The sequence below is a fragment of the Ranitomeya variabilis genome, chromosome 1, assembly GCF_051348905.1.
Source record: "Ranitomeya variabilis isolate aRanVar5 chromosome 1, aRanVar5.hap1, whole genome shotgun sequence".
NCBI lineage: Eukaryota > Metazoa > Chordata > Amphibia > Anura > Dendrobatidae > Ranitomeya > Ranitomeya variabilis.
Genome location: NC_135232.1, coordinates 619,559,074 through 619,631,162, shown reverse-complemented (window position 1 = coordinate 619,631,162; position 72,089 = coordinate 619,559,074). Strand labels below are relative to the sequence as shown.

General features: G+C 44.8%; 1 protein-coding gene across 1 annotated transcript; it reads right to left on the bottom strand.

The window, feature by feature from the left end:
* Positions 1-16,979: 16,979 nt before the first annotated feature.
* On the bottom strand, positions 16,980-64,719 carry SPINT1 (serine peptidase inhibitor, Kunitz type 1). Its single transcript, XM_077260791.1, has 10 exons — positions 64,305-64,719; positions 52,215-52,369; positions 41,830-41,974; positions 40,837-41,016; positions 35,746-35,778; positions 35,057-35,182; positions 34,675-34,725; positions 29,880-30,050; positions 25,863-25,919; positions 16,980-18,611 (listed from the first exon to the last, which is right to left on the bottom strand). The coding sequence occupies exons 1-10, from the start codon at positions 64,696-64,698 to the stop codon at positions 18,424-18,426; spliced, it is 1,500 nt and encodes a 499-aa protein (XP_077116906.1). The 5' UTR covers positions 64,699-64,719; the 3' UTR covers positions 16,980-18,423.
* Positions 64,720-72,089: the final 7,370 nt, after the last annotated feature.

Genomic DNA, 72,089 nt, shown 5'->3' with positions numbered 1-72,089 from the left:
GGAGGAATCTGCCAGCCGCACTGGGGCCTGTGGCGGCAGTCAGGCCTTCTCCCCCATCGCTTCAGGGGGCGGGGCCTGCATGCACCAGACGCCCTAACGGTGGGAGCGATGTCGCGGCGGACTGCCGCGGTGATGTCCAGCCCGGGCGGCCTGCCTCTACAACAGCACGGCGAGGGAGTATTCCGGAGGCTGCGGCGGGCAGCTGGACTCAGCTGGGGATCACGATTCCCCTCTTATACCTGCGACCGGGCCGGCACCATATCTTTTGGTGGGAACGGACGGCATCGGACCGGATGGTGGGCCCGGGTCTGGGGCTCCTTCACATCAGGCCGCACCTGTGGCTGACCGATTCATCACAGTCCCTGCTGCAGGAACAGGGCTGGTGGGAGCTGCATTGAGAGGAGACATTCACGTCCAGGAGGGTTCAAGGTCGGCATCGTGGTCAAGACACGACTGGATGGCGCCTGCATCTGCGGCTGGGGGGATCACAGCTCCCCTGCAGCCTGGTGAGAATCATTCGTTGTCTCGTTTGTCGCCGGCGTTTTCGACGCCTACTTCATTTACTGTAGATCGGGCAGGGGGGGTCTGTGGAGCGGGGTGAGGGAGTCAGTGTGCGTGCTGAGGCGAGTTGTGAAGGGGTGGGGGAGCTGTTGTCGGGTGTCCGGGAACTGTTGTCGCGTTTGGGCGGTAGTAGGTCAGGGCCGTCCCCTTTGTCTGCCTGGGTGGGATCGTCTGATGTGGGGCTTGAGGTGTCATGTAGCGGTGCTACGGTGCGGGACAGGTCAGCCGAGCCAGTTTCTGTATCTGTACAGACAGAGAAGGAGAAGGAAGGGGGCATTCGTTTGGATGATAAGGCGCGTGGTGAGGTATAGGTCTGTTTCGAGGGGCCGTTAGGGGTGCATTTGAAGAAGGAGGTGCGGGAAAAGATTTGTAAAGATGAGTACATGGAGATATTCTCGCTGTTGCCGTTGGAAAAATTTAATTTAGATAAGAGCAAGAAAGAGGATAGTAAGAAGGAGGATGAGGAAAAATGGAGATGGTGCCTTATTCCTCAGACTTTTGTGAATTGGCTTCAGGCATTTGCGATCTTAGCAAGTGTCATTGGTCAGAAGGCTCCCGAGAATTGCTCCGCCTTGTTTTGTTACATGGATTCTATAGGAGAGGCGCATAGGGCCTATGGAGGCCAAGCATGGTTGAGGTACGATGAACAGTTTAGACAGCGGAAGGCTGTTCATCCTGCGATCCGGTGGGACCAGAAGGACATCTGGTTGTGGTTGCGGGTGATGGCACCAACGAAGTTTGGTCACTCCTTTCAAAGCGGGGCCGGAGCTTCCGGCCAAGCTGCTTCGCAAGGTAGCTCTTCGGGAACCGGAGGTCAGTCAGGACAATCCAGTGGTCAAAAACATGGCGTGTGCTGGCAGTTCAATGAAGGCCAATGTAAATTTGGAACGACTTGCAAGTCCAAGCACCTGTGCTCGCACTGCAACGGTTCTTCCCACGGAGCGTCCAGATGTTTTAGGAAGAAGGGAAAGCCAGAGGGTAATTCCAAAGGGGGTGACGCCAGTGAGGTTGGACGCGATGGTCCCCTATCTAAATAGGTTCCCTGATAGGGAGAAGGCGGAGCTGCTGCAGGCAGGTTTTAGTGTTGTTTTTTGTATACCCACCCCTGCTTTCGTTATACCACAGAGTTTAAAGAACCTTCGGTCGGCTGAGTTGCATACATCGGTTGTGTCAGAAAAATTAAGTAAGAGGTTGCTTTAGGTAGGATGTCGTGACCTTTTCCCATTCCTCCTTTGGATGACTTGGTGGTGTCGCCTTTGGGTGTGGTCCCCAAGAAGGAGCCTAGCAAGTTTAGGCTCATTCAGCATTTGTCTTACCCAAAAGGGAGGTCTGTGAATGATGGGATCGATCCTGAGCTTTGTTCGGTGGTTTATACTTCGTTTGATGAGGCAGCTAGGTGGGTACGCGGTTGTGGTAAGGGGGCATTGTTGGCTAAGACCGATATTGAGTCGGCCTACCGTTTGTTGCCGGTGCACCCCGATAGTGTGCGGTTGTTAGGTTGTTATTGGGACGGCGGGTTTTATGTTGACAGATGTTTGCCGATGGGCTGTTCGTTGTCGTGCGCTTATTTCGAGGCCTTTAGTTCTTTTCTTGAGTGGGCGGTGCGGGATGTGTCCAGTTTAGATTCAGTGATTCATTACCTGGATGATTTCCTGTGCATAGGCACAGATTAGTCTCAATGTTGTGAGGTCCTATTGAGGACGGTGGTTTGGATAGCTGAGCGGTCTAGGGTCCCATTGCCGCCAGAAAAGACGGAGGGCCCTTGTACATGTCTGTCCTTCCTAGGCATTGTTATCGATTCAGTGAAATGGGAGTTTAGGTTGCCGGAGAACAAGGTGCTTGGTTTGAGGAATGAGGTGGCCCGGGCTAGACGATTGAAGAAATTGCCTTTGCACAAAGTGCAGTCTCTCCTTGGAAAACTGAATTTTGCGTGCAGAATTATCCCAATGGGGAGAGTTTTTTCGCTCAGGTTGGCTAGCGCTACAGCTGGGGTTAGTGCCCCGCATCATTTTGTTCGTTTATCGGCTGAACACAAGGCCGATTTGGAGGTTAGGGATCGTTTTTTGTCTTGTTACAACGGGGGTTCGTTGTTATTGGAAGAGGTGGTGGGCAATGCTGATCTGGATCTCTTCACTGACGCATCGGGCGGTATCAGTTTTGGGGCCTTTTTCAGGGGTTGTTGGTGTGCTGCTAGATGGCCGGAGGAATGGTTTGACACCGGGTTGGTACGGGACATTACCTTATTGGATATTTTCCTGATTTTGGAGGCAGTGCATCTATGGGGCAATGATCTCCAAAATAAAACGGTTTGTTTTAATTGCGATAATATGGCAGTTGTATGTGCTATCAACAGTTTGACGACAGCTTCGCCCCCCCTGATTAGGGTCCTTCGTCAACTGATGCTGTCTTGTTTATCCATGAATGCTTATTTTACGGTATCTCACATGCAATAATAATAATAATTGCATTGCCGACTCTTTGTCTCGTTTCCAGTGGGAGCGTTTCTGGTCGCTGGCTCCGGATGCCCAGGAGACGGGGCTGGAATGCCCGGTGGAGCTTTGGAGCATGGTAGCTGCAGAACCTTTAATTCAGGCGTCTTTGGCTCCCAGTACATGGTCGGCTTATCGGTCGATATGGAGTGCTTGGGAGAGTTGGTTGGCTGTTATGATCCTAGTGGTAGAGGATCTCAGAAGTTCCAGCTAAGTCCGCAAACGCAAAAATCAGCTCATAGGGAGGTGGTAACTTGGCTGACCGTATATCTAATCCTAGCACAACAACTAGAAGTAGCCGGGGAACGTACCTACGTTGATTCTAGACATCTCGCACCAGCCGGAGAACTAACTAACCCTTTCAGAGAAAATAAGACCTCACTTGCCTCAAGAGAAAGGACCCCAAAGTTATAATACAAGCCCCCAACAAATAATAACGGTGAGGTAAGAAGAAAAGACAAACGTAAGAATGAACTAGATTTAGCAAAGAGAGGCCCACTAATTAATAGCAGAAAATAGGAAGGAGACTTATACGGTCAGCAAAAACCCTACAAAAATATCCACGCTGAAAATCCAAGAACCCCCGCACCGACTAACGGTGTGGGAGGAGAATATCAGCCCCCTAGAGCTTCCAGCAAAAATAAGGAATCACATTATGAACAAGCTGGAACAAGATAGAAGCAAAGCGAATAAACAAAAATAAGAAAGCAGGACTTAGCTTATCTTGCAAAGAACAGGAGACCAGGAGTCAGGAGCAAACAGACATAGACTGACTACATCGATTCCAGGCACTAGACTGAGTTTCCAGGAAGTCTAAATAGGAACACCCAAGGCCTAACGAACCAGGTGGGTACCAACCTGGAGAAAGATGATCCAAGTGTAATACCGCTAGTGACCACAAGAGGGAGCCAAGAAATGTAGTTCACAACAGTACCCCCCCTTTAAGGAGGGGTCACCGAACCCTCACCAAGACCACCAGGGCGATCAGGATGAGCAGCGTGAAAGGCACGCACCAAATCGGCCGCATGAACATCAGAGGCGACCACCCAGGAATTATCCTCCTGACCATAGCCCTTCCATTTGACCAGATACTGAAGCCTCCGTCTAGAGAGACGAGAATCCAAGATCTTCTCCACCACGTACTCCAACTCGCCCTCAACCAAGACCGGAGCCGGAGGGTCAACAGCAGGAACCACAGGCACAACGTACCGCCGTAACAGAGACCTATGGAACACATTGTGAATGGCAAATGACACCGGAAGATCCAAACGAAAAGACACCGGATTAAGGACTTCCAAAATTTTATAAGGACCAATAAAGCGAGGCTTAAACTTAGGAGAGGAAACCTTCAGAGGGACATACCGAGAAGATAACCAAACCAAATCCCCAACACGAAGTCGGGGACCCACACCGCGGCGGCGGTTGGCAAAATGCTGAGCCTTCTCCTGTGACAACTTCAAGTTGTCCACCACATGATTCCAAATCCGCTGCAACCTATCCACCTCGGAATCCACCCCAGGACAGTCAGAAGGTTCAACATGACCCGAGGAAAAACGAGGATGAAAACCAGAGTTGCAGAAAAATGGCGAAACCAAAGTAGCGGAACTAGCCCGATTATTGAGGGCAAACTCAGCCAATGGCAAGAAGGTCACCCAATCATCCTGATCCGCAGAAACAAAACATCTCAAATAAGCCTCCAGCGTCTGATTGGTTCGCTCCATTTGGCCATTAGTCTGAGGATGAAAGGCAGATGAAAACGACAAATCAATGCCCATCTTAGCACAAAAAGATCGCCAGAATCTGGACACAAACTGGGATCCTCTGTCAGACACGATATTCTCAGGAATGCCATGCAAGCGAACCACATTCTGAAAGAACAAAGGAACCAGATCAGAAGAGGAAGGCAACTTAGGCAAGGGCACCAAATGGACCATCTTGGAAAAGCGATCACACACCACCCAGATGACAGACATACCTTGAGACACCGGAAGATCTGAAATGAAATCCATGGAAATGTGTGTCCAGGGCCTCTTCGGGACGGGCAAGGGCAAAAGCAACCCGCTGGCACGAGAACAGCAAGGCTTAGCCCGAGCACAAATCCCACAGGACTGCACAAAAGAACGCACATCCCGCGACAAGGAAGGCCACCAAAAGGACCTAGCCACCAAATCTCTGGTACCAAAAATCCCAGGATGCCCCGCCAACACTGAGGAATGAACCTCGGAGATAACTCTGCTGGTCCATTTATCAGGAACAAACAGTCTATCAGGTGGGCAAGGGTCAGGTCTACCAGCCTGAAATCTCTGCAACACACGACGCAAATCAGGAGAAATGGCCGACAAGATTACTCCCTCTTTAAGAATACCAGCTGGCTCTGAGACTCCCGGAGAGTCAGGCACAAAACTCCTAGAAAGAGCATCGGCCTTCACATTCTTCGAACCAGGCAGGTACGAGACCACAAAGTCAAAACGGGAGAAAAACAACGACCAACGAGCCTGTCTAGGATTCAGGCGCTTAGCAGACTCGAGATACATCAAATTTTTGTGATCCGTCAAGACCACCACACGATGCTTAGCTCCCTCGAGCCAATGATGCCACTCCTCAAATGCCCACTTCATGGCCAACAACTCCCGATTACCAACATCATAGTTCCGCTCCGCAGGCGAAAATTTCCTAGAAAAAAAAGCACAAGGTCTCATCACAGAGCAACCAGAGCCTTTCTGCGACAAAACAGCCCCTGCACCGATCTCAGAAGCGTCCACTTCTACCTGAAAGGGAAGTGAGACATCAGGCTGGCACAAAACAGGCGCCGAAGTAAACCGGCGCTTCAGCTCCCGGAAAGCCTCCACGGCTGCCGGAGCCCAATTAGCCACATCAGAACCTTTCTTGGTCATATCTGTCAAAGGTTTAACAACGCTAGAGAAATTAGCAATAAAACGACGGTAGAAATTAGCAAAACCCAAGAATTTCTGAAGACTCTTAACAGACGTGGGTTGAGTCCAATCATGAATAGCTCGGACCTTGACTGGGTCCATCTCTACTGTAGAAGGGGAGAAAATGAAACCCAGAAAGGAAACCTTCTGCACTCCAAAGAGACACTTTGAGCCCTTCACAAACAAAGCATTATCACGCAAAACCTGAAACACCATCCTGACCTGCTTTACATGAGAATCCCAATCATCAGAAAAAAACAGAATATCATCCAGATAAACAATCATAAATTTATCTAGATACTTCCGGAAGATGTCATGCATAAAAGACTGAAACACTGAAGGAGCATTAGAAAGCCCAAAAGGCATCACCAAGTACTCAAAATGACCTTCGGGCGTATTAAACGCAGTTTTCCATTCATCTCCCTGCTTAATGCGCACAAGGTTGTACGCACCACGAAGATCTATCTTGGTGAACCACTTGGCACCCTTAATCCGAGCAAACAAGTCCGACAATAGTGGCAAAGGATACTGAAATTTGACCGTGATTTTATTCAGAAGCCGATAGTCTATACAAGGTCTCAAAGACCCGTCTTTCTTGGCTACAAAAAAGAATCCCGCACCAAGAGGGGAAGAGGATGGACGAATATGTCCCTTCTCCAAAGACTCCTTTATATAAGAACGCATTGCGGCATGCTCAGGTACAGATAAATTAAATAATCGTCCCTTAGGAAATTTACTACCAGGAATCAAATCTATAGCGCAGTCACAGTCCCTATGAGGAGGAAGGGCACTGGACCTGGACTCACTGAATACATCCTGATAGTCCAACAAATACTCCGGAACTTCAGAAGGAGTAGAAGAAGCAATAGACACCGACGGGGAATCGCAATGAATTCCCTGACAACCCCAACTTGACACAGACATTGCCTTCCAATCCAAAACTGGATTATGGGTCTGTAACCATGGCAGACCTAAAACGACCAAATCATGCATTTTATGCAGAACAAGAAAACGAATCACCTCCCGATGTTCAGGAGTCATACACATGGTCACTTGTGTCCAATACTGCGGTTTGTTCTCCGCCAATGGCGTAGCATCAATTCCTCTAAGAGGAATAGGATTTTTCAAAGGCTCCAGGACAAAACCACAGCGCTTGACGAACGACAAGTCCATAAGACTCAGGGCAGCACCTGAATCCACAAATGCCATTACAGGGTAGGAAGACAATGAGCAAATTAGAGTTACAGACAAAATAAACTTAGGATGCAAATTACCAATGGCGACAGGACTAACCATCTTTGTTAGGCGTTTAGAGCATGCTGAGATAACATGTGTAGAATCACCACAGTAAAAACACAACCCATTCTGACGTCTATGATTTTGTCGTTCAGTTCTAGTCTGAATTCTATCACATAGCATTGAGTCAGGTGTCCGTTCAGACAACACTGCCAGAGGATTAGCAGATTTACGCTCCCGCAAACGCCGATCTATCTGAATGGCCAGAGCCATAGAATCACTCAGATTTGTAGGAATGGGAAAACCCACCATCACATTCTTAATGGCTTCAGAAAGGCCATTTCTGAAATTTGCGGCCAGAGCACACTCATTCCATTGAGTAAGCACGGACCATTTCTGAAATTTTTGGCAATACACTTCAGCATCATCTTGGCCCTGAGAGATAGCCAGCAACGCTTTTTCTGCCTGAATTTCAAGATTGGGCTCCTCATAAAGCAATCCGAGCGCCAGAAAAAACGCATCAATATTTGCCAATGCCGGATCTCCTGGCGCCAATGAAAAAGCCCAATCCTGAGGGTCGCCACGCAAGAAAGAGATAACAATTTTAACTTGCTGAGCTGAGTCTCCAGACGAACGCGGTCTCAAAGATAGAAACAATTTACAATTATTCCTAAAATTCCCAAATTTAAAATCGATCACCAGAGAAAAGCTCAGGAATAGATATCTTAGGCTCTGACATAGGACTACTAATAACAAAATCCTGAATGCCCTGCACTCGTGCAGCAAGCTGATCCACACTAGTAATCAGAGTCTGAACATTCATGTCTGCAGCAGAGCTTCAAGCCACTCAGAGGAAAAAAGGGGAAGAAGAAAAAAAAAAAAAATCAGAACTCCTTTTCTTTTAATCCCGCTTCTGCAATGCAATAAATATTCACTTTCAACCTGGAATACTGTTATGATCCTAGTGGTAGAGGATCTCAGAAGTTCCAGCTAAGTCCGCAAACACAAAAACCAGCTCATGGGGAGGTGGTAACTTGGCTGACCGTATATCTAATCCTAGCACAACAACTAGAAGTAGCCGGGGAACGTACCTACGTTGATTCTAGACGTCTCGCACCACAAATACAAATAATAACGGTGAGGTAAGAAGAAAAGACAAACGTAAGAATGAACTAGATTTAGCAAAGAGAGGCCCACTAATTAATAGCAGAAAATAGGAAGGAGACTTATACGGTCAGCAAAAACCCTACAAAAATATCCACGCTGAAAATCCAAGAACCCCCGCACCGACTAACGGTGTGGGGGGAGAATATCAGCCCCCTAGAGCTTCCAGCAAAAATCAGGAATCACATTATGAACAAGCTGGAACAAGATAGAAGCAAAGCGAATAAACAAAAATAAGAAAGCAGGACTTAGCTTATCTTGCAAAGAACAGGAGACCAGGAGTCAGGAGCAAACAGACATAGACTGACTACATCGATTCCAGGCACTAGACTGAGTTTCCAGGAAGTCTAAATAGGAACACCCAAGGCCTAACGAACCAGGTGGGTACCAACCTGGAGAAAGATGATCCAAGTGTAATACCGCTAGTGACCACAAGAGGGAGCCAAGAAATATAGTTCACAACAGTTGGCGTCGTGTGAGGTTGGTAATTCGGGTCAGGATCAAGTTGGGGCCTTGTTGTTATGGTTGAGGCATGGGGCGGATCAAGGCTGGTCGGTTGCGAAAGTTGACAGGATAGTAGCGGCTTTGGCGTTTGGTTTTCGGCTTCGGGGAGTTCAGGATTTGATGAAGTCCTTTTTGGTGAAGCAAACAGCAAAGGTGTTGAGAAGAGCATGCTGCCGAGGCGATCGTAGGCGTCCGGTGTCTTTTGAGATGTTGGAGCAGTTAGGGGTGCAGCTAGATAGTATTTGTGATTCCAGTTTCGAGGCTACCTTATTTCGCCTAGCGAGCCTTTGCATTTTTTGGAGCTTTGAGGATTGGGGAGCTGGTGTCCCCTACGACTGTTCGGCAGGGGGGGCTTTGGGCCGGGGATGTATTTGTTGCTGGAGGTTCCTTGGAATTTTGGATTCGGAGGTCTAAAACGGATCAGGAGGGACGGGGTAAAAAGGTGGCGTTAGGCGCCGTTCCGGGTTCTGTTATCTGTCCTATCCGTTGTTGGCAGAATTTTAATAGCTTTCAACCGCTTAGAGACGGGCCTTTGTTGTGTCACGAGGACGGGTCTTTTCTTTCCAGATACCAGTTTGTGGCCGTTTTTCGGCAGGCTTTGGTTGCTATCGGAGTAGATTCTTCCAGGTTTGCCTTTCATTCTTTCCGGATTGGGGCTGCTACAGAGGCAGCGCTGGGGGGGTTTAGCTCCTGCAGTGGTACAGAGGATAGGTCGGTGGGAGTCCTGCTGTTATCGGAGCTATGTTAGGCCTTGAGAGGCGTGGGCTGATCGTGACCTGGTTCGTTGTCTGCACTTGTTAAGTTGTTTCTGTTTTCCAGGTTCATCTTCGCTGTTGGTTTGGATGGTCGGTCACTCCTACGTGTATTGGGGCGCGAGGCGGGCAGACGTTCGTCAGCATGGAAGACAGCTCGGTTTTTCCAGGGATGTGGCCGTTATCAGGTGGCTGGGTTTTCGGGGCCTGGGCTGGAACAGAGTCATGCAGGAGGTGCACAATGGAGTTCGCTTGGATAGGCCACCAGATATCTTGGTGTTGCACATTGGGGGAAACGACTTGGGTGTTCGCCCTTGTCGCGAGTTGATTCGGGACATCAAGCATGACTTACTTAGACTTCGGGGTTTTTTTTCAGGAGATGTCCATCGTGTGGTCGGAAATTGTTCCGCGAACATCTTGGAGGCACGCCAGGTCTGTGGACAGGATCAATAAGGCCTGCATCAAGGTGTATCGGGCCGTGTCTGGTTTTGTCGTTCGGAATGGGGGCCTGGCGGTGTGTCATTTGGAGTTGGAGCGTGGGGGTGACAAATTCCGTGTGCTGTGATTTGTGGGCCTTGGGGCTGCAGACTGGAATTGAAAGAGCCATAGAGGTTAAGGTTGGTGAGGTCTCGGGTACTTGAGGGGGTCAAGTGCCCTCGTTGTGGCAGTGGGAGGGGTCCTTGGAGTTGGTGCTAAATTGGCCTGGGGGATCCGTCGGGATATGGATTCTTCAGTTGGTATAAGTTTTGGTTGCGGGTCCGGTGATTTGGGGGAATCTTGGCAACGGTGGGCCAGATTCCTATGTTGGAAGTGGACAATGGTAACCCTTCGGGGTATTTTTGGTGCTCTTGAGCCAGGGGGGTAACGGCTGAGAGCAAACGATGGTTGGTTTTTTGTCCACTAGTTTATCCTATGGTTAACACCAGATTTTTAGCTTCAAGGACCCCTTCCCAGCTTATTTCACTGTTATATGTGTGTTTGTTTATAATAAAGGCCGCTGTGGCCAATTATATCCAATTTGGGAGTCGTGTCCTTATTTGGGGGTGGGGGGATGGGTCGGTGACCTATGGGAAGGCACTTATTGCACGGTGGTCGACAATACCAATGTCATGGGCGATAGCTGGACATAGCAGTTGGATCGAGGGTTGGCTTGATTGTGGCATGTTTGAAAGCAGAAGGAAAGGTGCCAGAAGTTAGTGAAAGGTTGAAGAGGTTGGATAGGGATGGGATAAGAGTGGTGGTGAGGTTGGGGAGGAGGTGGGATGGGATGGGATGGGGTCGAGCGCATCCCATATATACACACTGCTCAAAAAAATAAAGGGAACACAAACAACAGAATATAACTCCAAGTAAATCAAACTTATGTGAAATTAAACTATCCACTTAGGAAGCAACACTGTTTGACAATCAATTTCACATGCTGTTGTGCAAATGGAATAGACAACAGATGGAAATTATTGGCAATTATCAAGACACACTCAATAAAGGAGTGGTTCTGCAGGTGGGGACCACAGACCACATCTCAGTACCAATGCTTTCTGGCTGATGTTTTGGTCACTTGTGAATGTTGGTTGTGCTTTCACACTCGTGGTAGCATGAGACGGACTCTACAACCCACACAAGTGGCTCAGGTAGTGCAGCTCATCCAGGATGGCACATCAATGTGAGCTGTAGCCAGTACACCAGGAGACGTGGAGGGGGCCGTAGGAGGGCAACAACCCAGCAGCAGGACCGCTACCTCAGCCTTTGTGCAAGGAGGAACAGGAGGAGCAGTGCCAGACCCCTGCAAAATGACCTCCAGCAGGCCACAAATGTGCATGTGTCTGCACAAACTGTTAGAAACCGACTCCATGAGGAAGGTCTGAGTGCCTGACGTCCACAGATGGGGGTTGTGCTCACAGCCCAACACCGTGCAGGATGCTTGGCATTTGCCACAGAACATCAGGATTGGCAAATTCGTCACTGGCGACCTGTGCTCTCCACAGATGAAAGCAGGTTCACACTGAGCACATGTGACAGACATGACAGAGTCTGGAGACGCCGTGGAGAGTGATCTGCTGCCTGCAACATCCTTCAGCATGACCGGTTTGGCAGTGTTTCAGTAACGGTGTGGGGTGGCATTTCTTTGGAGGGCCGCACAGCCCTCCATGTGCTCGCCAGAGGTAGCCTGACTGCCATTAGGTACCGAATTGAGATCCTCAGACCCCTTGTGAGACCATATGCTGGTGCGGTTGGCCCTGGGTTCCTCCTAATGCAGGACAATGCCAGACCTCATGTGGCTGGAGTGTGTCAGCAGTTCCTGCAAGATGAAGCCATTGAAGCTATGGACTGGCCCACCCGTTCCCGAGACCTGAATCCAATTGAGCACATCATAGCAACATAGTTATTAAGGTTGAAGGAAGACTTTAAGTCCATCTAGTTCAACCCATAACCTAACCTAACATGTTGATCCAGAGGAAGGCAAAAAAAAACCCATGTGGCAAAGAGTAAGCTCTAGATTGGGGAAAAATTTCCTTCCCAACTCCACATACGGCAATCAGACTAGTTCCCTGGATCAATGCCCTATCAAGGAATCTAGTATACATAACCTGTAACATTATACTTTTCAAGAAAGGTATCCAGTCCCCTCTTAAATTTTAGTAATGAATCACTCACTACAACATCATACGACAGAGTTCCATAGTCTCACTGCTCGCACCAGCCACCAACGTCATGTTGCACCACAGACTGTCCAGGAGTTAGCCTCATCAGGAGCATGCCCAGGCATTGTTGGGGGGGTCATACAGGCACATGAAGGCCACACACACCACTGAGCATCATTTCCTTGTCGAGGCATTTCCACTGAAGTTGGTTCAACCTGTAACTTAATTTTCTACTTTGATTTTGAGCATCATTCCACCGCCAGACCTCCGTGGGATATTAATTGTGATTTACGTTGATCATTTTTAGGTTTTATTGTTCTCTACAAATTACACAATGTAATCAATAAAGATTTACAACTGGAATATTTCATCAAGCGATATCTAGAATGTGGGATTTTAGTGTTCCCTTTATTTCTTTGAGCAGATACAAATTCAGTTTTTCTTTAATAAATTTGCAAAAATTTCTACTTTTTATTTTTTTTTTTTATTTTTTTTTTTTTTTAAGTCAAGTTGGTGTGCATAGTGTACATTAATGAAAAAAAAACAAAAACTTCTTTTGAATTTACCAAATAGCTGCAATGAGAGAGTGAAACATTTAAAGGGGTCTGTATACTTTCCGTTCCCACTGTGTAAGGGTCTGTGAATGATACTGTAAATATTATTCTTGTGCGATTTATCTGTCATAATCTTTCCCACATTTAACCCTGTTAAGTGAACAAATTAGAAGTAGATAGTTAATCCCGCCTGTTGTCTCCGCTGTTGCATTCAGTTCACCTGCATAACACATATACAGAGCCCGTAAGTGCTAGAAGAGTAGAATCCCCCTCAATCGACCCTAATTTGTAATCTATACCCCTCTGGGAATTTATCTACAAGTGTAGTGATGATCTGGACTCCATGGGTGTTTTCCAGAAGCAGCAGTGAATGTTGCCAAGCAAAAATGCAAGTGTGCCATTGTATTGCCCAGCTCATGCTTCTGGAGACACACACCTCATAAATTACGGTAAGTTGTTTCTCCTCGCTACAGTAATGGCAAACATGTGGACGCCAACTGCGATTTACACACGCTGTGGGGCATTTCGAAGCACAATGTCGCTGGATTTTTTTTGTTGGGAGCCAAGTCACTTTTCCAGAGCTTTTGTGCTACCAGTAATGTGGAAGCCCCCAAGATTTTTGTTAACAGATGACAGACCCAAGTGGGTTTTTGTCTTTTTGTGGGTTGAGTAGAAGGCCTTATTGGTGGCATTTTAAGGTGCAGAACATTTGGATCACATTTATCCTGTGCTCTATGCTGAGTACTTTCATCGGGGTTCCCAGCTATATTTACAAAGTACATGGATTTTGATGAAACTCCCAAGGGATCCATTCACTTATGAGGTGGCATGGTTACACTGGACTCGGTCTGACTTCTTCTGAAAAGGTTGATACCACGAAACAGAAGTGCACAAAAAACTGTGGTGGACCACGCTTTCATGCATGCGTAAAAAAAAAAAAGCACATCTGGATCATAGGCCTGACAGCGTCCACAGTACCTCAATTTGTCTCATTATAGGCCATGTACGGTCAGGGTTCCATCTGAATCACGTATTTCAGGAGATTTACATGGAAACCCTGTAAGTGCTCAGGGCAGAGCACAGGACAAATGTGAGCCGAGCCTTTCTTATTGTTTTTTACTCCCTTCCTTTTACTGTATAAGTGATTACATGACTTTATTCTTTGGGTCGGTGCGATTACAGCGATACTAGAAATATTATTTGTTTGGCAACTTTCACATTAAGACGCTTTTTTTTTTCCCCCAAAATAAAAGTTTTTGCACTGCAATATTTTGAGAGCTATAATTTTTCCATATTTCTGCCGACAGTCATGTGAGGGCTTTATGAGGGAGTTCACATTTTTATTGGTACTATTTTAGGACACATAGCAGGTTTTGATTGCTTTATATTCTGATTATTGGGAAGCAGAATGAGTAAAGAAAATAGCAATTCAGTAATTGTTTTTTGGGATTTTTTCATGCTGTACACCTTGTGGTAAAATTTATAAGGCAGCTTTATTTTTCGAGTCAGTGCGATTACAGCCATACCACACTTATATAATTTAAGTTGGCATTTTATAGACCATTTTATAGAAAAAAAAATATTGGTTTTTGTATTACTTTATTCTGAGGTTTTCCATTTTTCCACTGATTGAGTTGCATGGCAGTTTGTTTTTTACAAGACAAGATGTCTTTTTCAGCGATACTATTTTTATTTTACATGTGTTTTTCATGGTGTTTTATTTCACTTTTTTTTCCCAGCAAGGAACGGTCAAGTGCATGTTTACACAGTGACCGTTTTAATCCAGGGCGGATATAGCACGTCATTCTGCAGGAACAGACACCTGCTCATGACGTGCCAGTGTCAGTCATTCATCATTAACAGGTTATACTGCCAAAATCAGTGCAAATTAAGGATTCTAATGCCAGGTCGTGCTGACAAAATGATAACCGATGCAGCTAGATACAAAGGAGCAACTAAAAAGGGAAAGTAATAATCATCAGACAAAAAAAAAAATTATAAATATAAATCTATATATACACACACACACACACATTTTTTTTTTTTTTCATTCTATTGTGATTTTTTCCCACTTTTAGCAATTGAGTTTATTCATATTCCCATCATTGAAAAAAAAAAAAAAGTTAGTAATTTTGCACAGCGACCACAGATCCAGTCCTGTCGAGGAACTTGATGACAACTCTTCCTATCAGCAGAAGCAGGATTATAATGATTGAAAACAGCTCTACACACAGCTGATAACACAGGATCCACCATTCCCAAAGTGTGATATCACAGCTAAAGGTACCTTCACACGAAACGACATTATAACGATATCGCTAGCAATCCGTGACGTTGCAGCGTCCTCGCTAGCGATATCGTTTCGTTTGACACGCAGCAGCGATCAGGATCCTGCTGTGATGTCGCTGGTCGCTGAATAAAGTCCAGAACTTTATTTGGTCGTCCGATCGCTGTGTATCGTTGTGTTTGAAAGCAAAAGCAACGATACCAGCGATATTTTACACTGGTAACCAGGGTAAACATCGGGTTACTAAGCGCAGGGCCGCGCTTAGTTACCCGATGTTTACCCTGGTTACTAGCGTAAAATGTAAAAAAAACAAACAGCACATACTCACATTGCGTCCCCTGCAGTCTGCTTCCTCCTCTGACTCAGCGCCGCAAAGTGAAAGTGAAAGCAGCACAGCGGTGACGTCACCGCTCTGCTCTCACTGTACGGCGCTCAGTCAGTCAGGAAGTGGACGCAGGGGGACGTGAATGTAAGTATGTGCTGTTTGTTTTTTTTAGATTTTACGCTGGTAACCAGGGTAAACATCGGGTTACTAAGCGCGGCCCTGCGCTTAGTTACCCGATGTTTACCCTGGTTACCAGGGGACCTCGGCATAGTTGATCGCTGGAGAGCGGTCTGTGTGACAGCTCTCCAGCGACCAAACAGCGACGCTGCAGCGATCGACATAGTTGTCGCTATCGCTGCAGCGTCGCTTCGTGTGAAGGTACCTTAACTCTGTTCCCCCTCCCTTAACAATTACCTATGCGCACGCTATTTAGAGGCGTTAATTCATTGCTGCTAATGTACACGTGTTTCCTGAAACCACAGGAAGTTAAAGTTTTAAATGCTCCAGTGGCCAGTGTAAAAATTGCAAGATATACAGTATATTCTACTTTTAAGGCTGCCGTCACACTAGCAGTATTTGGTCAGTATTTTACATCAGTATTTGTAAGCCAAAACCAGGAGTGGAACAATTAGAGGAAAAGTATAATAGAAACATATGCTCCACTTCTGCATTTATCACCCACTCCTGGTTTTGGCTTACAAATACTGATGTAAAATACTGACCAAATACTGCTAGTGTGACGGCAACCTAATACACATTGTGATATGGGATAGGGATAAACTACAGTTTTATTCAAAAGATCCAATAGGCACAAAAAAAATCTGATGTCATTTTCTGACAACACATTGCTTTAAACAGCATGTGGCAAATGTTGTTGAATCTGCACTTTAAATAAAATACATCTCGCTGTAATAAATCAATATTCACAGTAGTTTGTTTTTTCCTTTTATTCCACATTCTGTTAATGGAACAAACAATACTTTGGTGTTAAAACCTGGAATAAAACTATACATATCTGTTTAATAACTCCATATTATACAAGCATTTTTAATCTTTGAATCGTAGGAGAACTTCTGGTAATGGTATAGTCCTAGAAGAGCCATAGATTCAACACTAATCTAGGAAGGAGAAGATGACACTCCTGCGCAATGTGTTGGACCATATTGCAACTGCTCATCCATGTCATTCTGAATCTTACCGCTTCTTAAAAGACTATCGAGACCACTTGCATACATGGCCAAACTGACTACGTGACTATAGGAGCCTTCAAAGATCATAAAATATTTGGCTTAAATGCCGGTAATGTTAGCAATAAACTCATACTCCTCCATTATATCCCCCATCAGCTCTTTTTTTCTTGGCTGCGGTGATGATGGACCAATCTACGCAAGTGACCTCTGAGGCTGATGATCGGCTATAGCACTTACATGTGTAGATAGTCTACAGGGACGATGTACAAACACCAGTGGAGATCACTGAATATTTCTACATTTATTTTAACATTGTCTGCCTTGGATTTTTTTTGTGTGTGGTTTTATTTTTCACATGATCTTGAAAAACTGCTTTACCCCCTGAACATTGCACTGAGCCGAAGGTCAAATTCATATATTTTCAGGAGGAAGTGAATATTTGGAGCTTCTGCATAAAATACAGAATAATCTGTCTAAGCTCAAACCCCCATTGCATTACCATCTGTATTGTGGGTATGATATGCGTTTCCATTTTTTGGATTTTTTAAGATACTTTATGTGACCGGTTTTTGTTCCATGGTATACTGGCCAACCAGTTATATTTAGTAAAGCATTGCAAAACGTGACTACTATTCCTCAATAGTTATCATTAAGGAATAATTATATTAAAAAAAAAAAAAAAAAAAAAACACATTTTGTATTTTTCTCATTGTCACAAATGGATTTGGTCAGATAGATCTTGTAAAAACAAGCACTTTTGTAATTAACTGTTTGTTAATATCTCAAGAACGAGTAAAAATGTTAATACTTTTCTTTTGTTTACAACTTATCACCAAGGAGACCGACCACCACAGGTGCCTAGCTTTTAAATTACTCTGAAGCGGATCAGGATTAGGAAGTAAATTGCACACTCCAGCGATCCAGGCCAGCTTCAAAACTGCATAAAAGGCCAGTAGAAAAGAGGTGGCACTGTTAAACACTGCAAATGTTCCGATTTCTAGCAGCGGTGGTGGGTTTACAAGGCAACGACATGTAAACATAAGTGTTAATATCTCAAGAGCTAACTAAAACTTTAAAAACAGTCAATTGCAAAATGCTTGTATTTACACAAGCCATCTGAAAATACTAATTTCTGAAAATGGAAATTACCCCTTTAATGAACTCATAGGTCTAATACAGAAAATAAAATGTGTGAAATAGTTCTAGGCTATAGCCATTTACAGTACCTTTCATTTATATACAGGAGATTTACTAACAAGAGAGGAAAAGTTGTTTCTTCACACTAACGAGAACTTGCCAAATAAAGCATTGTTACAATACTATATCTACAATATATATTAAAATGAAGACAAAAAAAAAAAGTATTGACAAGCAGGTGCACAGGCAAAGGAGTATTAAAAGGATCGATATATAACTTAAAAAGATGCCAGCTCATGGCACCACATCATGTACCAAGATTACATCACTGGTCACCTGTTTACTACAGTGGGCTCATGTCGCAAGTGACTGATTTTATAAGCAATGGGCAGGAGCACAAAGAGGAAATAAAGAAATTATGTAAGAAAATAACAACTAGACCTCCTCCCCAAGAAGAAAAATTCTGCCTATGCCCTGATCTGCAGGGTTTAGTGGCTTCCATCATTTGGCAAAGGAAAAAAAAATTAGTCTTCTAGTCTTCTTTACCCACTAAGGGCCTTTGTGAAAGTTCAGTGCTCTAGACCTCAGCATGGAGTGTTGAATAAAGTCCAATGGCAAATATATTTTTCCATAGGTTGGCACTAGCCAATCAAACTGGTTTGGTGGTCCGATTATATACAAGGTGCTCGGTGTCTTCTGTCGCAGACACAACAGTGTTGTTTACATTCGTTGTCCGCTTACGACTGCTTTTCTTTTTCAGGTAGCAGTATCCGATCACAGCAAGGACAGCCAGGATGCAGATGCCAAGAAACACTGCAATGGCTACTTCAGCTGAGCCTGTGGAAGAAGAAGCACAGAGGTTTTAATTAGTGATGAGCTCAAGTGCTCCTTACTAGCAGTAGCCTATGGTGCTCAGGTATGCATAGTATAGCGGGTGCTCCAGTTAGATGTTAGCGTCCCCAAGTGTCACAGCTGTTACACAGCCACGATACTTGCAGTCACGGGGACGTGAAAATCTCACTCGAGCACCTGTGATACTCTGTCTGTACTTGTTCACCCTAGGGAAACTCGACATACCCAATATGTTGAGGAAAACTACTATTTGGCTGCACGGCAGGGCTCAGAATGGCTCGAGTGAGGTTTTGCAACACAGATTTTGAAATGATGTTCTGAGAGTGTCATGTTGTGTTTGGAGAACCCCCTGATGTGCCTAAACAGTGGAACACCACCCACAAAACCATTTTGGAAGTTAGAGCCCCTAGACGTGTGTCAAGCATCTTGAACCCACACATTGGTAGAGCTCGTGAGGTGCCAGAACAAAAAAAATCCCATAAGTGACCCTGTTTTACAAACTACACCTCTCAATGAATTCATGTAGGCGTGCAGTGATCATATTGACACCACAGGAGAATCACAGAATTTTATATCATTGAGCAGTGCAGAAAAAAAAAATTACATACTTACCATCAAAATTTTGTTTTAGCCCTGTATTTTTCATTTTCACACCTGGAAATTGTTAAAAATGGCACCAAAATTTGTCCCACAATTTCTGCCGAATGTGGAAATACTCCATATGTTGCTGTACAGTTCTACTTAGCCAAATGGGAAGGACGGAGCGCTATTTGCCTCCTGGAGCGTAGATTTTCCTAGAATAGTTTTCAGACTCCTTATAGAGAGCCCTGAAGTGCTAGAAGAGCACTTTGGGAATTTATCTACAGATGTAGTGACTATTTTGACTTCATGAGTCAAAGCAGCAGTGGATGTTGTTGAATGAAAATTGCAAACTGCCGTTGTAGTGACCGGTACGTTGTAGTGACCAGTACGTTGTGTCCAGCCCGTACTTCTGGAGGTATGAACCCGTAAGTTAGGTGGGCGCTCATCACTACAGAAATGCCAAACATGTGGATGCTGTATGTCGTTTAGGTACACTGTGGGGCTCAGAAGGGAGGGAAGCATTTGGATTTGGGAGCACTGAATTAGCTGAATTTCTTTTGGCGGGTGAGGAGTAGAGATGAGCGAATTTGATAGGGTCACTGCTTGTTCGGCAAGCTATAGCGCTTACCGAATAAGCTGCAGAGGGAACCTGGCTTCCTGGATCGCTCCGGCTGATCAGCTGTTTGGCTCCGCAGCTGTATGTCGTGGCTGTGTGACAGTCACCACACATGCATGGAGAGCATTTGGAATCATGTTTATACGGCACTCTACGCTGAGCAGTTAATTTGGGGTTTCCATCTACTTCTCTGAGTGATGTGATCCAGATGACACCTTCAAGGGGTCCATTCACTATAATGAGGCAGCAGAGTTACTCTGGACTCCGTCTGGCCTTTGTTCAGCGGTGTACTTTTCAGAAATGCACAAAAAAACAAAAAAAACTATCAGACCACACATCTAAAAAGATGGACACCGCAGGATCACAGGCCCTATGGCGTCAACAGTGCCTCCATCTGACTCATTATACGGAATCTTCCGCCAGAGGTTCCATGTGAATCACGTATTTCAGAGATTTACAAGGAAACCCAATGTAAGCACTAAGTACAGATCGCAGCATAAATGTACCCCGAGCCTTGCTGCGCTCTTTGGAAGGCAGAATGAACAAATTATCAGCAGGCGAAGAATTGGTTTTATTTATCTTTTATGCCATTCCTCGTTCGGTATAAGTGGTTAGGAGACTTTATTCTTCGGGTCAGTGCAATTACAGCAATACCAGATTTATGTTTGTATGTTTTAGGTTTGGCTGCTGTCACACACACTAAAAGATTTTTATTGCAAAAACAAGTTTTTGCATCGCTATATTTAGATAGCTATAATTTTTGTTCATTTTTCGGCTTACAATCATGTGAAGGCTTGATTTTTGCAGAACAAGTTGATGTATTTATTGGTACTATTTTTGGTCACATGACATTTTTTGATCACTTTCTATTCTGATATTTGGGAAGAAAGAACAAAAACCAGCAATTCAGGAATTGTTTTTGGGGTTTCCTTTAAGGCCGTTCCATGTATGGTAAAATTTGGTAAGGCAGCTTTAATTCTTCGGGTCGGTATGATTACAGCAATATCACATTTATTTTTTAATGTTTTGGCGTTTTACATAAATATATATACATTTTTGCATCGCTTTAGTCTGAGAACTATAAAACTTATTTTTCCGCTGATGGTACTGAATAGCAGCTTGCTTTTTTGCGGGACAAGATGATGTTTTCAGCTCTACCATTCTTATGTATATTTATCGCATTTTATTCCACTTTTTGTTCTGCGGTATGATAACGCATTGTTTTTGCCTTGCATGCTTTATTTTTTAGTGGGACAGTTTTATAGGTTCGGTAGTCTTGGTCGTGGCGATACCAAATGTGTACCTTTTTGTTTTTACACAAATGTATTTAACGGATTAATATTTTCTCATTTTTTTCCTTGATTATATATATATATATATATATATATATATATATATATATATATATATATATATATATATATATATATATATATACATATACATATACATATACACATACACACACACACATATACACCCACACATATATATTTATATTTTATTTTTTTAAATTACAACGCTTTTGTTTTATTTTTTTACATTGTTCCAGGATGGGGAATGAATTTTCCACTGACTGATTGCGAACTAATGCAGAAGCATTGCAGGCCATTATATTGGCTTCTCTCAAACAGGGAGAGAGGACTTGAGTCAGCTCGTGCTCTGAGCAGGAGTTGACAGGCAGCTTCCCTGGGTGACTCCACAGCCATCTTTAGCATTCAGACCGTCAGCACAATGCAATCGCGTTGTGCCGATGGGAGCACAGAGGGAGCTCCCTTCCTTAGCGATGCTCCTTGATGTCACTGGTACTACCGACAGCATCAGAGGAGTTCAACACCCGTGAACGGTGGTAGCAAGGGTCGTGGGAGTTGCTGCAGTGTGTCAGCTCTTGCATAGAGCCAACACCCACATTTAATCGTGGTGGCGCTCAGCGTGAGCCAGCGCCATCATCACGCAGTGTATATACGGCAATTTGTGGGAACGCAGCTCCATATATACACTGCGCATGTCGGGAAGGGGGTTGTCCACTTTTTGGGGACAAATTTTTGTTTCTCACTAAAATGCATCTGTTCCAATATTTTATGGACATAACTGTTTATCACTCTCACATAATGGTAGTTCTGCTTCACGTCACCTGTCTTCTCTATGGCATTATTTCTGGACTGTATTGTGCATAAACATGTGATTCTTCAGAATTTGTATTAGTCTATGCCTGGTGAATGGACCCGAGTAGTCTGGAAAGCTTGCAATTTGTTACCATCTTTTCAGTTAGCCATTAAAAAGGTATCAACTACTGAGAACTCAATTCTAAATATTTTTCTATTTGGGGCCAAAATGTATTTTTGCAATTGAGTTACGTGAAAAATGTTGCACCATTTAGATTAGGCAGTCTCTTTTTGTTTTGTAAATTCTACTTTTATGTTATGTTGTCTGTGGTCATAAAGCAACTGAGAGGCACTCAGAAAGACATAACATGATAGACTCTCCAGATCTTCATGACAGCCCCTCTTTTAACTCACTCAACAGCCAGCAACAGAGGGTATAGAAGGGAAATGATGTAACATTGTTAACCCCTTCCTGCCATTGGATGGAATAGTACATCCGATGGCAGAATCCCCGCTTTGATGTGGGCTCCGGCGGTAAGCTCATATCAAAGCCAGGACATGTCAGCTGTTATGTACAGCGAACATGTGCCTGCAATAGGCGCAGGCAGAATCGCGATCCGCCCACGCCTATTAACTAGCTAAATACTGCTGTCAAACTGACAGCGGCATTTAACAAGCGCTTCTGGCCATCCGGCCGGAAATGCGAGCACCGGTCATCGGTATGACAACCAGAGGTCTCCTTGAGACATCTATGGTTGTTGATGCCAGATTGCTATGAGCGCCACCCACTGGTCAGAGCTCATAGCAATGCTGTAATTCTGCTACATAGGGGCGATCTGAGCATCGCCTATGTAGCAGAGGCGATCGAGTTATGGCAGCTTCTAGCCTCCCATAGAGGCTATTGAAGCATGCCAAAATTAAAAAGGATAATAATAATAATAATAATAATAATAATAATAATAATAATAATAATAATAATAATAATAATAATAAAATATATATATATATATATATATATATATATATATATATATATATATATATATATATATATATATATATATTATATATATACACATATATACACAGTGGGGCAAAAAAGTATTTAGTCATTCAGCAATAGTGCAAGTTCCACCACTTAAAAAGATGAGAGGCGTCTGTAATTTACATCATAGGTAGACCTCAACTATGGGAGACAAACTGAGAAAAAAAAATCCAGAAAATCACATTGTCTGTTTTTTTATCATTTTATTTGCATATTATGGTGGAAAATAAGTATTTGGTCAGAAACAAACAATCAAGATTTCTGGCTCTCACAGACCTGTAACTTCTTCTTTAAGAGTCTCCTCTTTCCTCCACTCATTACCTGTAGTAATGGCACCTGTTTAAACTTGTTATCAGTATAAAAAGACACCTGTGCACACCCTCAAACAGTCTGACTCCAAACTCCACTATGGTGAAGACCAAAGAGCTGTCAAAGGACACCAGAAACAAAATTGTAGCCCTGCACCAGGCTGGGAAGACTGAATCTGCAATAGCCAACCAGCTTGGAGTGAAGAAATCAACAGTGGGAGCAATAATTAGAAAATGGAAGACATACAAGACCACTGATAATCTCCCTCGATCTGGGGCTCCACGCAAAATCCCACCCCGTGGGGTCAGAATGATCACAAGAACGGTGAGCAAAAATCCCAGAACCACGCGGGGGGACCTAGTGAATGAACTGCAGAGAGCTGGGACCAATGTAACAAGGCCTACCATAAGTAACACACTATGCCACCATGGACTCAGATCCTGCAGTGCCAGACGTGTCCCACTGCTTAAGCCAGTACATGTCCGGGCCCGTCTGAAGTTTGCTAGAGAGCATTTGGATGATCCAGAGGAGTTTTGGGAGAATGTCCTATGGTCTGATGAAACCAAACTGGAACTGTTTGGTAGAAACACAACTTGTCGTGTTTGGAGGAAAAAGAATACTGAGTTGCATCCATCAAACACCATACCTACTGTAATGGTGGTGGAAACATCATGCTTTGGGGCTGTTTCTCTGCAAAGGGGCCAGGACGACTGATCCGGGTACATGAAAAAATGAATGGGGCCATGTATCGTGAGATTTTGAGTGCAAACCTCCTTCCATCAGCAAGGGCATTGAAGATGAAACGTGGCTGGGTCTTTCAACATGACAATGATCCAAAGCACACCGCCAGGGCAATGAAGGAGTGGCTTCGTAAGAAGCATTTCAAGGTCCTGGAGTGGCCTAGCCAGTCTCCAGATCTCAACCCTATAGAAAACCTTTGGAGGGAGTTGAAAGTCCGTGCTGCCAAGCGAAAAGCCAAAAACATCACTGCTCTAGAGGAGATCTGCATGGAGGAATGGGCCAACATACCAACAACAGTGTGTGGCAACCTTGTGAAGACTTACAGAAAACGTTTGACCTCTGTCATTGCCAACAAAGGATATATTACAAAGTATTGAGATGAAATTTTGTTTCTGACCAAATACTTATTTTCCACCATAATATGCAAATAAAATGATAAAAAAAACAGACAATGTGATTTTCTGGATTTTTTTTTCTCAAATTGTCTCACATAGTTGAGGTCTACCTATGATGTAAATTACAGACGCCTCTCATCTTTTTAAGTGGTGGAACTTGCACTATTGCTGACTGACTAAATACTTTTTTGCCCCACTGTATATATATATTTTATTTTATTTTTTTAAATCACCCCCCCTTTCAAAATAAAATCAAACTTACACATATTTGGTATTGCCGCGTTCAAAATCGCCCGATCAATTTAAAAAAAAAAAAAAGAAGAAAGGATTCATCTGATTGCTAAACGGTGTAGCGTGAAAAAAAAAAAAAAAGTCAAAATGCCAGAATTACTTTGTCTCTGCGACATTGCATTAAAATGCAATAACAGGCGATCAAAAAACGTACAGTATCTGCACCAAAATGGTGTTATTAAAAGCATCATCTAGGCAAGCAAAAAAATAAGCCCTCACCCAACCCCAGATCACGGAAAATGAAGACTCCTGGGGTAACAAAATTGTGCAATTGTTTGTTTCTTTAGCAAAGTTTGGAATTTTTTTCACTACTTAGATGAAAAAGAACCTAGACATGTTTGGTGTCTATGAACTCGTAATGACCTGGAGAATCATAATCGTTGGTTTTAGCATTTAGTAAACCTAGCAAAAAAGCCAAAACAAAAAACACGCATGGGATTGCACTTTTTGGAATTTTTTTCCCCATTTTCTAGTACACGACATGGTAAACCCAATGATGTCGTTCAAATGTACAACTCGTCCCACAAAAAATAAGCCCTCACATGGCCATATTGAGGGGAAAAATAAAAAAAGTTATAGCTCTGGGAAGGAGGGGAGTGAAAAATGAAAACGCAAAACCGAAAAAAGCTCCAGGGCTTAAGGGGTTAATGAAAAAAAAAAACACATTTAGGACTTGTTATATGTAAATATTGTTAAACATAACATTCCCCCCAAAGAGTAGAGTCTTTAAGCCCTGCGTACCCATTTCATTTCTACCCTTCTTAGTAACCTTTGACCAAAGCAGAATGGAGCCTAGATACATTGTAGCAAGCCTTTTAAAGACAACATGTGCTGATGACTTTGAAAGAATTGCATCGAATGGTCAAGACTGCAGCAATCTCAGTGGATAAGGCTGAGCTTCAATACCACACACAACCTGTAGAGCGGTGTGGCCAACATGAATCAACAGGAAGAACTAACAACTTTGCAGTTTGGATATCAGTAGAGCAGATGGGTCCCTGTAATATGCTGACTACTATGGTGACCGTTCACCTTTAAGCTTATAAATAGGTTATTCAACATATTAAAATTACAGACAACACGGTGTGTAGATTGTGTATATATTTTAAAAAAAATCATTTTATAGAATTAGATGGAAAAGGACTCACTCACCTGAACCCCCTTCTTGTGCACTTGGATCTTCTCTATTTGCTCTAAAAATATCATCATCTGTCAACGAGAAAAATTGGACTTGTTTAAACCACTGTGACCATTAAAAAGACTATAATTCGACTTGAAATCTACATTCAGCAGCTAGAAAATCTCTTTACAATGGTCATATTTTAGAATACAAACCGCACAGAATTAAATAAATCTTCATCTGAAAAGGCTGGCATACTACCAGTGAAAAATCCAAAGCTAGAATGGCTGAATAATTGTTATTAAAAAATAAATAAAAAAATAAAAAAAAGTTTACCCCTCAGCCTCTGCCCACCTAACCTGATTAACAGCTCCTCAGTGCCCCTCCTCCCTGATGAGATCTCAGCTGCCGCTTATACTGGCCAGTGTGTCAGTCAGGCTGAGGCCGGTTCACATTTGCGTTTCTGTGCGCAAGTGTGGCGCCCAGGGTCCTGGTCGTCACAGTAGCATTGCTTTCCTCACAGGGAGAGTGATGTTTCGTTTGGAGGCAAGAAGGGATAACTCACCATGTAAACACAAGCATGCAAGACATTGACACTGTAGGCCACCAGGGGGAGCTTTTGATAGGCGACTTCCCGTATATATGGTAGTCTGTAGGGAAAGTAAGTCAGTTCTTGCCAGGAAACAGACTGGATCAGTCCGAGGCAGAAGAGTGGAAAAGACGCTATCGACGCACAATAAAACGTTACATGCAACTTTTTTTTTGCCAACGGTCTGACGCAACCGTCGCACGACTGCAAGCAATTTTGCAGGATGCGTTTTTTTCTACAGAACGACGCATAGCGACGTGCAGTGCACGACGCTAGTGTGAAAGTAGCCTTACAGCAGAAACCGGCAGGACAGCTGAATTGCAAGTTATCTGTCCCCACACACATCTGAAGACACTGAAACCTTTAGAGCCCGGGGCGTGCTAGAGTCCCTATAAACAGGCTCAAGTCACCAGTCATACGGGTTTTGTCCTATCCTATACAGGGAACAGAGAGAGAACATCTGTGAGGACCTTATCTGAAGCCATAGGCAGTAAGGGACTACAACACCACTGCGCTAGAGGAAGGCTTTTAACTCCACTTGGTAAAGGGGACTCTGGATTCGCTTGCAAGCCGGCCGGACCCTGCCTGCCCTGTGATCTGGTACCCTGGACTGTGGCTGCCTGAAGTCTTCAGTAAACCAGGTAAAGAGACTGCAAACCTGTGCCCTCGTTCCTTACTGCACCATTCACCATCTTCCATCTATACACCGGAAGCCCTGGGGATATACTTCACCTGCGGGACGTTCTACCATCTAGCTGCCATAACATCACCCCAGAGGACCCCTTAAAGCAGCGTCGGTTCCCACTGACCGAATACAACAGGTGGCGTCACGACAAACTTTATTCCCTTTAAAGACCTTCCCCTTTTACATGGGCGCCCAGGGCCACGGACCGAGTCGCCACCGTGACATCTCCCTGTGAACACTGGACCCGGTACAGAGTACTCCACAGCCCTGGCAGGGCGACTCGCAAGCATACGTTCAGCATCGATCCACATGCGTCCATATCCTTAACATTGTGTACACAGGGACATGTTTTGCATGCGTTCACTTGCGGATGCGTTCACATGCGTCATTTTGAGGTGTGCAGCAGGGTCTGGCAAATGCAACATGTTGCATTTTTTGAGGCATCAAATATTGCGCAATCGTCCGCATGCAGATGATTGTGGATGATTGTGCAGTGCCCCAGAGTCCTGGTCGTTGCAGTAATGTTATTCTTCCACCAGGGGGAGTGATATTACGTCTGAAGGCAATAAAGGAGATCTTCTTGCCAGGTATCACAATCCACACAACACACTTCACACACCAGGCCGCCAGGGGGAGCTATGCTTCTATCTATTAGGGCACTCCTCACAATTAGGTAAAACTGGTGGTCTGGATAGAAAGTTAGTCAGAGCCCGACGGAGTTTGGCAGAAGCTGGCTGGAGTGAGCTCCGGTCAGTTCCAGACTGCGGTCTGAGGAGGACGAGGGTCCACGGAGCTGCGCCTGCCCCACGTGCAGCAGCATCCAAAGAAAGGGACATTAAAAGGAGAAGTGTATTGCTGAGGGTGAGAAACGAAGTCAAAAGGGAGAAGAAACCAGAAGGAGTTCTGCCCTGTGAAAGGCTGCCTCCTTCTGAGGCGCAGCAATCCGGTAGCCAGAACACCGAGGGAGTAAGGATCACTACGCTTTACTTCAGAGACTGGCAGGACAGTTAATTCCACGTTAGCTGACCAACCTTATACGGGTCTGGGGCGTGGTAGGGTCCCTGTAAAAAGCCTCAGGCCACCAGTCATACGGGTTTTGTCCTATCCTAACCATCAGGGGGACAGAGAGAGTAAGAGACTAAACATCTCCAATAGTTGTGAGGACCTTACCGAAAAGCTCAGCAGGGAGGTACTACAACACCCAGGCGCTAGAGGAAGGCTACTGATTTCCACCTGGATAAGGGGACTCTGGATTTGCCTTCAGACCGGCCGGACTCTGCCTGCCCTGTGATCTGTACCCTGGACTGTGGACACTGAAGCCTTCAGTAAAGGTAAAGAGACTGCAACCTTGTGTCCTCGTTATTCACTGCGCCTTATATCATCGACCATCACCATCTACACTCTGGGAAGCCCTGGGGACATACTTCACCTGTGGGAAGGTATACCATCTAGCTGCCATCACATCATCCCCAGCGGACCCCTAAACAGCGTCGGTCACCCTGACCGAATACCACAGGTGGCGTCACGAACACTTCCCATAGAAACTATTTCCTTTTATTGGACTCCCCTCAAAGGGCCAGACCGGGTCAGGCCACCGTGACATCCCCCGAACCAAAGAACCCGGTACAGAGTACCCCATTGCCCTTGCGTGGGGGCGCTCCAACTTCGTCAAAAAAACGCATTAGTGTCTATGGGAACGCAGTTACGCAATGACATGCATACGAATGCGTTCGATACGCATTCGTACTTTAGACTGCGCATGTCCTGAAAATGATGTCACAGCCTCCACCATGCGCATTAAAAAAGCAACCGCATGGCAAAACGCATTTAAACGCATGCACAAACAGAGTTTTGGTTTGCGTCATGCGCAAAATGATGCATAGAGTAAGCCTGCTTTTGCATGTGTTTTGGCATGCGTTTGCGCATGCAGATGATACGCTGCACACAGAAGCGCTAATGTTAACCTAGCCTGAGTGAGTGGAGACCGAATACACACTCGAGCGCTCTGGCTGTCACTGAACACAAAAAATCTTCTAAAAATTAACTGGTCTTAGCTCTACATAAAATGCAGCTTGTGAAATCTGGTGACAAATACTTTATATAACAGGTCACTAGTGTTTTAAAAAAAAAAAAAAATACTGAACATTTTAATTAATAGAAAATTGAAGGATCTGGGAATGTTTAGCTTGCAGAAAAGGAGACAGAAGACTTAATAGCGGTCTACAATTATCCGAAGGGCTGTCACAGTGTAGAGGGAGCATCTTTATTCTCATTTGCACATGAAAACACGAGAAGTAATGGGATGAAACTGAAAGGGAGAAGATACAGATTAGATGTTAGAAAAAAAAACTGACAGTGAGGGTGATCAATGAGTGGAACAGGCTGCCAAGGGAGGTGGTGAGTTCTCCTTCAATGGAAGTCTTCAGAGGCTGGACAGACATCTGTCTGGGATGGGTTAGCGACTCGTGCACTGAGCAGGGGGTTGGACGCGATGACCTTGGAGGTCCCTTCCAACTCTAACATACTAGGATCCTACTCAAATCGGGGAAAAAAACAAAAAAAGAGAAGAGCAAAGCCTCTCACTATACACACACTTACACGCTCAGGCTTTGGTACCATAGGCAAGGTTTTATCCCACTCTCACAATTTTGTCCTCAGTGGCCATGAGAGCCAGGTTGTAAGTTTCTGGGTCCAACCTATCATTTCTTAGATAACAGCAGTGGCTAAAACAAAGCCTGCATGGTATATATAAAGTTATAAATAAGCCAGACTTACTAGTAACTCCTCTACAAAACTCTTCGCAGTCAAATTCTTGAACAAAGTTGTTCCTGTTTCCGGCACATCCGCCATAAGTGAAGCCCATGCACTTCATTTCTACAGGATCATAGTAAAAACGAGAGAAGCTGGCTCGGCACGGACCAGTATCGGGCAATTCCACACATCGAACTGCAAATCAATAAACAGTAATCAAAATATGCATGTTCAGTAAGGAAAAAAAACACTTAAAAAGGGAATTGGTGAGGAAATACTGGCTATGTAATTTGACGGCAGCATAATGTAGGAGCAGAGAGCATGATACCAGTGATAGTTTCAATAGAATCAGTGTTTTATCAGCAGGAGATTATCACTAGAGGACTAGGTGTTGTGTGCACAGCAGTCCATCCAATCTGTATAACCCCACCCCTGATTGGCAGCTTCCTGTGTATCTGGTCAGCTAGCCGCCAATCAAGGCTGTGGGCAGGATTATCTACATCAGAGAAAACAGGGATTGAATCAGGTTACAAAGCAAAGAACTGCTGACAGATTGCCTTCAAGCCCCCTGTACATCCTGATATCAGCAGGTTTAACCGACAATCTAATCTTTAAGGGAACCTCAGACAATCGATTGTTGGGCAGGGGAATTAAAAATCCAACAAAAATACAAAAAAGAAAAAAAAAAAAAAAAGAGGAAGAAAGCATTATGGAATTGATAAGCACACCTATATATAGATAATTATTAGGACTAATATGTACACAATTTTAAAACAAAAAAAATGCCTATAACACTGACATATGAGTGATGCAATAATTCCCATAATCATACACACTTTGGGAAGAAATATAAACAGAATCTGTAATGAATAATTGAATAGATTTATCCCTAAAATGACCAAATAGAGAAAAATCCAATAAAACCAATTAAAAATATCAAGACGATAACCCAGAACACCAGTGAGGTGTAAATAAAATATTAATTTATATGTAAGCAGAGAAACACCAAATAGGATGATAAACATACTAGAAATAGGAGGAAACCAATATGGCTAAATAGAGCTGTAAGGGGCGCAATAAGTGACAAAAAGAAAGCATTTAGAGAATTAAAGGAAGTAGGTAGTGAGGAGGCATTAAATAAATACAGAAAATTAAATAAATTCTGTAAAAAGCAAATCAAGGCAGCAAAGATTGAGACAGAGAGACTCATTGCCAGAGAGAGTAAAAATAATCCCAAAATATTCTTTAACTACATAAATAGTAAGAAACTAAAAAATGAGAGTGTTGGCCCCCTTAAAAATAGTCTGGGGGAAATGGTGGATGCGGATGAGGAAAAAGCCAATATGCTAAATGACCTTCATCAATATTTTACACAAGAAAATCCCATGGCAGATAATATGATCAGTGATAACAAAAATTCCCCATCAAATGTCACCTTCTTAACCTAGCAGGAAGTACGGCGGCGTCTAAAAATCACTAAAATTGAGAAATCTCCGGGCCCGGATGGGATACACTCCCGAGTACTGCAGGAACTAAGTACAGTCATTGATAGACCATTATTTTTAAAGAGTCCATAATAACAGGGTCTGTACCACAGGACTGGCGTATAGCAAATGTGGTGCCAATATTCAAAAAGGGGACAAAAACTGAACTCGGAAATTATAGGCCAGTAAGCTTAACCTCTACTGTGGGTAAAATCCTGGAGGACATTCTAAGGGATGCTATGCTGGAGTATCTGAAGAGGAATAACCTCATGACCCAGTATCAGCACAGGTTTACTAGGGACCGATCATGTCAGACTAATTTGATCAGCTTCTATGAAGAGGTAAGTTCCGGACTGAACCAAGGGAACCCAGTAGATGTAGTGTATATGGACTTTTCAAAAGCTTTTGATACGGTGCCACACAAAAGGTTGTTACATAAAATGAGAATAATGGGGATAGGGGAAAATATGTGTAAGTGGATTGAGAGCTGGCTCAGGGATAGGAAACAAAGGGTGGTTATTAATGGAGCACACTCGGACTGGGTCGCGGTTAGTAGTGGGGTACCACAGGGGTCAGTATTGGGCCCTCTTCTTTTTAACATATTTATTAATGAACTTGTAGGGGGCATTCAGAGTAGAATTTCAATATTTGCAGATGACACTAAACTCTGCAGGGTAATCAATACAGAGGAGGACAATTTTATATTACAGGATGATTTATGTAAACTGGAAGCTTGGGCTGATAAATAGCAAATGAGCTTTAAATGGGGATAAATGTAAGGTCATGCACTTGGGTAGAAGTAATAAGATGTATAACTATGTGCTTAATTCCAAAACTCTGGGCAAAACAGTCAATGAAAAAGACCTGGGTGTATGGGTGGATGACAAACTCATATTCAGTGGCCAGTGTCAGGCAGCTGCTACAAAGGCAAATAAAATAATGGGATGCATTAATAGAGGCTCATGAGCAGAACATAATTTTACCTCTATGCAAGTCACTAGTTCGACCACACTTATACACTGGAGACCAGAACTGTACACAGTATTCTAAGAAAGACATAGCTGAACTGGAGCGGGTGCAGAGAAGAGTGACCAAGGTTATTAGAGGACTGGGGGGTCTGCAATACCAAGATAGATTATTACACTCGGGGCTATTTAGTTTGGAATAACGAAGACTAAGGGGTGATCTTATTTTAATGTGTATATATATGAGGGGACAGTACAAAGACCTTTCTGATGATCTTTTTAATCATAGACCTGAGACAGGGACAAGGGGGCATCCTCTAAGTCTGGAGGAAAGAAGGTTTAAGCATAATAACAGACGCGGATTCTTTACTGTAAGAGCAGTGAGACTATGGAACTCTCTGCCGTATGATGTTGTAATGAGTGATTCATTACTAAAATTTAAGAGGGGACTGGATGCCTTTCTTGAAAAGTATAATGTTACAGGGTATATATATTAGATTCCTTGTTAGGGTGTTGATCCAGGAACTAGTCTGATTGCCGTATGTGGGGTCGGGAAGGAATTTTTTTCCCCAATGTGGAGCTCACTCTTTGCCACATGTTTTTTTTTTTGCCTTCCTCTGGATCAACATGTTAGGGCATGTTAGGTTAGGCTATGGGTTGAACTAGATGGACTTAAAGTCTTTCTTCAACCTTAATAACTATGATAAATCAGTAATATTAGAAGAAAAAAAAATCAAAGATAATCACTAAAATGCATTGTGCAAATCATAACAATATATGAAGCTAATATAGTGTAACGAGTTGGAAATTGTATGGTATATATCATAGAAAGAGGTAAAAATGCCAAAGATAAATAACCCATATGCCAAGTCATAGAGAAGGTCAAAATTTAGGATCCATAAACCAAATATCAGTGAAGGCAATTCTTACAGGTATCGCTGCTGTCAAGCAGCTTCATCAGCGGAAAAGGACTTAAAGGGGTTTTCCAACAAAGTTTATTTTAATCAGTAGATCTTGGAATAATATTAACTTCCACAATTGGATGGGTTAAAAAAATGTTCCTGTGCTGAGATAATCTTATAATTGTGCCTGTACTGTGTAATGGCTGTGTCTGACCGTACAGGGACATGGTCTGATCATACCACAGTTCCTGGGCAGGGGAGGAAGCAAAAAAAAAAAAAGTATACAGGCAGGACAGCATGGGATCACAGGAGATTCTTTTGTGAGCAGAACATTTCACTAACTGTTTTTAAGCAATGTTTTACCTGAAAGAATCAGATGTTCTATCTATATACTGTTTTTCTTCCCCCACCCTGGCCCAGGAACTCTGGTAAGATCAGACCTTGTTCCTGCACATGCACAAACACAGCCATTACACAGTACACAGCAGGGGCGCTGTCACAGATTCATTGGGACAGATGCCAGAAGAGGCAGTGTCTGATTTCTCCTACTCTTGCACAAATTAGAAGCACTTCACCTTCACATTAAAACAGTGCAGGTCTCTGCTAGCAGTGCAGAGGTTAATCTGTTCATTTGAGAGCTCCCGAAGCTTTCCTGCTTTGATGATCTCAGGTATTCAGTGTTTGCTACTCCCATCTGGTAAGCAGGGATTGCCAGTGTTCGTTTCATACTGCCTGGTTTTGAAGATGGAAGTTATTTGGAGTGTTGTTCTAAACACTGTTGCGTGGAGATTTGTCTTTGTGCATATAGTCATCTTCTCCAGTTTTGGTTTTCCTTCCTTTACTTCCTGGTGTTCCACTGTGGTGTTTGTGAGTGCATATTTGTATTGTATTGGTATTTTTATTTATCCATGTACATCTTACCCTTTTAGTCTGGTTTGTGTATTAGTATACACTGCTACTCCCCACTTCCCTGGGGGCGGGGACAGATCATGGCTGATTTAGGAGCTCAGTAAGGCAGGTGGCCCAGGTCTCTTCACCATTAGAAGTAATCTGGGGAGCAAGGACAGCTAGGGTGCCCCTAGCTTTAGGCATAGGGAAGGAGCTCCTACCCACAGGATCTCTAGCAACTGTGTCGTGACCGCAACATTTAGAAGATCTCAGCACATGAATATATTTTAATTTTGTTTTTTATTTTAAACACATCCAATTGTGGAAATTCTTATTCAACGACCTATTGATGAAAATGTTGATTAAAGTTAACCTTATTTGTGGGAAAATCCCTGTAAGGATTTAGGACTATTGATATTTTTATTGCCCAGAGTACAACCATTGATAGAGAACTCAGGCGTGCTTTGACGAGGATGGGGGTAATGGCCAAGATGTCTGTCAGCCAAATGATGATACAGCCGACAGCTATCTAATATGTATGTAGGAGCTTCAGTTATACAGTCTGTAAAGAAGGATATACCTTTATTGTTTGGGACTTCGAGATCTTGCAACTTCCTAAATTCTCGATCATCTACAAAGAAGAAAAAAGAAAAACTAAAAAAAGGCACCATACTGCCCATACTGATCCAAATCATCATTAAACTCATTCACAATCTATTGACTTGGGGGGGCATTTTTCTTTTTTGTCCCCAAAACACATCTTGAATAAACACAGATGGCACCTAGGTCTAGAGCCACCTGCCTGCTGCTGCAGCTCCTGTTTTGGATTACTGCCGGCAGGGGCAGTAACATCGCTGCTGCAGTCATAGTTGTGATATCACCACTGCAGCCAGTAATGAATGACCTGAGATGAAGCAGAGAGCCAGCACTGGACCTGTCGAGGGCAAATACCAAATACTCACAATTTTCGCAGGAGGCCTCATCAGAATGGTCACTGCAGTCCGGGGTGTCATCGCATTCCAGAGCCGCATCAATGCAGCAGCCATCATCGCAGCGAAACTGTGTATGGTGGCATCTGCCATCACAAACTGGAGGATAAAAGGAGCATTCAGCAAGAATATATTGAAAACAAGTGAAATATTTTAATAAAATAACATTGGAATTAGTGTAAACTACAGAAAAAGGAAATCAAACTGTGCAGACATTTTTCACACTATTGTTGGTGACATGGGAGTGAAGTAATACAGTAAGGGCCAGCTTCACATTGTATGTGGCTTCATGACCCCACTCAGTATGGTGGGCTCCAGCCATATACGACATGGTGCCTGAAAACCAGTGCCATAAATTAGCCAAATATCTCTACACTGTTACCAAGTTGCGGGAATGCTAATCAGTGGCACCGCTACAATGCCGCATTATAAAAACTACACAGTGAATACCATCAGTGACCAACAGCAGGGCCCATTGTGACCGGTCCTACAGCACAGTTTTGCCGGGGCAAGCTGCCAAGCCACAATGGCCAATTCTGCACTCAACCAGGAGGGGCAATAACCATTTTAAAAAATTTTTTATTAGATATGACATACCGTAATTAAATTATTTGCAAAAAAAAAAATGACAGACTCAAGTCATAAAACCAAAATATATTTACCGGGCTTCAGTCTTCTTCCTTTATCGAAGCCATCTGCAATGCAGAAATGAAGGAGAATTAGACGGAAGACAAAGATCCACAGAGACCGTCTCAAAACACACTTGTATGTGCTGCCAAACATAAGTTTGCATGCGGAGATGCCTAGTGGACTGGCCGGCCATGGGTTAATCCAGCCCTGGCCAAAATTGATTTCGGACCCCCTACGAAACTTCAATCTTTGGTTAATAAAGTAGTAATTTATATCCATTTGAGGGTCTTGTAAAGAAGTGTTCGGGCACATGAGACCAAGTAATGTCTAGACTGTATTGCTCATGGAGTTGTAATAAGGAAGGAGGCCGTGGGACCTCACAATCCTACCAAGAACAAAATATCGACAGGCCTTTAGGCTTCAGCCTAGTTAGCCCCATTATTAAGACAGACCTTTGGGGAAATTATTTTGCACCTTAAGAGAAGGCCATTTTGCATCTACCAAAAAAAAAAAAAAAGTGGCAAATTGGCAATCCATCGATTTTCGTTTTGGAAGACTAAATATTACTAAAGGACAAAATGTTTTTCCACAAATGTCACGGAGGGTTGGCCGAGGAATTGGCTGGCATTTAGCCTGTACAGTATATACATGTGTAGCTCGCATGCATTTTAATTTGACTATATGGTTTATTTTTTTGGGGTGGGGGAAGGGTTAGTCCAGCATATTTTATTCCATATATCTCTGGTCTTAATCCCCATTTCTGTACTAAATGTAGGAGGGGGGGGGGGGGGGGTTGGGGGGAGAGTGTAAAACGATGTCCAGATGATCATGATAATTCACAGAGCTGTAGAGATCATTTGCATCATGCACACATCTGCACTGCAAACACGTGACTGTGCCCATACTGTCCAGACTATTTACTGCCAGGAAAACGGACTGAATAAAATCAATTAAATAGAATATCCAGCTATTACGTTGGTTTTCGGAGAATCAATCTCCCATCTTTATTATAGCTAGATGTGAATATGAGAAATAAAAATCTAACTTTCCAGCTTAGACATAAATTTTAAAGAAAACATACTTGTTATCCTTAGCCACCACTATAGGGAGCTTCCTGCACAGCGTTTACTATTGAGCCCTTCAGCCACCACTAGAGGAAGTCTCCTGCACAGAGTTTACTATTGAGCCCTTCAGCCACCACTAGAGGAAGTCTCCTGCATAGGTGTTTACTATTGAGCCCTTCAGCCCACTGGCATCAGGGGCTTATCTACAGGATTCTGTTCTGCTGTAGATAAGCCCCCCCCCCCCCCATGTAACCTGAAAGATAAGAAAAACTAGTTAGATTATACTCACCCAGGGGGCGGTCCAGCGCCTCCCATCTTCATACAATTACGTCCTCTTTGCTTCCTGCCGCGGCTCCGGCGCAGGTGTACTTTATCTGCCCTGTTGAGGGCAGCGTAAAGTACTGCAGTGCGCAGGCGCCGGGAAAGGTCAGAGAGACCCAGCACATACATACTGCAGAAGTTTACGCTGCCCTCAACAGGGCAAATCAGTACGCCTGTGACGGAGCAGCAACAGGAAGCAAAGAAGAGGACGTCATCACATGAAGATGGGAGGCCCCGGACCGTGACGCCCATCGGACCCAAACGGGACCGCCCCTGGGTGAGTATAATCTAATTTGTTTTTCTTATCTTTCAGGTTACACCGGGGGCTTATCTACAGCAGTACAGAATTATGGGGCGAGAGGGGACCTCCCAACCACCCTTAATTTTGCTGTTTACTGGCTGACGTATTAGTGGCTCCTTGCTAAGGTAATATAGGTATACCTATTGTGTAATATATTTATGCAGGGTTTACATCAATGAATGGTAATTATGTATAGATGCCTTTGGCACTGTTTTATTATATTAACTTTGAGCACCCTGTCAGATTGTATATAACTATATAGACTTGTAGGCAATCATGTTCATTTAAAGGGAACCTGTCACCTGAATTTGGCGGGTCCGGTTTTCGGTCATATGGGCAGGGTTTTCGGGTGTTTGATTCACCCTTTCCTTACCCGCTGGCTGCATGCTAGCCGTAATATTGGATTGAAGTTCATTCTCTGTCCTCCGTAGTACATGCCTGTGCAAGGCAATCTTGCCTTGCGCACGCGCAGTATGCTTTGCCCAACTGCGGGCAAACCCGATAAGCATTAGTGCGCATGCGCCGGCGCACTATGTCCCGGAAGTATTTCGCTGTGTTCCGGGGCAGGAGCAGGCGGGTACTACGGAGGACAGAGAATAAACTTCAATCCAATATTGCAGCCAGCATGCAGCCAGCGGGTAAGGAAAGGGTGAATCAAACACCCGAAAACCCCGCCCATATGACCGAAAACCGGTCCCGCCAAATTCAGGTGACAGGTTCCCTTTAAGCACTAGGTTTTTACAGATTTTTATCACAGGGAGCCATTTATGTATTTAAATTGGTTGGCTGATTTGGTGCCCCTCTAAGGGTATTTATTTTGTTTTGATGTATTCTGTCTTTTATCCTTTTTAATAATGATTAATAAAATATGACTTTTTGAGTATACTTTGGTTCTCTTTTGGTCCGCTGGTTAATTCCAGTTAGGACCTGTCTTGCTATAGCATTACAGAATGGTGTAGATAAGCCCTAATGGGGGTGGCCGCATCTTATTAAAGGAAATATAATCAAAAATAAAAAAAAGGAGTGACCGGCACTGAAGGCACTTTTTTGCCAATTTACACAGCTGCGAATAAGAGTCCTCGAGGCTGGGCGGAGTGCGCTTACTATGAAGGTGGGGATGTGCTGTTAGTCCAAAAGTAACATATCCAAATGCAAATCGAAGAATATAAAAGAGAGCACTCACCCTGTTTCTTCAAATGTGAGAATCCTTTAATCCATAAATGGAAATGTTCCAGACAAGGTGCGGTACAGGCAAGGGCAAAACATTAAGGGAGGGAGCGTGTGGAGACAAGACTGACGGCCGTTTCGCGCACAGGCGCTTCTACGGGTCCATGGACCCGTAGAAGCGCCTGTGCGCGAAACGGCCGTCGTCAGTCTCGTCTCCACACGCTCCCTCCCTTAATGTTTTGCCCTTGCCTGTACCGCACCTTGTCTGGAACATTTCCATTTATGGATTAAAGGATTCTCACATTTGAAGAAACAGGGTGAGTGCTATCTTTTATATTCTTCGATTTGCATTTATTAAAGGAAATGTCACCTCATTTTTCACATATAAGGGTATTCCCATCTCTAAGATCCTATCCCAATATGTAGTAGGTGTAATAATAATAAATAATATTAGCAAATTACCTCAAATTAGGAATGTAGTATAGTTCTCTTGATTCGTCATTATGCTTACCCCATGGCAAGGGAAATGCAGTAGCTTAGGTAGCCATGGTATCGACCACTAACTGTCCTACCATGGGCAGTGGCGTAGGAAGGGGGGGTGCGGGGGGGACGCGGGCGGCACAATGTCACTGGGCCGCGGCCGGCGCTGCGGCGGTTTCCTATTGACTTTTTGTGCGCGCCTGCACGTCAATAGTTAACAGCCGCCAGCCAATTGGAGGCTGGCAGCTGAAGTCGGCCGCAGGCGCAGCAGCGCACACGTCGCCGGCGTCATTGTCAGTCGCCGGCGAGTCCACGCTGCTGGAGGGAGCTCGCCGCTGGAGCGATGGTCAGGTGAGGAGAACTCGTTTTTTTTTTTTGCGAACGGCAATCCGGGGGGCCCGGGGCAATATGCTGGACACACTGGGGCAGATTGCTGGACACACTGGGGCAATGATGGAGGACACACTGGGGCAGATGATTGCTGGAGACACTGGGGCAAATGATTGCTGGAGACACTGGGGCAATGCTGGAGACACTGGGGCAGGTTGCTGGACACACTGGGGGCAATGCTGGAGGACACACTGGGGCAGATGATTGCTGGAGACACTGGGGCAGATTGCTGGACACACTTTTGAGGACATTGTTTTAAATGGGGGGGCGACCTGTTACTGTGTAGAGTGACACTATCGACTTTTTTTCTTCATGTGGTGTAATGTAGAACTTGTGAAAAAATTAAGTAATGTGTTCTGCAAGCGGAGCTCGAGAACTTATTTCCTGCAGAAACGAGTGCTGGCTGGAAGAAATGATGGCGGTCTGTGCTGGATGAAAGACTTCACCTAGAGACGTCACTGGTGAGTCAGTGTTACCTATACACTGACACTATACACTGTATACTATATACAGAGGTCCTGTGTATAATGTCACCAGTGATCACTGTATTACCTATACACTATATACAGAGGTCCTGTGTACAATGTCACCAGTGATCGCTGTATTACTTCTACACAGACACTGCATACTAAGTACAGATCTCCTGTGAATACTGGCACTTATGGTGATAGTATTGTGTTTTTTTTTGTTTGCTTTTTTATTACTGATCAGTATTGTAGTATTCAGTCACTATGTGGTGGTAATATGTGGTCTGGAAATGGTGTTGTGGTATTTGACCCTTGTATGTGCTATTTGGTCACCAAGTGGTGGTAATATGTGCTCTTGATATGGTGCGGTGGTATTTGTTCCTTGTATGTGATATTATTCGATCACTGTGGTTGTAATTTGTGGTCTGGTCATGGTGCGGTGGTATTTGTTCCTTGTATGTGATATTGGTCAAAATATGCCTAAATTGTATTGCATATTTTAACAAATATTTAATAGGTTACAGTAGAGTAGGGCCCAACCATTTTTCTGGAATAATCTGGTTCAGGTATCACATGACCCCCGTCACATGACCCGGGGGGGGGGGGCAAACTCGGGAACAGCCCCGGGCGGCAAAAGCTCTAGCTACGCCCCTGACCATGGGGCAAGTGTCATCGTGAATCAGAAGAACTATGCTACATTTCTAATTGGAGGCATTTGCTAACATTTTCATTATTACACCTACTACATATTAGGATAGCATCTTGAAGATGGGAATACCCCTTTAAGACTATAAGCCAGTTACAGTGCTCAGTCATCTACTTTAGTCTCAGACTGATCGAAGCAACAGCGCATGACCGATGCTCCTTTCAAACTGAAGGATACTGGTTTTGCGGCTTTTATATTTAATTTTATTAATAAGGATGTAATTTTACCTCCATGTTCGGCAGAATTCACACAGGTTTGTCTGCAGTCCTCTTTTCGTACATAGTTGTTCATATTTGCATTGCAACCTCCAAATGTGAACCCTTCACACTCATTTACTTCTGGGTTATACCACCATCGCTGGAAGGCACCTCGGCATCGGCCAACTTTCCTAGGAGAATGACAGTATGCTGCAAAACAAATCAGACAAAATGTAAGATAATTTCATTTTCCCAGTGTACACGTGTATAATCTTACTGACATTAATATTTATATACATTTTACTTAATTATGTAGTTTTGAAATCTAACCAGTACCTCTTTATGTGGTATGAAGCATTCCAACGGATCCCAGTAAAAAAAAAAATAAAATATTGCAATAGTCTCACCGGCCACTGGGGCTTTGTTAGAATTTAATTTCTTGTTTCAGGGAACAATACATGTACATTAGCAGCAATAAACAGAAAAATAAAAATAATAAAGTAGTAAAAAGAACCTGAAGACCCACCTCTTCCGACAAGCCTACAATCTGCAGCAACTGCCGATCGACCAACTCTACCCTTACCTATTGTATCCTCACCCATCCCTTGTAGATTGTGAGCTCTCGCGGACAGGGTCCTCTCTCCTCATGTACCAGTTGTGACTTGTATTGTTTAAGATTATGGTACTTGTTTTTATTATGTATACCCATCCTCACATGTAAAGCGCCATGGAATAAATGGCGCTATAATAAATAATAATAATAATAATAATAATAAACAGACTTTGACCCTATCTTTTGTATTGAAGCGTCTAATTATCATGGGGCAAAGGTCAATGTGAAGACGGGGTAGCTGTGACATCTATTGCGATTGGTGGATCCTGTGTTACCAGCTGGGCATAGAGATCTTATCAGTCATTCCAATTCTAGCTCTGCTGATAACGAGCCTGCAGAAAACTCTAAAATAGCTCTGGTAGCAAAGAAATAGCAAGACTAAAAAGTTAGAAGTAGTCTTACACACGTACCCTCAGTCAGTTCCTTTGTCAGCACTGTGATGGTAACAGTGGCCGAGCTCTGATGACTTGCAGTGTCAGTGACCACCAGCTGAAAGACGTATTCTCCATTCTGAAGATTAGACACTTGAAGGTACTCCGGTTCATCCTCCATTGGCTATAAGACAGTAAGTAATATCAATGAATCAATGATCCTTCCAGGGTTTAGCTACAGCGCCATGTAAAACGAGATCACCAGAGAAGATTTCTAAAAAAGAAAAATTAATAGACAAGAGGCATAGTGTTTGCATCTTATTGTCTTGCATTATCTATTGCTGACTAGAATGAGTCAACTAAGACTTCAGAGACCGCATTCTGACAGTTTGAGGGGCGAGTTTGTGATTTTGATCGCCTCTCAGCTGATTGATAGTCACAGGCCACATATGAATGTGCCCAGAAACTTAAAGCCTGGAAAGGTCAAAAAGTGCAACATTTCTAATCTAACCCAATTGCAAAAAATATTTTTTAGACCTAAATACATCCATTTAGTTAAAATAAATAAAGTATGTTCACTTTTTGTGGATACATTAATTTCATTTAGTGAGCGTGTCCTAGAAATATTTAAAAAAAAAATTCCTTGAGGTCCATCATATCCCCCATCCCTCCCTTTTTTCTATCCTCTCCAATTTGCGATAAGCAAATGTGGGCTAGCACTCAAATCTGACTTTATGTAAAATGTACAAAGAGATGTAAAGCAGCTTAATTAAAATGCAAGGAGCCCTCTTTCTGCCAAGGTGACTGAAGGGGATGTGTATTGTCCATAGACCCAGAGACAGGAAAAGTCTTATTAGGTTTTGAGTGGATCAAATGGAGATCTCACATCCTTTACAAATAGCCATGGTCACTTCAGTTACCATAAATCAGCTCAGACAGTGTGACTTCGAAAGAAAACACAGAATATTGGGATTTCTATCCATCTGATACTAATGAGATGTACATTTTCAGCACCAGGATAACTAGGCAAAAATAAATAAGTTATAGCCCCCACCACAAGGCCCCAAAGCCATATGAGCCATATAACTGCCAGCAGCTAAGGCCATGATTGGTCTCTAAGTATAGATAAAATCCCGATACAAAAAGGACAGTCTCAAACTCCTGCGGCCGTCCTCTGATGACGAGTTATTGCATTAGTTGAGATTTCCTACAATCATGAAGGGCTGAGACCAGCCCACAACCTAGCCCATGTGAGGTCATTACAGGGGGGTGTGTGGGTGGGACTCAGGGTCTCAAAAGATCAAGCTGAATTATGATCTGTGATCGTGCAGAGAAATACATATCATATATTCATGGACCCCGTTTATTGACGGACTCAAGGGAAGTGATCTCTTTTGGCGCAACGTAATAGTTTCTGCGATCGGTGTAGGAAGTTCTCCTGTTAATCCCTTTTATTTTATGTAGCTGTTTACGCTGTATTGTTTTGTCCCCCTTGTAAAATCTTTTGTATATTTTTCATAAACACTGCCTCTTTTTGGATTAAAGATAAAATTGAATAGTTCTGTTCCTTTTGCTCTGTAAACTACACCTTAAAGTAATAAGCAATCGTACAGTGTCCAATCGCCCAAGACGGATTGTTGTTGGCGGGGAGTAGTCTGGGGTCATCGGAGAGTTAGCATTGACTGTACCGGGGTCTATACACATATTCCACGTGATGGAATCCAGAGGTGTATATACCATACGCTCACCGTTAGTTTCCAATAATCGACCTAGTGAGGTGACCAGGCCGCAGCCTTCTCCGATGATCGTCGGCCAATCGTGTAATTATCCGGACGATAGGGGGCAGCAGAGAGCTTGTCATGTCCCACGACTTGAGAAATCATTTAATGTTTGCATTGTTTGTGTTCCATCCTTTCTTTCTAGGCAGAAGTTTGCCTTTCCCTTTATTTTGTCCCAACTCTCTCACTGTAGTCCTGTGATGTATGTTTGTTCACGCCCTTATTCTCCATTTTGTCATCATCCCCATATCTGTATGCATCCTATTACATGTCCTCTGTTGAATATTCCTTTTTACCTGCTGCTTTCATCATAATACAAGAATTTCGGTTAAAGCAATCCTCTTTTCCTGGAGTCTTCTTACATGAGAACGTGGCTGAGTTAAGCTATCTGATAAATCGGTATGAACGTGAGTACAGGTCAATACGGAAGCGCCCAAAAGAATTGGCCTATCCAGGCACCACTGCGTTCTACATACCCATGAGTCAGAATAGTAAAAAGGAATAGCCTGCCTTCAGAGACAGTAACTCAAGGTCTGTGCTGAACCTCAGTGGAAAAGGACATTTCCCAGATACACAGTAACCCAGTTCCCAGCCAGACCCCAGTGTGCATAGAAGCACACACTGCAGATAAACAGTGAGAAGTATAACCCTCATCATCCACTCTTCCTGCCTGCAAGCAAATCATGTCTGAAGCAAGGAATACAATGTCCCTACCAGACTTACAAACACAGGAAAGAGACCCAGATCCCCATCCACCAGCTAGTGAAAGAGGAAAACGTACAGTTAAACCTACATGGAAAGTCATGGAGAATTTAGAGACTGAAAAATGTGTTGTATATAGTGATGTGTCTTCACTGTGGGAGAAAGTGCTGAGTCACATAGACACTGTATCAAGGCCTGCTTCTCATGAGTTACCACTTGAGGGAGCCCTAGAACAATTATGCACAGCATACCAAAGGTATATGGAGAAGACTGATCAATACATTATTCTCCTGAAGAAACTGAATTTGCCAGAGACTTTAAAAGAATTGCAAAGTTTCCAGCAGCTTAATTCTGAAAGGGACTGCACCGTACGCGACATTAAGACAAAGATAGAGGCTAAAATTGCACGGACACCAGATGCATCATCTCGCTCATCCAAATCGTCTAAGCACTCAAAACGCTCATCTAGGTCAAGTTCATCAAAATATTCCACTCTCAGCCAGCAGCTTATAAGGGCACGTGCTAAGGCAGAAACGTCTAAGATACAAGCAGCCTTTGCGCAAAGGAGAGCAGATATGGATGCAGCCACAGCACAAAAGAGAGCAGAAATGGATGCGGATGCAGCACGCAAGGAAGCTCTGGAGAAGGAATGTGAGCACGCAACAGCCATGGCGGAGTTAAGGATCCTGGAGCGAGCTATCAGTGGGAGTCAAAGAGACAGCATCAGTTTGTGTGAAGTGGAGGCGGAGGACCCTATTGAACGCACAAGAGACTACGTGCTAAGCCAAAATGGCGAACCGCAGATCATCACTAACACTTCTGATGGCGTTCATGCTTCTCCAGGACACCAGGATGCCGATCAACTTACAGAACCCTACACTCAAGGTCAGCACAATGCTCCCAAACTTGAACTTCCTTCGTATTCCAGTATGCGCCAAGACCCTGCATCTCATCAAACTCCACAGGCTATTATCTACACGCAACCCAATATACCGGCAGGTCATTATACTCTCGACAACCGCACAGTGCCAGCTCCGCATGTAGCAGAGACTATACCCACCAAACCGGTTGCTGGACTAAATGCATATGCCACTCCATACTTACCCACGTTTCAAGTCCAAGACGTCTCCACTCCTATGTACAACACCGCTCAGCCCACATTCGTGCATCCTAAGTCAGAAAGAACAGACATGTCCGACTTCGCAAGGTACATGATTCGCCGCGAACTTACTAAAACCGGTCTCACAAGGTTTGACGACCAACCTGAAAATTACAGAGGTTGGAAAAATGCCTTTAGAACCGTAACTAGTGACCTCGGCATCACTGCTGCCGAAGAGCTGGACCTGCTAATCAGATGTCTAGGACCACAATCCACAGAGCGTGTCAAGAGACTCAGGTCTGTACATATCAGTAATCCAATGGCTGGTCTCATGGCTGCATGGGAAAGACTAGAGAAAAACTTTGGCAGTCCAGAAGCCATAGAGAATGCACTGTTCAAGCGTCTACAGAGTTTTCCAAAGATATCAAGCAAGGACAGTTCAAAGTTCCTAGAGCTCAGTGACTTGCTGTTAGAGCTCCAGCTGGCCAAGGCAGACACCCACCTACCTGGCCTCAGCTACCTGGACACTGCTCGTGGAGTAAATCCCATTATCTCCAAGCTACCGTACAACGTGCAAGAAAGGTGGACTACACTAGGGTCAAAATACAAGAAAGACCATCAAGTGTCATTTCCTCCATTCTCCTACTTCTGTGAGTTTATAAAAGACGTGGCAGAGCGCAAGAACGACCCAAGCTTTTCTTACCAAGAATCCAGTGGCCCAGCTTCACCTCCTTCTAAATACGTCAGCGCACGCTCGAACGACAGAAACCGCAGAGGTCCAGTGTCAGTGAAGAAGACGGATATTCTTCCCTTACCAACACCAGCCCCAGACAAGAGTAACAAAGGTGAAAAGATAGAGAACCCAAATCGTGAATGTCCCATCCACAAGAAGCCACATCCCTTAAAAAAGTGCATCGGCTTCAGGAAGAAACCGCTCCAGGAATGCAAGGAGCTTCTAAAGAGGTTCGGGGTATGCTACAGATGTTGTGCTTCTACTGAACACCTTGCTAAAGACTGTAAAACTACAATTAAGTGCATGGAGTGTGACAGTGAGGACCACGTACAAGCACTCCACCCATTCCGTCCTGACTCTACACTTACTCCTTCCCCCACCACGAGCCATGGCGGGGAGGACGCAGCTCAAACTGCAAGCCATACCACAATATCTTCTTCATGCACAGAAGTCTGTGGAGAAGACCTCTGGGACAAGTCCTGTGCGAAGATTTGCCTGGTGAACGTATATCCCAACGGTCACCCAGAGAAAGCCGTGAAGGTGTACGTCCTTCTGGATGATCAGAGCAACCGATCACTTGCAAGGTCAGAACTCTTTGATATGTTTAACTTAAAGGGAAATGCCTACCCTTACACCTTAGGTACCTGCAGTGGTGTTACAGAGGTTTATGGGAGAAGGGCCAGTGGTCTTACAGCGACATCTCTTGAGAACACCGTCGAGATACCGTTACCTACACTGGTCGAGTGCAACCAGATTCCATCCAATCGAGAAGAGATCCCAACGCCAGAGGCTGCTCTTCATCACCAACATCTCAAGGGGATAGCAAACAAGATACCAGCCCTCAACAACAGTGCAGATATCCTGATTCTGCTAGGCAGAGACATCCTCCGGCTGCACAAGGTGCGTCAGCAAATTAATGGACCACACGATGCACCATTTGCCCAACGCTTAGATCTAGGCTGGGTAATCATAGGCAATGTTTGCATACACAAGATGAAGAGACCTAACAACATCTCCTCTTACAAGACACACATTTTGTCAAATGGTCGCAGCACCCATTTCCAACCATGCCCACATCACTACTGGGTGAAAGAGAAAGTGAGCAACACCAAGTGGCAACAGGAATCCTTCAACAACATGAGCACACTCCAGTCCTGGGAAGAAAACCTCGGGTCATCAGTGTTCGATTCCACAAGTAATGACAACAAGTTGGCACCCACAAGGGAAGATAAGGAATTTATAAAGGTTATGGATAAAGAATTTGTTCAAGACGACTCCAACAGTTGGGTAGCTCCTTTACCCTTTCGTTTCCCAAGAGTGAGGTTGCCGAACAACCTGCAGCAAGCAACTGCAAGGTTCTCATCCTTAAAGCGTACCCTAAAGAGGAAACCAGAGATGGAGAAGCATTTCATTGACTTTATGCAGAACATCTTTGACAGAAATCATGCTGAACCTGCGCCACCACTGAGGGAGGGAGAAGAATGTTGGTATCTTCCATCCTTTGGTGTCTATCACCCTCGCAAGCCTAATCAGATCAGAGTGGTGTTTGACTCCAGTGCTCAGTTTGAAGGCCTCTCTCTCAATAACCTGCTCCTAACTGGGCCCAACCTGAACAACAGCCTCCTTGGAGTATTGATCCGCTTCAGACAAGAACCTGTTGCCATAATGGCCGACATTCAGCAGATGTTTCATTGCTTCATTGTGAAAGAAGACAACAGAAACTATCTTAGGTTCCTATGGCACAAGGACAACAACGTCAACAATCAGGTCATAGACTACCGGATGAAGGTCCATGTCTTCGGCAACAGTCCCTCACCTGCTGTGGCGATCTATGGACTGAGACGGACAGCCCAGGAAGGTGAGAGAGAGTACGGTTCCGATGCTCGGCAATTTGTAGAGAAGAACTTCTACGTGGACGATGGGCTCAAGTCCTTGCCCACAAGCGAAGATGCAATTGACCTACTCTCCAGAACACAGGAAATGCTATCCACATCAAACCTCAGACTCCACAAGATTATCTCTAACAGTCAAGAGGTAATGAACGCGTTTCCATCTGAGGACCATGCCACAAACCTAAAGGACCTCAACTTGGGTTCCGATGTTCCTCCAACACAGCGCAGCCTTGGTCTACTGTGGGATATCAAACGGGACACCTTCACTTTCCAAGTGTCACCCTATGACAAACCCTTTACCAAACGAGGAGTCCTATCTGTCATAAATAGCATCTATGATCCTCTCGGGTTTGTAGCACCCATCACTATTCAAGGCAAGATACTGTTAAGACAGCTTACGGCCGAGAACACGGATTGGGACACCCCGCTCCCAACTCAGAAACAGCAAAGGTGGGAGGCGTGGAAGAAGTCTCTGAAGTTCTTAGAGCAACTCCAAGTCCCACGTTGTTATTCTCCAAGATCACCTTCGACTGCAATCAGAAGAGAAGTCCATATTTTCTCTGACGCATCTACAGAAGCCATAGCCGCAGTAGCTTATCTGATGACCTTAGGAGCTAACAAGGTACACTGTGGTTTCATCCTGGGTAAAGCCAAATTAACTCCAAAGCCTGCACACTCTGTACCCAGACTCGAGCTTTGTGCTGCGGTATTGGCAGTAGAAATTGCTGAAGTTGTACAAGACGAAATGGACATTACAATTGATTCCTTTACTTTCTACACTGACAGCAGGGTGGTACTCGGGTACATTCACAACCAAACAAAGCAGTTCTATACATATGTGAGCAACAGAGTTGAGCGCATCAGAAGTTTTTCTACCCCTGAGCAGTGGCATCACATCTCCACCGATTTAAACCCAGCCGACCGAGGTACAAGACTCGCAGCTGCTTCTAAGCTTGGTGACAACATGTGGTTGACGCCTCCCAGTCTCCTGTACGAAGATTTCTGTGCGAACAACACCAAAAATGCTTATGAGCTGGTGGAACCAGAATCTGACAAGGAGATAAGACAAACTATCTCTGCTCACTATACTTCAATGACATCTAGGCAAGGTTTGAAGTCTCATCGTTTTGAACGCTTTTCAAGCTGGTCCTCCGTTGTACGAACTGTAGCTCGTCTCATTCACATTGCTCGCTGTTTTACAAAGGACAAGCCCTCAGGGTGCCATGGTTGGCACGTGTGTAAGAGTCATCTTACTGCCGACGACCTAGACCATGCTGAACAAGTTATCATCAGGTGTGTGCAACAAGAAGAATATTCACATGAGATTGGCAGTATTACCAAGGGAGTCAGCGTGTCCAAAAACAGCACTCTACTCGACTTGAATCCAGTAGTCGATCATCTCAAGTTTCTAAGAGTGGGAGGACGTTTAAGTAAATCAGACCTATACGATAAGGAGCAGAACCCTATCATCATTCCAGGTCGACATCACGTCACTACTCTGTTGATTCGGCACTATCACGAACGAGTACAGCACCAAGGCAGACATCTTACTGAAGGTGCCATCAGGTCTGCTGGCTTGTGGATCATGGGAATGAAGAGGTGCGTCTCTTCAGTTCTCCATAGATGTGTCAAGTGTCGAAGGTTACGAGGAAAACACCAACAACAACAAATGGCGAACCTCCCAGCAGATCGACTGAGCATGGACCAACCGTTTTCATATGTTGGTGTAGACGTCTTCGGGCCATGGTCGGTTGTTACCAGGAAAACCCGTGGAGGAGCCGCGAACAGTAAGCGATGGGCTGTCCTATTCACCTGTCTCAGTATCCGTGCAGTTCACATCGAGGTTATTGAATCCATGGATACCTCCAGCTTCATCAATGCCCTAAGAAGATTCTTTTCCATCCGGGGACCTGCCAAACAACTCCGGTCCGACTGCGGCACAAACTTTGTAGGAGCCTGCAAGGAACTGCAGTTTGACAACTTCTTGTCCGACAATGGATGCACTTGGGTATTCAACCCTCCACACATGGGTGGATCTTGGGAACGCATGATTGGTGTTGCACGAAGGATCCTCGACTCCATGTTGCTGGACCATAAACTTCCCCTTACTCATGAAGTTCTGGTCACCTTCCTCGCAGAAGTGTCAGCCATAATAAATGCTAGACCTTTGGTTCCAGTATCATCCGACCCCGATGCTCCAACGATACTTACTCCAGCTACACTCCTTACACAGAAGATTGGAGCCGCTACAGTCCCACCTGGGAATTTCGATAACAAGGACATTTACAAACGTCAGTGGAGACAAGTTCAACACCTGGCTAATGTGTTTTGGCATCGCTGGAAGACCGAATATTTACACTTGCTTCAAAACCGTCACAAATGGCAGACGCCCAGTCCCAATCTCCAAGAAGGAGACCTTGTTCACTTAAAGGACAAAGAGGCTCATCGTAATGACTGGCCAATGGGACTTATCACCAAAGTCCTACCCGGTGAGGACGGAAAGACTCGTAAGGTAGAAGTTAAGGTGACAAAAGGGGGCTCTACCCGAACCTTCTTCCGCCCGGTCACTGAACTCGTGCTGCTTCTACGAAAGGAGGACATCACATGAACTGAACATGCTCCTGGACGTTGTTCACGGCGGGGAGCATTCCTCCTCATTCCCCAGTTTATTGAATGTTGACATTTTCCATTGGATTGAACCCTTAACATTCCCATTGGATTCTGGGTTGGTGGAAGAGTTTGCATGTTTGCGGCTTCCCCAATCTGAAGATGGGTTTTATATACTTGAACTTATCTTTCGGTGTGATCCACGGGTCAACAACAACGAGTTGGACTTAAAAATCTTTTATGTTTATGATTGCATGCATGTTTTCTTCCTCTTGTTTTTTCAGGTTCGAACGACTTCGAAAAATTACGGACATCGTGAAATCCAAGGATTTCAGACGGGGAGTGTCATGTCCCACGACTTGAGAAATCATTTAATGTTTGCATTGTTTGTGTTCCATCCTTTCTTTCTAGGCAGAAGTTTGCCTTTCCCTTTATTTTGTCCCAACTCTCTCACTGTAGTCCTGTGATGTATGTTTGTTCACGCCCTTATTCTCCATTTTGTCATCATCCCCATATCTGTATGCATCCTATTACATGTCCTCTGTTGAATATTCCTTTTTACCTGCTGCTTTCATCATAATACAAGAATTTCGGTTAAAGCAATCCTCTTTTCCTGGAGTCTTCTTACATGAGAACGTGGCTGAGTTAAGCTATCTGATAAATCGGTATGAACGTGAGTACAGGTCAATACGGAAGCGCCCAAAAGAATTGGCCTATCCAGGCACCACTGCGTTCTACATACCCATGAGTCAGAATAGAGCTGTTCACTCCAAATATCACAGAGGGTGGTACTCATGGCCTACCCAACCAGTGATATTAGGAATTTGTGGAATTAATAAAGTCCTGTCAAATTAAATCTCTCACAGAGGGGCACTTATGAGAGGCATGAGGGTGAAACACACACATTACCTTTAAGCCACGGAGAAATTACAACCTTCCATGTACCCAGAATCGCAGTTAGGGGGTCAAAGCTTAGTGTTAAAGCAGCCACATGTTCATTGGCATCTATGGGAGATTAGAGACAGGCACCATGACCTGTACAAAAGTCACCGTGTCCACCTATTGCGAATGGTGGACCTATGTATAGGCGTGCCATCCTGCCTGTGACGACAATGAGACTGCTGAAAAAATCTGTAGCGAACAGGAATTGACAGCCTATATTTAGGCTTAGTGGTCAGATTTAAAGAGGTTTTCGGGTGCGTACAAATCACCCATCTGCTGTAACTCCTGTACCTTTATGTCCCTCAATATATAAGCAGAACCACCAATAATTGAGCCAGACTTATTTTTGATGATATTTCCGGAAGGCAACTGCAACAAGCTCTGATGTAACGTAGGTTCTGCTTGTGGCACAAAATCTGTGTCAGACAGACTTTCTTTACAGACAGTAGACAACCACAAAAGGGCGGTTTACATTTCTTCCTTTGTTGTGTTCCTGTCTCCATCTTATCACTTCTGCTGTGAAGTACAGTGGACAACACCGAGGAGATTCCTCACACTGCTCACTTCACCACCTCCAAACCACTGATTGCCTGTCGTTATCTGGCGGTAATCATGGGTCTACGTTTTTGTATTTATTCTTTTACTTTCCATTAGGTGTCAGGGATTTTTACCTGATGGACAACTTCAGGATCCCCAGAAAGCAGGCTCCATTCATAAGTCACAATGCCTTCTTTATCCCAGCTTTCCTTCCCGCTCAAAGTCACCTCCTGGTTAGGCTGAACCTTCACATCTCCGCTGACTCGGGCTATTGGAGGATCATCTTCTCCTAGAGGAAAGATGGGTGACAGATACATTAGAAGACCGAATGTACAACCTTAACATGAAATTCAATTTTGTCTCTAGCCTGAAAACTAATAGATTATTAATAAAATGGAGTTTGTCCCACAAATCAAGTATATTTTAATTATTAGATCTTGGAATAATAATAATTTCTAGTATTGGATGTATTTAAATAAAATGTCTCTCTGCTTAGATAATCTTATAAATGTGTCCCTGCTGTGTACTGTGTAATGACTGATCATACAGGGACATGGTCCGATCTTACCACAGCTCCAGGGCAGGGGAGGAAGCAAAAAAAAAAAACCAGAGAAATGTTTTACCTCACAGCACATGCGGTCCTTTTGTATACTCTTTTGCATCCTCTCCTGCCCAGGAGATGTAGTATTATAAGATCATGTCCCTGACAGCTATTACACAGTGCATTAATTTTTGTTTTTTTTTGGCTCTCTCCATACATCTAAAATTGTGGAAATTATTATTCAAAGATTTATTCAAGTGCGCTTTGCTTTTGGGACAAAGCCTGAAAGCAAGGAAAAAGAAAAAAAAAAATGTTAGGAAGTTCTTTTACACTGAACACCTCAAGGCTACGTTCCCACAGCAAGCTTTTGAAGTTGCATAATTTCTACACCTGCTAAGTAAGATTAGGTTACTTACTTTTTTTCGTTGTGTTTTTATCATTTTTTTTCCTACACTGCATTTGTCTCTTTTGGTGTGTAAGGTTGTAAATAAAGCGGCTTTGTTTATTCTTCCAGGCATTTGGATTTGACAAAACTTTGTGGATATAGTCAGGTGCAAATTGTGCGGGGTTTTTTTGTTTTGTTTTTTCACCTGTGGATTTTCTGCATCTAATGCAAGTCTATGGGAAAAATCTGCACAGAAAACGCCCTGTACCCACAAGAAAAATTGTCAAGCTGCAGATTTGAAACCCGCACCGCAGGTCAGTATACTCAGACCCCATTTTTGAAGAAGAAAAAAAAAAAAAAATCATACGCAGTGTCAAAAACGCACCAAAAGCTCATCGTGTATGCAGAGCCCAATACATTATTCCTACCACATGGTACCAGGTTTTTTCCCACATATGCCTGTAATCACTGGACAGGAGCACAGGTGTTAAAGGTATAATTGGGCTCCACTAATCTTTAGAACGGGAGACGCGAGACTCATCTAAAGGCCCCGTCTCACATAGCGAGATCGCTAGCGAGATCGCTGCTGAGTCACAAGGTTTGTGACGCAACAGCGACCTCCATAGCGATCTCGCTATGTGTGACACGTACCAGCGATCAGGCCCCTGCTGCGAGATCGCTGGTCGTGTCGGAATGGCCTGGACCTTTTTTTGGTCGTTGAGGCCCCGCTGACATTGCTGAATCGGTGTGTGTGACACCGATCCAGCGATGTCTTCACTGGTAACCAGGGTAAACATCGGGTTACTAAGCGCAGGGCCGCGCTTAGTAACCCGATGTTTACCCTGGTTACCGGGTGCTGCAGGGGGACTTCGGCATCGTTGATGACAGTTTCAACGATGCCGAAGTCGTTCCCCTGATCGTTGGTCGCTGGGGAGAGCGGTCTGTGTGACAGCTCCCCAGCGACCACACAGCGACTTTCCACCGATCACGGCCAGGTCGTATCGCTGGTCGTGATCGTTGGTAAATCGCTTAGTGAGACGGGGCCTTAACCCCTTTCTGGAGGAGCCCCAAGAGGAGACCTTAATATAGGGTGGTGGTATTTGATGTCCAGAGACCATGGACCAACTACATACCTGGGCTGGGAATTGTATCAGGGGACTGTTGAGGAACGTGGATACACAAGTCCCAATTATTCAATTCCTTCATGTTCTTGGTAACATGAAATGATACACTTTTGATAAAAGTAGAAAAATAAGAAAAACCACAATGTGTGGACTCTTAAATGGTGTTGGTGGAGTTGTAGGCCATCCTAATCCCCTCCATTATCCTCAATACCTGGCGGTAGCCAGTAATTAGCATCACCGAATGAAAAGAAATGGAAAAAACAACATTACATAGAACACATAGTAGGCCGTGCTGGGAGCCAGTGTCTGAGGTCCTCACCTACCACATTACTGTGAGACAATCCAGGGCAGGGAGCAATGCAACCAGACAAGCAAAACAAGTCCATACAAATCTACACGGATTCTCTGGATCCCAATTACCAAGGCTCAGTCTCTGCGTGGCTCATTAAAACTCCTCACCTCATCCGATCTACTTTTACTGTTCCTCTGAGGAGAACATTTTAAGGGTTCTTCCCTACTTCTGAAGAGGAGCGCACCGCTCCACTACCTCCCAGCATCCTGTTTGTTGGGGTGTGTAGCACTTCCAATTGATGGTTCGTTCGGAGCAGCGACATCCTGGCACCACTATTGCAGCAACGGAGGAGCTTACGGGTTCCTATGCTGGTCAGATCCAGCGTCCGAGCATAACTTCCCAACTATGGAATGAGCTTGTAAGCGCTGCGCATATTCAAATACTACAGTGGTGGCCAGTAACCTAGCCAACAATAAGATGCATGCCTCTGTTCGAGAACAGAGAGGATTTTAATGAGTAAACCACGAAAATACTAGGTTTTATGAGCACTTTTACCCATTTAACATGACAAGACTAGTGTTGCACATACCTTTTCCGCAAATGTTTTTCACGGGCAGAAAGCACTCATAGTTCAGATAACGATTTTTTTTTTATTTTTTTTTTTTTAAGATGGACCGCGTGTTCAAAAATCACAGATACATGTCCACTCACCCCCTTGACGTGTGTGCGCAAGGGGCCAATACAAAGTCTATGAACATCATTGACAGCACACGGATGGCATCAGTGTACAGTCCATGATTAACCATGTAAAGGATAGGAGAAGGGTATATTTTATACATCTATAAGTGATCTATAAGTGATAAACACTATTGGTAGAAAGACCAAACATGGATGATAATTTGATCCAAAACCAAGATGATAAATGTACTATTTTACATAATGTGGGAATGGTGGACTCTGCTGTCATGTTCCTGCCCCTGAAGACAACCAACGTGTTGTATGCATCTTTTGTTGTAATGTGTAGTGTGATAAGTAACATTAGAAATGTATAGTGTATGATGTCATAATGTAAGGTATTATAGTTCACAAGATAGGTAGTATGGGAAGGTAGATAGTTGAGTGTAGTTCAGGTAGTTTAGGTAGAGACATTAGGGAAAGGGTTCATGTTTGAGATTAGCCCATAGTGGGAAGGGCTAGTGCTAGGAAAAGTAAGGGGGTTCATTTTAATTAGGGAGCTAGGGTTTGGAGAGTAAAGTGAGTAGATCTGTATAGAAGGGTGACATCAAGTGAGAGGAGAAAGTCTCCATTATTAAACGGTGAAACACGGTCCTGGCCAGCACACCCCACCGGCAACATGCAGCCTGCATGGGCGTGATGCCCTCACAGGACAAGTCCACACACTATCATGAAGCGTGCCGGTACGTAAAATTAGACAAATGCCCAGCATTCCACGTATGTGACAAGAAATGGACGTCTGGATGAGGCCTTCAGGACCAATCAATAATAAAGCAGTTTTCACCAGAATTCTGTAGCTTTTAGCATTTGACTTTTTTTACCCAACAAATTCACCAGAATCTATGCAAAAAAAAAGAGCCATAAACTACAACAGATATATGAAGCCCTTGGCTGAAGAACATTTCAGGGGGTGGCACTCAGCAGCTCAAGAATGCGAAAAATTCATTAAAAAGGACTGTCCATCTAACAAAGTACATTACACAATTGACTATGCAAAAGAAAGAAAAAAAAATAATGTTCCTGTGCCAAATAATCTGAGATAATAAATGTGCCCCTGCTGTGTACTGTGTTGTTTCTGACCCTATAGGGACATTGATCATTGTCCCCTGCCCAAGAGATGTAAAAAGAAAGTGGTGCATGTACACAGCATAAGATGAAAAAAAAAAAATCACATTCAGTGTGCTGGTATTAAAATCAGCTGCCTATTCAAACTGTGAACAGACTATAAATGTTGTGTTACCTACACTTAAGAAAAATTATTGTACCTTTAAAAGGGAATCTGTCACATGGCTTTTGATATCCCATTAGAGATCAGAACGATGTAGGGGCAGAGACCCTGATTCCAGTGATTTATCACTCACTGGACTTCTTGCTGCAGTTATAATTAAAAACAGTTTTCTGTTGCAGATCTAGCAGTGCTTTGAAAGCTCAGCTTTGTATAACCTCACCCACGATTGGCAGCTTTCTGCCTATACACAGCGTACACAAACCTGCCCCTGGGGAGTCTTCAGTCGGAGGGCAGTGCAGCGCCCCAGAGTCCTGGTCGTTGCAGTACTGTGGCTCCGCCACTATGGGGAGCTATGGTACGTCTGATTGCACTAAAGGAGTTTCTCTGACCAGGTAACACCTCACTACACTTCACACTCCGGCCACCAGGGGGGGTGGTCCTATCTAGTAGGCCACTCCTCACACTCTGGTAAAACTGGGGGTTGGACAGGAAGACAGGGAGAAGTAACTGGGAAGAGCTAGTGACAGGACCTGTCAGGGATGGGATCCTGGCAGACTCCTAAGAGCAGAACTAACCAGTGAACAACGGGAATACAGAGAAGAGGCATTAGGACCAGAAGGAGTCGTGCTGTTAGACCGAGGCAACATCCTTCTGAGGCGCAAACAGTCGGTGGCCGGAACGCCGAGCAAGTAAGAGACTTTAAGTACTACTGCAAACCACGGCAGGACAGCCACTGTCTCACTTAACACCTAAGCAGACAACAGAGGCAGCTGTGGGAGAGGGGCGACTCTAGGGTCCCGGAAGAACTCCAGGCCTACCCCGTCATACGGGTGCGTCCTACCATATCATCTGGGGGACGGAGAGAACGAACATCAGAGACAGACAGAAGCAGTTGTGAGGACTATCCCGGGAGCTCAGCAGGGAAGGACTACAACACCCAGCGCTAGAAGGTAGACACTGATTCCCACCTGTAAAGAGAACTCCTGATGTGCCTTTGGACCGGCCGGTCTCAGACAGCCCTGTTGACAGCGCTCTGGACTGAGGACTCTAAAACCTTCAGTAAAGAGGTAAAGAGACTGCAACCTGGTGTCCTCGTTATTTACTGCACCGCACCATCTACATCCGTCACATCATTCACTGTGCGCCCCTCGGCAGGGTCACGGACCGGGGCCTAGCCGCCGTGACAACCCCAGAGCAGAGACTCAGAGGCCCGGTACCGGGTACCCCTCGGCCCTGCGGCAGTGGGGGCGCTCCAGCAGCAACAATCGGCAGGCAACAGGTGTAACCACATGCAGCACTGTCCGATTCTCAATCATTTCCAGAGTGAACACGATTATATTCAACCAATCAATATCATATGTAAGTGTAGCGCCCCCACTGCCGCAGGGCCGAGGGGTACCCGGTACCGGGCCTCTGAGTCTCTGCTCTGGGGTTGTCACGGCGGCTAGGCCCCGGTCCGTGACCCTGCCGTGGGGCGCACAGTGAATAGTAGATATGGATGGTGGTAGTGACGCTGTAGTGGTGCAGTGCAGTAAATAACGAGGACACCAGGTTGCAGTCTCTTTACTGAAGATCTCTGAGTCCTCAGTCCGGAATACGGTTCACCAGGCTGCGCAAGTCCGGCCGGTCCAATGGCACCTCCAGAGTTCCCTTCACAGGTGGAAATCGGTGCCTTCCTTCTAGCGCTATGTGTTGTGGTCCTTCCCTGCTGTGCTTACGGAAAGTCCCCACAACTGTTGTGTCTGTTTCTTAAGTTCCCTCACAACTCGATTAGATGATGTTCTGCTAATCCTCCGTCCCTCCCTGATGTTCTGGTTGGGACGGCACCCGTTTGACGGGTAGGCTCGGAGCTCTTCCGGGACCCTAGAGTCGCCCCTCTCCACAGGTTGCCCCCCAAGACTGCATAGGTGATTTAGGTTAGACAGCCCGCCTTAGACTGACTGTCCTGCCACTGTTTGGAGTATTGCTTGAAGCTGAATGTTATAATACTCCCTCGGCGTTCCGGCCACCGGTAGTGCGCCTCAGTAGGATGTTGCTTCGGTCTTACAGCACGACTCCTACTGGTATTTCTCCTTTTGCGTGATCTCGTTTCTCACTCAGCACAATCTCTCTCGCTTCTAGTCCTTCCTTGGGCACCGCCGCTACCCGGAGCAGGCACGGTCCCGTTATGTTCGTTCAAGTTGCCAAGCCTCTGCCAGGATCCCACCCCTGACAGAGACCCTACTGTATCTTCCCCTACAACACCCTCTGCCACAAGGTGTTGCCTGGTTCCAACTCAGTCAGCTTTCTGATCTAACTTCCTGCCTGACCCCCAGTTTACCCACTATGGTGGGGAGTGGCCTAATGAATAGCACCCTTAGCTCCCCCCGGAGGCCCGGCTATGAAATGTATTGGTGTCTGTGATACCTGATCAGATGAACTCCTTCAGTGCCATCAGACGCACCATAGCTCCCCATAGTGGCGGAGCCACAGTACTGCAACGACCAGGACTCTGGGGCGCTGCACTCCCCCCTGGTTAAACACAGTACTCCGGGACTGGGAAGAAAACAACAATACAAGTTAGCAAAAAGACATACAGTTTTGTTGAGTGCAATAACAATAAGTATACTTGAACAGGCTTCCCTTTATGGGAGGTAAGGACACTTGAACGTTACAAACATGGCTAAATATCATAGCAACATGCTATAAATAACTCTTCTTACCCAACCGGGTATTCTACTAACTGCAAAATTGTTGAACAATAATTTAACATTGCCTTTAAGGACACACACTCTGAATCCACTAAAGACCTTCCTATAATCACATTATAAGGTAATTTAACTTTTTCATTCCCCTTCTTTAAATCTGCAGGACCGCCTGTCCTAACGGCACCAGACCTACTGCCTCTCCCTTCTATGCAGGACCGCCCCGTTCAGCCCGGGCCTACTGCCTTTTCAACTACTATACACAGTATAGAACATAACATTACTTTCGGTTTAAGAGCACTGAGCCATCTCTACATGACTCCTATGAGGACTCAGGGTTTACCTTCTATCCTAACTATCTATCAACATTATTAAAACATTTTCTATTGAACATTAAGCCTTCTCATTATCTTTCCCTCTATCATGCATGCTGGACATCACGTCTATCCCTACGGGCCCACTGCATCTTTCTTCTATCTTTCACTTTTTCTTTTCAGAGAACATCATCAGCATTTCTTCACAATCAACTGGTTAAATACATATAACTTACTCACATAAACATTATCATCACTTTCTTTGGTCGAGACATTATTGCTTCCAGTCTTAAAGCAATATTGCGCCGTTTAAGCGCAACAAATGAACATCCCCTTTAAGAGGGGAACAAGTCTCTATGAGGTAGCATATCTTCTCAAGCTACCAGTCCATACTCAGCAAAGGTTCCAGTGTGGTATCTTCACAAAGAGTCCTTCTTTAAGTAAAACCAGTAGGGAGCGCCTTTAATAAGGTGCAAACTATGTACAAGAAGTTCGGATCATGCACTGTTCATGATTTCAGCAGTTCTTTTCAACTAGAAACTTGTGCAAAAACTTTGGAAAAACAAACAAAAGCAAACAATAGGGATCCCAGGTCCACAGAAGGATCCCCTTAAAAGTTAACCCTGGACGGGTTCAGCAGCAAAATCAGGAAACGAACAAACAGTCAAAGAACTATTTACATCTTCATGGTATCGAGGTTTATCCTTCTAAGCCTGGGGGTGATCTTTGTCCCCTGGTCGACGCAGCACCCATACTGGTAGTTGGTCTCTCAGATGCCATCAGATCAGCCGGTGCCTGGATTTGAAGGCTAATCCTGCTTGCGAGTTCGGTAGCTGCTACAAGGCGTACAGTGGTGATAGGAACAAGGTCTGGCAAATCAGGATCATTCATGATCGGGGCAACAGGGGGCGCTCTCTCAGGCTCACACCGTCGGAACGTTCCGGGCACACCATCCTTGTGCACTCCGATGGCGGGTGTAGGTCACCTGGTCCCCCCTTTGTAACGGATCACCATTTCAACTGCAGCAGGGGGTCTTCACGTTATAGCTAGTAACAAAGACATCAGTTGGTAGCCCCGGTTCCTGTATGGAGCCCCATCCCCTCTTCGGGTGGTAGGCCAGCACGGTTCCCCGCTTTACCACATCTTTCTTGCCGGGAGCAGACTTCTTACGTTGTGTGTCAGGTGGTTCGGTCTCGTCCCGATCTTTCCAGTGTTGGATCAGACATTGCTTATACTGTTCCCAGGTAAGTACCGCAAGGGTGAGGCCATCCTCCCGGGTCCCGTTCGGCCCGGTCCAAGGGGTGTCCCACCGAAGGATCACCCCGTCTAGGCCCACATCTATGGGTTCTCCCATCTTGGTTGGTAGCGGAGGCACTAGCTTCCCCATCGCGTTAGAGGTGAGGATCACCCGCTCCACCAAGAAGGAACGATCATTGCTGGGGTGAGGAGCGGTCACAGGAGCGGGATCGGTCAGGAGAGCAGAATCGGCCAGGGGAGTAGGGACGCCGTCCATACCTGCGCCTGATGTGATTCCACCGATGTCGCTCCGGTCCGTTGACAAGGGCACTGGAATCTGCTGCAGCCCGAACCGCGGCTCCTCCGGAGCCACCTCTCGTTGTGGCTCCGCCTTCCATGATTCCGTGTCTGGGATAGGTAGGCTCGGCTCCTCCACTGGCGGCCCCAAGGAGTTCAGGTCCTTCACCGGCGGTGGACGCGAGTCCGCCTCCAATGGGTGAGGGCAAGCCGGGATTGCTCCTTCCTCGTTCAGGCACTTGCTGTTCGTCTTCACTGTCCGACATTCGGTGACAGTGCATGCATCTGACTCCGCCATTTCTCCGGAGTCGGGCTTCCTCTCCGTCTCCCGTTTCCCGCCGTTGCAGGTCAGGGGGTGGTCCTCTGCCTTGAGGCAGGTCATCGCTTTGCAACAAGAGGCGCAGGGGGCGGTCGCTGCTGCTGGCGCCACTTTGGTAGTCTCCTCCCATGGCACGCCCTCCTTTTCTGGCGCAGCAATGGCGGCGGTTTTTGGCGGGAACTTTTGGCAGCAAGTGGTAGTACACAGTCTCCCAATAAAGTACAGTCCAAATACGTCAGGTCACAGTTCCAAGGCGCACATGGCCTGATTCTTCAGGCTTAAGTAGATCCTGTTCGTGACGCCAAGTTGTAGCGCCCCCACTGCCGCAGGGCCGAGGGGTACCCGGTACCGGGCCTCTGAGTCTCTGCTCTGGGGTTGTCACGGCGGCTAGGCCCCGGTCCGTGACCCTGCCGTGGGGCGCACAGTGAATAGTAGATATGGATGGTGGTAGGGACGCTGTAGTGGTGCAGTGCAGTAAATAACGAGGACACCAGGTTGCAGTCTCTTTACTGAAGATCTCTGAGTCCTCAGTCCGGAATACGGTTCACCAGGCTGCGCAAGTCCGGACGGTCCAATGGCACCTCCAGAGTTCCCTTCACAGGTGGAAATCGGTGCCTTCCTTCTAGCGCTATGTGTTGTGGTCCTTCCCTGCTGTGCTTACGGAAAGTCCCCCACAACTGTTGTGTCTGTTTCTTAAGTTCCCTCACAACTCGATTAGATGATGTTCTGCTAATCCTCCGTCCCTCCCTGATGTTCTGGTTGGGACGGCACCCGTTTGACGGGTGGGCTCGGAGCTCTTCCGGGACCCTAGAGTCGCCCCTCTCCACAGGTTGCCCCCCAAGACTGCATAGGTGATTTAGGTTAGACAGCCCGCCTTAAACTGACTGTCCTGCTGCTGTTTAGAGTATTGCTTGAAGCTGAATGTTATGATACTCCCTCGGCGTTCCGGCCACCGGTAGTGCGCCTCAGTAGGATGTTGCTTCGGTCTTACAGCACGACTCCTACTGGTATTTCCTTTTGCGTGATCTCGTTTCTCACTCAGCACAATCTATCTCGCTTCTAGTCCTTCCTTGGGCACCGCCGCTACCCGGAGCAGGCACGGTCCCGTTACGTTCGTTCAAGTTGCCAAGCCTCTGCCAGGATCCCACCCCTGACAGAGACCCTACTGTATCTTCCCCTACAACACCCTCTGCCACAAGGTGTTGCCTGGTTCCAACCCAGTCAGCTTTCTGATCTAACTTCCTGCCTGACCCCCAGTTTACCCACTATGGTGGGGAGTGGCCTAATGAATAGCACCCTTAGCTCCCCCCGGAGGCCCGGCTATGAAATGTATTGGTGTCCCCGGCTATGAAATGTATTGGTGTCTGTGATACCTGATCAGATGAACTCCTTCAGTGCCATCAGACGCACCATAGCTCCCCATAGTGGCGGAGCCACAGTACTGCAACGACCAGGACTCTGGGGCGCTGCATAAGCATTGTCTCGTGCAATCCCAGCATGACCACTTTCCTCCATATATCTTTGTTGGCAAAGAAGTCTCCTAAGGTTGCCATACATGTTAGGTTAAAAGGGAATCGGTCAGCAGGGTTTTTTTTTTCAAAAAATTTGGGTGCAGAATGATGTAGGGGCTGAGACCCTGATTCCACTGATGCATCATTTGGAAGTGGAAAATCGAGCAGAGCTCTGAGGGTATGTGCACACGTCAGGATTTTGTCATTTTTGGGTGATAAATGCAGAAGTGGTGCATATGTTTCTATTATACTTTTCCTCTAATTGTTCCCCTCCTGGTTTTGGCTACAAATCCTGATGAAAAATCCTGACGTGTGCACATAGCCTAATGCTGAGCTGTGTATAACCCCGCCCACATCACTAATTGACAGCTGTGTAACCTGTGCACCGGAAGAAACCTGATAATTAGTGGTGGGGTCATGGATGGACTAGGAAGCACAAGAAATCTAGCTAGCCCTGCAGTGATAATCACCTGCTGATGAAACATGAATTTTACTGAAACAGCAAAACACAGCCCACTTAAGTGATACATGGCTGGAATCAGGGTCTCTAACCCTACATCAAAATACATAGCAAAAACCTGCTGACAGGTTCCCTTTTAGGGTATGTGCACATGTTGCGAATTTGGCTGCTGATCAGCAGCAGATTTGGCCACGGTTCCAAAACAGGTTTGGCCCTGCGGATCCACAGCAGTACCATGTAAACCTATGGAAAACCAAACCCGCAGTGCACATGCTGCAGAAAATTCCGCGCAGAAACGCTGTGGTTTATTTTCCACAGCATGTCAATTCTTTGTGCGGATTCAGCAGCGTTTTACACCCATTCCTTTAGGAATCTCCGCAGGGGTAGAAGCGCAGGAGAAATCCACACAAAATCTGCAGAAAATACGCAGGTAATTTTACTTGCGGATTCTGCAGGATCCGCAATGGAATCCACAACGTGGACACATACCCTAAGGTTGGCCAAACCTCCTGACTTCCAACAGAAGAGGCCCAACAAGAGGAAATTAAAAATAAATATTTGGATTGAATTACCTCATGCAAAGGTATATAGTCAGCTTTGTATGCCAAGACACAGCCGATGAGGTTTTTCAGTTTGTGTTTTGTTTTATCGGCATACCCTGAATGAAGATTACAAAGTGAACTGAACTTGCCCTATCGCTGGCCATCTGTCACTGCCCCCAGTCTATGGATACGACTGAACAGATTGACTTCAAGACTTTAAAACATGACCGCTGCAGACAATCACTGGGCTCAATAGTCATGCTGATGTAGCTATAACTGGACTGCTTGGTCAAAGCTGCCTGCAAAAAATACTTCTAACACCATGATTTGTCTGTTGGTGAACGGCACCAAGCTGAATGATTGTCCAGTGTAAAACTAACCTTGTTAACACCATTCGCCTTTTTTGTAGGCGGAAAAAAAAAAAAGGAAAAAAAAAGAGAAGTACATGAACTTGTGTAAAATTAGAGACAAGTATGTCCAGTTCCTTACGGTTTCCATACAACCCTGTCCAGATACAAGTGTCAATATCGGTAATTGTCCCATTTAAATCGCTCACCTTCCTGCTCTTCCCAGCGGTGTAGATACTTCTTGCTGACGTCCACCGTGACGTAATTACCGAATCCCTCCTTCCTGACGAACTTGCACACAAACTCCTGCTTGTAGACGCAGTTGAGCAGGAAACAAGAGTGTATAATGTCATCGTGGCCGTGATCTCGCTCCACCAGCGCCACGTTACAAGACGGTGACCTGCAGCAAGCGGTCAGGCAGTCCCTCACCCGGTCCAAAGCGGGTGCGGTGAGGAACGTGGCTCCGCTGCTCACAGAGTCGTTCAGATCCAACACAAAGTTGGGCATATTGGTAAAATTGTCCAAGCAGCTCTGTCCTTGGAGCTCAGAGCAAACCAGCCAGATAGAGGCCACCATGGCGGCAATAGTGACCAGGAGTCGCATCTTGGGGTCAACCAACTACTGAGAAGAAGAGAAGAACAGGGGCACTGGTTTTTAGATGGTCAGCCCTGCAAGACTGTAATATTGCAGATGTGGAACATGTCTACTTCTCGTGTGGGTTTCCTGTGGGTGAAGGGGGAACGTCTGAGAAGTTGTGACCAGAGAGACTGGAGTCTTCCATACTGCTGTGTAATTTGTATAGATTGCATACACTGTCGTTTTACCCTTTTAAACTAATGTACTCAAATATTTATTAGGTATAATATGAAAAGTAGTATTTATAAATCACAAATAACAGGGACAATAGTACAGAAAAATAAACTACCTTTAGAGGATTACCAGCAGTTACAATCCACCAGACTAAATATCAGACACCACCTATAATTTACAGATGGACACCAAACTTAGAGACATACGTAATAGCCTAGGATGTCCTAGTGTATTCCTCACATGACCCTGCCTTACAGGGAAGTTGGCACCCTAAAGTCACAAAATGGCGTCCCCCACTCAACGAAAGCTGGCCCTGGTGTCCCCCCAATAGGCTCAAGAAACCTCAGACCACAAAAGGAAAAAAAAGAAAAAAAAAAAAAAAAAGATACTGCCAAGTTGGATATTTAGTGTATACTCAATAACCTCACATGGAAATTATCCCTTATCCATGCTCCAGGGGGTTCTGTGTCATTTAATCTTGTGGATTTTAACTGCTGTTAATCTTCTAAAGATAGTACAGCTAAATATAATGTCATTAACTATTGTCCTTGTTATATATGTGTTAATAAATACTAGTTTGTAAATTATATCCAAAAAAAAAACAAAACACAAACCCCACACACAACACTAAGAATACATCATTTGAGTAATCATAAGACTGGACATACCGGTTATATGACTATTCAGTGATTATATACTTCAGTATATTACACATTTTGGAGAATGCCAAAACTTCTGCATGCAGATAGTAAAACTGCATATACAAGTAATGAGAGTGTTATAAAGGAAAAATGGAATGGTGTTTCAGACCACTGTACCATACAACTCTGAACAAAATTATGTAGCAGAAAGAAGAAACAGGTCATTTTGTGAAAGTGGAAGAAGTATGCCATTTGATGCAGATTTGCCAATATATTGGGGTGAAGCCATCATTGACAGCTTGCCATCTTCAAAACAGACTACCAGGTAAAGCAACTGAGAAAACTCCATTTGAGCAATGGAACAAAAGCCTGAGCTACAACACATGAAAATATTCGAAAGTAAAGTATTTAGACATATTCCTGAAGAAAAACGTACCACGTGGAAATCTCATGCAAAAGTAGGTAGCCTTGTGGGCTACTGTGAAATCTGAAAGGATATAAAATTCTGCACCCACGAACAAACAAGGTCACAATAATCAGAGATGTAATGTTTGATGAGAACTTTGTAGTGCTCAAGTTTCATGACCGCATACCAGCTGAAACAACAATCTCAGTCATAATTTCAAAATAAAGGAAAGGATGTAGACGTTTGGTCAGGTTCTTCAACTACTGAAGAAGCAACAGGAAAAAAAAATAAATAAAAAAAATAAAAAAAAAAATCAGGTGAACCTCAAGTCATGAGATTGTCAAGATCAAACAAGGGTGTACCAGCTACGTGTCTATGCTACTTTGTCAAAACACTACCTAAATCAGAGCTGCAGTCATGGGATGAGATGCAACAGCTATCTGTCCATGAAAAACTGAAGTGGAACAATGCTGCTAAGGAGGAAATAAAGTCCATCAACTTCAAACTTGGAAACGCATTAGGCTACCACAAGGCAACAAAGCAATCAAATGTATATGGGCTTTAAAGCCCAATTATTACTATGAAGGCAAGGTTTACAGCTTTAGAGCAAGATTAATCACAAAAGGATATTCTCAGAAATATGGTGAAGATTATGATGCCAGATATTCTCCAGTTGTAAGCAGATCACATTCAGGACACTAATGGCTATAGCTGCTGTACAAAAGAGGTGTCAGACATTTGGACATCAAAACTGCCTTTTTAAATGGTAATGTGATGTACAATAACAAATTGTATTGTGGTACCGTGTTAGCCAGAAAAATCGATGTGAATACTTTTCTGCCCAATGATGACAGAAGTATTCTAGGAGTGATGCCAATAAAGGTATCACTCCTAGAATACTTCTGTCATCATTGGGCAGAAAAGTACCGTATATACTCGAGTATAAGCCGACCCGAGTATAAGACGACCCCCCTAATTTTGCCACAAAAAACTGGGAAAACTTATTGACTCGAGTATAAGCCTAGGGTGGGAAATGCAGCAGCTACCGGTGAATTTCAAAAATAAAAATAGATGCACCATACCGTTCATTATGGCCCCATAGCTGTGCCATATAGTGCTCTGCACCATTCATTATTGCCCCATAGCTGTACCATAGAAAGCTGTGCCATATAGTGCTCTGCACCGTTCATTATTGCCCCATAGCTGTGCCATATAGTGCTCTGCACCGTTCATAATTGCCCCATAGCTGGGCCATATAGTGCTCTGCACCATTCATTATTGCCCCATAGCTGTACCATAGAAAGCTGTGCCATATAGTGCTCTGCACCGTTCATAATTGCCCCATAGCTGTGCCATATAGTGCTCTGCACCATTCATAATTGCCCCATAGCTGTGCCATATAGTGCTCTGCACCGTTCCTTATTGCCCCATAGCTGTGCCATATAGTGCTCTGCACCGTTCCTTATTGCCCCATAGCTGTGCCATATAGTGCTCTGCACCGTTCCTTATTGCCCCATAGCTGTGCCATATAGTGCTCTGCACCGTTCCTTATTGCCCCATAGCTGTGCCATATAGTGCTCTGCACCGTTCATTATTGCCCCATAGCTGTACAATAGAAAGCTGTGCCATATAGTGCTCTGCACCGTTCATTATTGCCCCATAGCTGTGCCATATAGTGCTCTGCACCGCTCCTTATTGCCCCATAGATGTGCCATAGAAAGCTGTGCCATACAGTGCTCTGCACCGTTCATTATTGCCCCATAGCTGTGCCATATAGTGCTCTGCACCGTTCATTATTGCCCCATAGCTGTGCCATATAGTGCTCTGCACCGTTCATTATTGCCCCATAGCTGTGCCATACAGTGCTCTGCACCGTTCATTATTGCCCCATAGCTGTGCCATATAGTGCTCTGCACCGTTCATTATTGCCCCATAGCTGTGCCATATAGTGCTCTGCACCGTTGCCCCATAGATGTGCCATAGAAAGCTGTGCCATTGCTGCTGCTGCTGCTGCAATAAAAATAATAAAACACATACTCACCTGTCTTGCTTGCAGCTCCTCAGCGTCCCGTCCCGGCGTCTCTCTGCACTGACTGATCAGGCAGAGGGCGGCGCGCACACTATATGCGTCATCGCGCCCTCTGACCTGCACAGTCAGTGCGGAGAGAGAGACGCCGGGAAGATGGAGCGGCGCCCGGCGTGTGGAACAGGTGAATATGACATACTTACCTGCTCCCGGCGTCCCGCTCCTTCCCCCGGACAGCTGGTCTTCGGTGCCGCTGCCTCTTCCTCTATCAGCGGTCACCGGCACCGCTGATTAGAGAAATGAATAGGCGGCTCCGCCCCTATGGGAGGTGGAGCCGCCTATTCATTTCTCTAATGAGCGGTCCCACGTGACCGCTGACAGAGGAAGTGCTGCGGCACCCGGAGACCGTGGGACGGGCAGGGGGAGCGCCAGGAGCCCCGGAAGCAGGTAAGTATGCCTCAGCGCCCTCTCCCCCTCACACGCCGACCGTGTCTCGAGTATAAGCCGAGAGGGGCACTTTCAGCCCAAAAATTTGGGCTGAAAATCTCGGCTTATACTCGAGTATATACGGTATTCACATAAATGGTAATGTGGAAGAGGACCTGCACATGACTCAACCTAAGGGTTATATCATTGAGGGTGAAGAGAATCTAGTTTGCAAACTACAAAAATCTCTCTATGGTCTTAAGCAATCGGCTAGACCATGGAACACCGAAATACAAAGTCTTGTTGTAAGAAGGATTAAAAAAAAAAAAAAAAAAAAAAAAAAAAAAAAGCAGATCCGTGTTTATACAGAAAATGTACAGATGGAAAGTGGATGTATATTCTCTTATATGTGGGCGATGTGATTATGGTTCATCAAGAGGAAACAAATTGCAAAGATGACTACATTTCGGAATCAGCATTTTGAAACTAAATACCTTGGAAATGTGACATTATCTAGGAATCCAGCTCTAAAGAGAAGGTGGAAGCTTTCTTCTAAACTAAAGTGCAAAAATCAACTCAATTCTGAATCAGTTTGGAATGTCAGAAGCCAAAAGGTATATCAACCTCATCGGCCTTAAAGTTGGAAGGAGAAGATCTGTTATCTAACAATGAGAAAGACAGGCCATGTGGGCACTGCTATATACCGCAACTATGACTTGACCGGACATCGCAGCAACAATTGGAATTCTCTGCAGATATGTGGGAAAAAATGCACCACAAAAGACTGGAATGCTTTTAAGAGAGTTCTTTGATATTTGAAAGACTCAAGTCATAAATTTAAAGGATATCTGCAACAGGAAATCTAAATCTCACAGTCTATGTAGATGTAGACTGGGCTGGTGACTTAAGTGATCGCAAATCAAGCTTGAGGAAAAAGTTTAATTTTATGGTCTAGTAGAAAATAGGTGTCTGTAGCCTTGTCATCTACAGAAGCAGAGTATCCGTCTGCAGCCCACACAAGTCAAGAGTTAATTTGGTTATACAATTTGTTGGGTGATCTTGATAAGCCATCAACTTAAACCAACAGTAATGGCATGCACATGATTAAAGAATAAGGAAAAAAAAATATATAAAAATTCAAAAACAACATAGTCAGTATTGAGTAGGAGCACATAAATCCTCACACTAACACCTTGGCTGCTATCAGTGAGGTCAGAAATGGTAGTCTGAAGAATGTTCTGCTGCACCAGGTACACTTGGTCAAATCATCAAGATCCGCTGCTGGCAGCTCTCCTTGCAATTGCTGAACAACAATGTTCCAGATGTGCTTGATGGAAGACAAGTTGAGAGATTCTGCAGGCCATGGTAGCATTCTTAGGCCATGCAGGCTGCTCATAGTAGCAGGAGCAACATGCAGCTCGATGTTGTCATGTTTAAAAACGTTATCTTGTGAAAGCTTTTTCATGGCATTGCCTATATAGTCTCCAGACCAATCTCTGGCCATCATTGTGTCTAAGAGAGAACAAGTACTCGTTACTGAAGAGGAGAGAACTCCATGCCACTCTCCATTACCATCTTGCTCTGCACCACGATAGCCTTTGAGAGTAGTGGAGGGAGATCAATAGAACATCTGTAGCTGGTTGTCTGGTTCACAGCTCTCAATGTCATTCAAATGCCTTCTGATGGTTTGTGTAGACACCATTTGAGGTCTTAGGCTCGGTATGCGACAACTAATTTCATTTACAGTACAGAATGAATCATTACATGCCATTTTTCAAATCTGGAGAAACCACACTACTTCCGGGATTATGGTGTGGAGTGGCATAATGTATGGTAGCCAGACCCCCTCTTAGTTACAGGTAAACCAACAGCTCAGTGTAATATTATTGGTTTGGTGACGGAACCAGTGGTCCAGCATTTCTGTACAAAGTGTCCCAGTAGTCTTGTTTATTTTTATTTTTTTACCCCAAATTCAACATCAGCCCCAGGCTTCATGTTGCTGGCGATACTGTGAGCAGCCTGCGTGGCCTATATGTACTACCATGGTGTGCAGCATCTCCAGATCAGTCTCCCATCAAACATATGGGTCCTCATTGGTCAACAATTGCAAAGAGCTGCCAGCAGTGGATCTTTATTTGCATGATCATGTACATTCAGATCATTGCTTAGCCAACCAATAATAACCTCATTGACAGCAGTCAATGTGCGTGTAACTGCAGGGATTCTCTCTGCATACGGCTCATACCCAATACTGAATTAATTCTGTTTGTCATTTGCATATTATTAACATATCTATCAGTAGCCTAGCTACCTGGCAGCACAGCAGGTGGCCGCCTTGGGCTCCACACAGAGGATCCCACCCAGAGCTACTGCAACCTTTAACTGTATTGCCATGCGCAGCCCACCAATATAGTAAGCTGTGTAGTAGGGCAGGCAGACAGTGTCTTATTTTAATTGAAACGTGTGGGGTGACTGTGGGGCTTCATGAATTAGGGGCGGACATATTTGTGCAACTGCACAGGGACCCTAGAGGTTAGAGGTTAGGGGGCCCATTTCTACCTCCAAAGCAGGTGGGATTGTGCTTTTTTTTTTTTTTTTAAAGAAAGGAGCTTTCGGGCTGCAAACGGACAATATATTGTTCTTGCATAGGGGCCCTTTTCTGTCTGTGCCCGCTAGGGTCAATAAGTATGGGGCTCCCATACACTGTATGTGGAGGTTACTGTGTGGGTTATTATACACTGCTCAAAAAAATAAAGGGAACACTTAAACAACAGAATATAACTCCAAGTAAAATCAAACTTCTGTGAAATCAAACTGTCCACTTAGGAAGCAACACTGTTTGACAATCAATTTCACATGCTGTTGTGCAAATGGAATAGACAACAGATGGGAATTATTGGCAATTATCAAGACACTCAATAAAAGGAGTGGTTCTGCAGGTGGGGACCACAGACCACATCTCAGTACCAATGCTTTGGTCACTTTTGAATGTTGGTTGTGCTTTCACTCGTGAGACGGACTCTGCAACCCACACAAGTGGCTCAGGTAGTGCAGCTCATCCAGGATGGCACATCAATGCGAGCTGTGGCAATGTGGTTTGCTGTGTCTGTCCGTGTAGTGTCCAGAGGCGCTACCAGGAGACAGGCCAGTACACAAAGAGACGTGGAGGGGGCCGTAGGAGGGCAGCAACCCAGCAGCAGGACCGCTACCTCAGCCTCTGTGCAAGGAAGAACAGGAGGTATTCTGCCAGAGCCCTACAAAATGACATCCAGCAGGCCACAAATGTGCATGTGTCTGCACAAACGGTTTGAAACCGACTCCATGAGGATGGTCTGAGTGCCCGACGTCCACAGATGGGGGTTGTGCTCACAGCCCAACACTGTGCAGGATGCTTGGCATTTGTCACAGAACACCAGGATTGGCAAATTCGCCACTGGTGCCATGTGCTCTTCACAGATGAAAGCAGGTTCACACTGAGCACATGTGACTGACGTGACAGAGTCTGGAGACGCCGTGGAGAGCGATTTGCCGCCTGCAATATTCTTCAGCATGACCGGCTTGGCAGTGGGTCAGTAATGGTGTGGGGTGGCATTTCTTTGGAGGGCCGCACAGCCCTTCATGTGCTCACCTGAGGTAGCCTGACTGCCATTAGGTACCGAGATGAGACCCCTTGTGAGAGACCATA

What these genes read in the sequence shown, in the direction of transcription:
- SPINT1 (XM_077260791.1), bottom strand. Translation starts at nt 64,698, where the DNA reads ATGCGACTCCTGGTCACTATTGCCGCCATGGTGGCCTCTATCTGGCTG. An exon ending in AGGAAGAAGACTGAAGCCCG is followed by an intron (nt 35,183 to 35,745) that starts GTAAATATATTT and finishes TTTATCCTCCAG; the next exon opens with TTTGTGATGGCAGATGCCAC. An exon ending in CGAAGTCCCAAACAATAAAG is followed by an intron (nt 30,051 to 34,674) that starts GTATATCCTTCT and finishes ATTGATTTGCAG; the next exon opens with TTCGATGTGTGGAATTGCCC.